This window comes from Primulina eburnea, chromosome 17 (assembly GCF_022965805.1).
Source record: "Primulina eburnea isolate SZY01 chromosome 17, ASM2296580v1, whole genome shotgun sequence".
Taxonomy (NCBI): domain Eukaryota; kingdom Viridiplantae; phylum Streptophyta; class Magnoliopsida; order Lamiales; family Gesneriaceae; genus Primulina; species Primulina eburnea.
The window spans coordinates 5,639,898-5,711,986 of NC_133117.1; the positions used below are offsets into that span (position 1 = coordinate 5,639,898).

At 34.6% G+C, this 72,089-nt stretch overlaps 3 long non-coding RNA genes across 5 annotated transcripts; all 3 read right to left on the reverse strand.

Annotated features, from left to right (window-relative positions):
- Positions 1-9,053: 9,053 nt before the first annotated feature.
- On the reverse strand, positions 9,054-9,890 carry LOC140818452 (uncharacterized). Its single transcript, XR_012114986.1, has 3 exons — positions 9,799-9,890; positions 9,211-9,439; positions 9,054-9,140 (listed from the first exon to the last, which is right to left on the reverse strand). It is a non-coding gene; the product is annotated as an uncharacterized lncRNA (long non-coding RNA).
- An 8,126-nt stretch (positions 9,891-18,016) lies between these two features.
- On the reverse strand, positions 18,017-30,425 carry LOC140818634 (uncharacterized). Of its 3 annotated transcripts, XR_012115021.1 has the most exons (4): positions 30,305-30,425; positions 29,610-29,739; positions 18,593-19,486; positions 18,017-18,245 (listed from the first exon to the last, which is right to left on the reverse strand). It is a non-coding gene; the product is annotated as an uncharacterized lncRNA (long non-coding RNA). The 3 variants fall into 3 exon arrangements; XR_012115020.1 differs by lacking the exons at positions 29,610-29,739; positions 30,305-30,425 and adding an exon at positions 29,026-29,144; XR_012115022.1 differs by lacking the exons at positions 29,610-29,739; positions 30,305-30,425 and adding an exon at positions 19,971-20,073.
- A 28,996-nt stretch (positions 30,426-59,421) lies between these two features.
- On the reverse strand, positions 59,422-60,639 carry LOC140818633 (uncharacterized). Its single transcript, XR_012115019.1, has 2 exons — positions 60,497-60,639; positions 59,422-59,853 (listed from the first exon to the last, which is right to left on the reverse strand). It is a non-coding gene; the product is annotated as an uncharacterized lncRNA (long non-coding RNA).
- Positions 60,640-72,089: the final 11,450 nt, after the last annotated feature.

The window sequence follows — 72,089 nt, forward strand, 5'->3', positions numbered from 1 at the left end:
ATTTAATATATTTGCATCTGATGCTGGCATATCATTCCATCCCTCAATACTTTATATATTAAATAAAAGGTAATTTGTAAAATGCGTAGGTTTTCATAAGACGATCTCACGGATCTTTATTCGTGAGACGGGTCAATCATGTCCATATTTACAATAAAAGTAATATATTTGACAAAAAAATAATATTTTTTCGTGGATGACCCATATAAAATATCTGTTTCACAAAATTGACCCGTGAGACCATCTCATATGAGTTTTTGTGTTGTAAAATTGATAATGCGTATATCAAAATTAGTTATTATATTAAATCTTGATTGATTTATCAGTTGGCAACTTGGCTTTGCATATGGACTTCAAGTGTTCACACATTAAAGATCATATTAAATGTGCTGTTTTAATCAATATTTTTAATTGCAAATTACTATATTTGTTTCCCATCAAAATATTTGACTACTATATATAACAAATCACGTGAATGAAAAGTCAAATAAATTACCTTTTATTTGAATCATTCTTCACCTACACATACTGATGTATTCATTAAATTGCCTGGCCTTTTGTGAATTTTCCATCAAAAGGATACTGTCAAATACAAATTTAATACATCAAATTGCCTGGCCTTGTGTGATTTTTCCGTCAAAAGGATACTTTCAAATACAAATTTGTATGCATCTGTCTTGTTCTATTGATTGTTCACGTTTACTCAAAAGTTTTAAAAAACAAGATTCCTATATAGAATTTTTTATATTAAATATATTTTTTAACCCCATATGGGAAAATATATACATTTGGTTCGGCGGTTGAGTCTCTCAATAATTTTGACTAAACTTAGTTCGATTCTTATGCCCTACATTTTTATTAAAATTTTCAGTAATAGGGGAGGGTGTGCAATCTCTCTATTCGGTTACTGACCGAACCGAACAGTTATATAATCGATTTTTTTTCCGAATAACTGAACTGTGAGGCCCGGGGCCGAAGAGGGCGGGGGGTGAACGCCGGTGCCATCAGTTGCACGGACAATGAGCGGCTCCTGGCAGGCTTCTAGGTGAAGGGAACATGAATGAACCGACCCACACGGGAATGAGAGGGATTCCGAGACTGGGCAATGTAATGGACTGAACAGTTGAAGAGGGCTTAAAAGATTTGATTGGTACTACTCATATCACAAAGGTGCATCTTCTTTTCGGTAGCTCATCACATAAGAACTCCACAGTTAAGCGTGCTTGACTTGGGGAAATTTTGGGATGGGTGACCTCCTGAGAAGTTTCCTAAGGTGCGTGTGAGTGAGGACATAAGCACGCTGGAAAGACTCGTCTTGATACAGTGAGGACAGTCGTCAAATCTGGGGCGTTACAAGTGGTATCAGAGCCGACCTCTCTTAGTACGGTGTGGTTCGGGGACGAACCAAGCGGAAGCTGGTGGGCATGTGAGGCCCGGGGCCGAAGAGGGCGGGGGGTGAACGCCGGTGCCATCAGTTGCACGGACAATGAGCGGCTCCTGGCAGGCTTCTAGGTGAAGGGAACATGAATGAACCGACCCACACGGGAATGAGAGGGGTTCCGAGACTGGGCAATGTAATGGACTGAACAGTTGAAGAGGGCTTAAAAGATTTGATTGGTACTACTCATATCACGAAGGTGCATCTTCTTTTCGGTAGCTCATCACATAAGAACTCCACAGTTAAGCGTGCTTGACTTGGGGCAATTTTGGGATGGGTGACCTCCTGGGAAGTTTCCTAGGGTGCGTGTGAGTGAGGACATAAGCACGCTGGAAAGACTCGTCTTGATACAGTGAGGACAGTCGTCAAATCTGGGGCGTTACATGAACCAACCGAAATATTCATAGAAATCGAATTATTCATACCGGTTTTTTCGGTTATCGTACGAAATAACCGATATCTTTTAAAAAAGTACGAATTTTAACAAAAAAGAAAAAAAGAAAACAATGCAAAGCTCATAAATAACAAGAAATATTTAACAAAATATATAAATAATAAATAAAAATAATGAAATAAAATTATTGGATGAATAGATATATAAAGATAATTGATATAAGGATCAAGGAAACAACTACATACCATTTTAGCCCCACAAGACAATTCAATAAGATGATTTCTGAAGCACTGCCTACAATTTATGTATCAACATGAGTATTAAGTTAAAAACATTTTTTAAAGATAGCAAATGTCCGATTCAATCTGAATCCAACCAATAACGACAAATATGGGTTTTGTAGTCAAGACCCAAGAAATTAACTTGCAAATAAAAAATAACACTATAACTCCAATCAAATTCAAACAGTACAAAACATGATACAACCAAACTTAACAGATACACATTTGAAGATATTACAATCACCAAATGTCTCTCGTGAAATTGGCAACATCTAGATAATTGAAAATAGCTCTTTCACCAACTTCAGAAAATAAATAACGCTCCATTCAGATCTTCACTGATTATACATAAGCCCACAACTACTAAAATGAAAAAAATCACATATCTTCACCTTTATTTAGAACCTTTTGTAAAATATAATAAAAATATTCATCCATCGTCACAATTAAATAACTTTTACATAATAATACATAAATTTTTATGAATTTCAGAAAATAATAAATATTTTTCTAAATAGTCAAAAAGCTATTTGAAGGAAAATCAGTTAGCATATCATTCATGCGCAAGATTTTCACTTGGCGGTCGTCTACTCTGAAAACAATCAGATGGCGGTTGTCCACTATCGAAACAATCAGAGGGAGAGTATGGAAGGAAGCCCAGATCGCCCCTCTATCATGGCCTTCCAAGTTGAAAGTTGCAAAAATCTCGCGCAATCGGCAGAAATAAAATGGTATTGGGTTGACAGGTTTGGTCCATGTATAAAAATTTAAACTTCTTTATAATGTATTTTTTTTATGTCCATATACAATTTAAATTAATTTATTTATTAAATCAATTAATTTAGTTTAACCGAATTTTTCAAATTAAAACTGAAACCGAACCTAGTTAATCAAATTAACCGATTGTTTAAAATTTCAAAATCGAACTTCAGAATTATCCGAATCGAATTTTCGAATTAATTTGGTTCGGTCGGTTAAGTAAGTTTAATCAAAATTTTGCACACCCATACTTAGCAATATTATTTATATATTTCCCTCCATTTAAAAGGAGTGAAAAAATAAAATAAAATTAGCAAAAATAAATTAATAATAATGTAAAAATATTTAATAATAGACCGTACTAATTATGATTTTTTCTAACATTATTATTTATTATCAATTTACTTTTAAAAAATATTTTTATGTATTAAATATTTTTACTTTATTATTATCATCATTAAATTTTTTCAATATTATTATTCTTAATTAACTTTTTATCACTAATTATATTATTAATTCATAATATTTTCATTTGTTTATTTCAAAATCAAAAAATATCTAAAAAATGATAAATTATCAAGTGGAGGAAGTATTTTAAATTTCAAAACATATTTTGTTTTTATTTTTACAGTATTTTAAATTTCAAAACATATTCTCGCATAAAACCCGATATTAAATTTAAGAAAAAAAATAAACTCATCAAAAAATATTTTATTAATTAGCTTGAGTATTTTTGTCAATATATATAATTGTTTGTGAAATTAAATATAATTTCATCGAAAATCAGAAACAGAATAAGTAATGATTATTCTTGCTGCCCACACTCTTCTTCATGTACGTTATGGGTAATGGCAACCTCCATAAGCTGCAAAACATCAACGTAAGTAATGATAATAATACTGAAAATATTGAGAAAGAAATGAAAAATTGTTTTACATGGATCTTGTGTAACTATAACACCAATTCCTTTGAAACAATTGGCGGCCTGACGGCGATATAAGAGATTGAGAACGAATGATGCATGGTTACGCACTGTGTTGGGATAATAGCACTGGGAAGATAAAACAATCGGGGAACAATTTACGAAAAATCCACATGTGTTATCTATAATTGATTGCAAATTATAGTCCGGGACAGTGGAGTCCGCCACACACCATGTCTTTGCCTGAACATAAAAATTATATTATATTAATTATTAGGATTATCAATAATTGAAACGGTATATAGCAAAATAAAAAAAAATTAGAACTGATGTTTAGAAAATGACAGAAAATCATTTATTGAATCGATATATTAATTTTTAGGATTATCATTAATTGAACCGATTTTTTTTAATTGATTATCAACTGTGCAATTTCACGACGCATATATCAATCTGATATATTGTTAATTGAACCGGTATATATATAATAAGAAAGAAATAAAATTGCAAAAATCACATGGTAATATCATATTCAATAATAATAATGAAATAAATCTTTATCAAACAATAGCAACTTACTGGTCCGTGACAGTTCCATGTAGCGACTGCAAGAAAGATTGAAAAAATTAGAAGCAATGAGATTTTTTTATTTGCCATTGTTCTTCCTGATATTCCAATTAAGTTGTGTAAAAGTATTGCAAGTTTTTTGGCTTTAAATAGATGGGAAATTCATGGCATAAATCGGTAATATCGAATGAGATTATAGATTCTCATGCGAGACACAATTTAACAACCATAATATTTTACCAGATTACACACTTTACTAAATAAATTAAGATAAAGTTTATGATTTCAATCGAATAGAAATTTATTAGACAAAGTACTTCCTGTTACATGCATGGAATATAGACTCAATATATATAGAAGAAGATTAAATCCTAATTCATATTCAATATACTTGAATTTTTTTTGTATAATTATAAAGATATAACCATAATATCTCATATAATTAGAAAGATTTTAACTATTAATTAGGATTTAATTAGTCTTCTGCTATATTTTGTGTATATTCGATGTAAACAAATTTATTTCTTCTATTATATTACAATATCATGAGACCGTATTAATTATGTTGATGTTTTGCAGCTTATGGAGGTTGCCATTATACATAAATGAAAAATTATATTTAATTTCAATTTTTCCATTACATATATATTTTACTGTTTAATCTTTTATTTTAACTAGTAAATTATGCACACACATTGTGTGTATAAAATTATAATCATAATTTAAATAAGATTTTTTTTATTAAATGCTTAATTTTATGTTTAATTTAATAATAATTGATAGAAATTAGTTAGAGATCATAGTGCAATTTGAGATGGGTAATACTGAAAATAAGTACGGGCTATTTTGAGAAAAAATGTTGGTGTACGTAAGAGCGATTTCAGAAACAAAATATGATGTCCTCTAGGTGATCGAATCTTTATATAATCTAACTAAATTTTTGATATAAGATTTCGGATCTATTAATGCTTTCAAAAGAATATTTACCTAAAATCTAAGATTTATCAAGATTATTGAAAAATATTGATTTAATATATAGCATTTGTTATTGTTCGTGAAAAATATGGATCCAAGGTCAAATATTTTTCAACATTTATTTCCGATAAATATTGATATAAAATTTAAGATATATCAATATTTGTAAAATATTGATCTAAGATGTAAGATTTATAAATATTTCCATAAAATATTGATTCAATATGATTATTTATCAATATTCAGAAAAATAATGTTATAAGAGCTACAATTTATTGATAGTTGTAAATAATATCTATCAAAATTTAATATTAGTCAATATTATACCGATATATGATCAAAGATTTATCGATATTTCTAAATAATATTGATAAAAAATTCAAAATCTAAGAGTTGGTATTTTAAAGAATATTAATGTAAGATATGTATTTGTTAATATTTAATTAAAAATATTGATGTAAACATTTTTCAATATTAATCTGAATAATATTGATATAAGATTGGATAATATTCTTGCATAATATTAATTTGAGGTCAATCAAGACCATATAATTTTGTTTTTTCGTACATACATATTTTATCTACTCAAATTTCTTGTCAGTTTTTTTTTTTAAAATATGATTTTATATCCCCATGGATTATATTATTGACAAAGTATTGTCATGCTTAGCCATCGACTATGGTGTAAATATTCTTTTTTGGGCAAAAGTAGTACTAGTAATTTTTATCGTCCTATACATTATGCACTAAAATTTCAAGCATGACCTCTTAATATTTATTTTTGACTCTTGTGATTTACCCGTCGCAACATACATTAAACTGAGACTTTGAATATGAAAGAAAAAAGAGAAAGTAAATATTTTAGTCAGAATTCTCAATGATCAGTTAACGATATCCTACAGTAGGGGTCTTGCCTTCACTAAATCAAGTGGTCATCATTTGTCTAAATATGTGAGATTTGTGATTGACCTCATATAATTACTTTTTTTTTTTTATGAAATTGTGGTCATTAAATTTATCGTGAGGATAATGCCGTCTGGTTAAGTTGAACCCGTAGTTAATAGACATGCCCATAGAAGCTGGTTGGACTGGACTACCCATTCTCTTAATGGTCTACCCAGTAATCCTAATATCTATTTTAGAATGTCTAAAGAAAACGATTTTTATCCATTTTTATTGAGGGGAAAATGCAACGCTCGAAAATTTAAGAAAAATCCACTTAGATCACATGAAATTATTTGGGTGCTAAATACTACATATTTAATAAAATGGATTGTTAAATTAATATTTTTAATATATTTTTTATTTAGCTACAATTTTTCAGGCATGATGGTTTTGAAATGTTTTTCTGGAAGAAAATACTCGACCAATGTAGATGTTAATTAAGAAATCATTATTACCTTTAAAGTTTTGGTGATTGACAAAATCAAAACAATATCTAACTGTTTCAGGAAACAGCATCAATTTATCTTGTAAAACAGGAACACTTCAACCGCTTAGATTTCAACCGCTTGCAGCAGAAGGACTTCAACCGTTATAAGAATTTCACCCGGATGTTCACGAACTTCAACCACTTCATTAAAGAACTATTCATTGTTCACTTAATAAAAGATATTATGTGACCGTTCAGGACATTAAATGATTTTGCCCTACTACAAGTCAACCATGTCCCACACCAGTCCCGATAAAGATCTTCATTTATGTCTTTATCCCAAAATAGAAAGATTACCTTAACATCCTACAAGTTCTAATGGAGCTAACAGTTATTACAAAATGATGCTCAACATCAACTTTTCAAAGGAACGAGATTCAAAGTTGCACAAGCAAAAAGAGCATTAAATGTTTACTGAGAAACATTTAATATATTTGCAGCTGATGCTGGCATATCATTCCATCCCTTAATACTTAATATATTATATAAAAGGTAATTTGTAAAATGACTAGGTTTTTATAAGACGGTCTCACGAATCTTTATTCGTAAGACGGATCAATCATGTCCATATTTACAATAAAAGTAATATATTTGACATAAAAAGTAATATTTTTTCGTGGATGACCTATATAAAATATCCGTTTTACAAAATTGACTCGTGAGACCGTCTCATATGGGTTTTTGTGTTGTAAAATTGATAATGCGTATATCAAAATTAGTTATTATATTAAATCTTGATTGATTTATCAGTTGGCAACTTGGCTTTGCATATGGCCTTCAAGTGTTCACCCGTTAAAGATCATATTAAATGTGCTGTTTTAATCTATATTTTTTATTGCAAATTACTATATTTGTTCCCCATCAAAATATTTGACTACTATATATAACAAATCACGTGAAAGAAAAGTCAAATAAATTACCTTTTATTTGAATCATTCTTCACCTACAAATACTGATGTATTCATTAAATTGTCTGGCCTTGTGTGATTTTTCCATCAAAAGGATACTGTCAAATACAAATTTAATACATCAAATTGCCTGGCCTTGTGTGATTTTTCCATCAAAAGAATACTTTCAAATACAAATTTGTATGCATCTGTCTTGTTCTATTGATTGTTCACGTTTACTCAAAAGTTTAAAAAGACGAGTCCTAGATAGGATTTTTTTATTAAATATATTATTTAACCCCAAATGGAAAAATATATACATTTGGTTCGCGGTTGAGTCTCTCAATAATTTTGAATAAACTCAGTTTGATTCTCATGCCCCGCATTTTTATTAAAATTTCCAGGAATAGGAGGGTGTGCAATCTCTCTATTCGGTTACTGACCGAACCGAAAAGTTGTATAATCGATACAAGACAATTCAATAAAATAATTGATAGCAAATGTCCGATTCAAACTGTATCCAACCAATAATTGAAGATATTACACAATCACCAAAACTTAAACATGACGACTATCTTTAAGGAACTATAGTCTCTCATCCTCAAATCTTGATAATCAAAGCAAACGAACACATAACATAGCCTGCCAACAGTAAACGACCGTCAATCTTTGTTTCTATTTTTGTTCACAAGTCATAGCACTTCAAATATTAAACTAATACACAAAACAAACCTTCACACTTTGGAGGAATATTCAAGCTTTGTGTACAATCTTCCAATCATAATAAAAATACATGACAAAATATATCATTGATCATTCTCATTAACGTAATTCATTTATGAATTATCCACCGGTGTTGTTGAGGAAGACGAGTCCAACCTAAGTTTTGAATAAAAAAATTACGACATACAAGTAAAATAAATTAGAAGTTTATAGCAATAAAGAAAATCTAAATAATTGGGCCATGCCTTTTGTTATGGATTGGACAGAAGATCACACGTCCACGTAATATTGATATATCCTAAATTTTACATCATTATTCTTCAGAATATATACAGATAAATCTTTGACTTTGGATCCTTATTTTTCAGAATCATTAAAAGATGTTACATCTTAAATTAATATTATTCAAGAATGTTGATATATGTTAAATTTTAGACAATATTCTTTGAAATATTAAAAGATCTGATATCAGAAATCTCATATCACAAATTTGGTTAGGTTAATAAAATAAATTCAACTTGTATTACTTCAAAAGAATCCATATAAAACTAAAATTCGGTCGGTTTTTTCCCTATTTTCCCCTTCATATTCAAAGTCTCAGTTTAATTAAAGAATGTTGTTATGGCAAAAACGCAAGAGTTCATGAAAATAACCATTTCCCAATATAATTTCATCGAAAATCAGAAACACAGTAAGTAGTGATTATTCTTGCTGCCCACACTCTTCTTCATGTACGTTATGGGTAATGGCAACCTCCATAAGCTGCAAAACATCAACATAATTAATGATAATAATATTGAAAAAATGGAGAAAGAAATGAAAATTTGTTTACATGGATCTTGTGTAACTATAACACCGAGTCCTCTCAAACAATGGTCGTCCCGACGGCGATATAAGAGATTGAGAACGAATGATGCATGGTTACGCAGTGTGTTGGGATAATAGCACTGGGAAAATGAAACAATCGGGGAACAATTTACGATATTTCCACATGCGATATCTATAGTTGATTGCAAATCATTGTCCTGGGCAGTGGAGGCCGCCACACACCATGTCTTTGGCTGAAAATAAAAATTTATATTATATTAATTATTAGGATTATCAATAATTTAAACAGTATATAGCAAAAAAAAAAAATAGAACTGATGTTTTAAAAACGACAGAAAATCATTTATTGAACTGATATATTAATTTTTAGGATTATCATTAATTGAACCGATGTTAGAACTTCCCGTACGTTTTTTAAGTTTCTAATTCTTTAACTCTTCTGTGCAATTTCACGGCGATATATCATTAATTGAACCGGTATATATATAGGAAGAAAGAAATAAAATCACAAAATGATGCAAAAATCACGGGGTAAGATCATATATTCTATAATTTTAATGAAATAAATCTTTATCAAACAATAGCAACTTACTGGTCCTTGAGCATTACATTTCCATGTAGCGACTGCAGAAAAGAATGAAACAATTAGAAGCAATGAGATTTTTTTCTTTGCCATTGTTCTTCCAGATATGCTTAAGTTGTGTAAAGGTATTGCAAGTTTTTTGGATTTAAATATATGGGAAATTAATGGCATAAATCTTTGTTAGGAAAATATAATTCCGATGATAATTATATAGATTTTCTTTTTTTACCTAATATCGAATGAGATCACATAATCTCATGCGAGACACAAGGTCAAAGATTTGTCAATGAAGAGAAATATTATTTATATAATATTTAATAAGATTTTCCTTTCTAGATAATGAGAGGATTATGCAAATATTATCATAATATGGTATTAATGTTTAAAAAGAGTTTGTTTCTGATTAAACTCTTACTTTCCTTGTGAATTAAGTTTCCTTGTGGAGATAAACTCTAGGTGAGAGAAAGTCTATAAATAAGATAAACAAGGACATTGTTGCTGCCGCTACACGATCGATCATTCACGCACATGTGAACGTCGTGTTTTTCAGAGAAAAACAATTCACAAAGACGTTGTTTTGAAGAGTGCAGATACCGCGTGTTGCCTTGAATGTTGGAAACATCTACAAACAACATCCGTGACGAAGTTGGCTGAAGATCGTTTTTGTTGCTCCAGTTTTGGCATCATGTTTTTGTTGCTTTCTTGAATAATTTTTAGTCTGGTTATTTGATTTTAGAAAGCATTTATTTTCTCAACGTATTGAGAAAATTGATTTGAGTAATAATCACTATTGGTATTGTTTTCGTGTTAACTCATTGGTTTTTATAGTGATTATTTTTGCCCTGAGGCACCGTACAAGTATTTATACTTATGCAAATTTAATCTTGTCCATCGTATTAATTTAAAGTCAATTTGTGTTACAAATTTTAATATTCCGCTGTATGTTGTCTTAAATGTTATAACATTTAACACAACACTTAATTCTGATAAAACACAAATTTGCAATCTTACACTACTACTGTAAATACTTGTGCAAATTAAATCTTGTCCATCGTATTTATTTAAAGTCAATTTGTGTTACAAATTTAATATTCTGTTGCATGTTCTTAAATGTTGTAACATTTAGCACAACACTTAATTATGATAAAAAACAAATTTGCAATCTTACACTGATACTGTTATATTCACCCACATCTGTCAAGCAATATTCCTTACAAGTGGTATCAGAGCCTACTCTTGATATATTAAGTGTTGATTCTTGTTTTTGTTTTGTTTGACAAAAATATTTAAATGGACACATCAATTGCAAACGCAACACTTCGACCACCAGTCCTGGATGGAACCAACTACATCCTAATTTCAAAATCAGATATTACATAAAATCCATAGATGAACGGGCATGACAACATGTTATCAATGTGTGGACTTGACCGATTATGATAGATCAAGATGGTGATAGCTTGCCAAAATCGGAAACTGATTGGACTGCCGATAAAGTGCAGAATTCGAATTACAACTCAAAGGCCCTAAATGAAATATTCACTTCAGTCGATATGAACATGTTCAGTTTGATCACAAACTGTATTTCGTTATGCATTAGATACTCTCCAAAGACATTGTGAAGGTTCTAAGAGCGTACGACGAACTAGATTGAAGATGCTTATTTCCAAATTCGAGATTATGAGGATGAAATAATCTGAGAATATACTGGATTATGATCGTCGCCTACGGAAAATTGCTAATGAGACGTTCAGCCTTGGAGACCTCATCTCCAATGAACGATTAGTTAGCTAGGTTCTCCATTCTTTGCCCGAGAGATTCAATGTAAAAATTTGTGCAATAGATGAGGCTAAGGACACATCTCAGATGGCTTTGGAAGATCTTATCAGTTCACTTCGCACCTTCGAAATGAACATGAACATGAAGAAGAAGGATAAGGGGAAGACGATTGTATTCCAAGGCTCGAATGACTCTTATAATGATCTTCTCCAAATATCCCAAGAGGTTAATGAATCAGATCTTTGTGAGAATTCTATCGCCTATATCACAAAGAAATTTGAGGATTATTTGAAGAGAATCAGAGATAAGAAGAAGGCTGGACAACCATGGAAAATATAGTCAGCATACGAAGAGCACTAATATTATCATAGAAAAAATTGAATAGATGCAGAATATCAAAATCATGTCTTTAATATTTAAGACAAAACATGAAACATAAATTAAATAAATTGAAATACTAAATGAAAAACATTAACTCTGGCGACATTTAATTGAATACACATTGTTTGTCATCAAATGTTTTGTTATTATTTAGAGGAAAAAAATAAAGTTTTATTATAAAGACACATACTTATATTTTATTTTAATGTATATGTATACACGTATACATTAAAATAACAAAATATTAATTATACTAACTAATATAATTCAATTACCGAATGTAGGGTAAAACATTATTTTTAATTAATTAATTCACAGTTTTAGATATATAAAATATTCATTTCCAATTTTCAAAATAATCTAACATTCGTTATCATTCAAAGTTTTCTTATTATATTTAGACAAAAACACAATTGAAATTTTTATTAAGACTCCTAGGTAAAAACACAATTAAGATAAACACAAATAAATGGGAAAACTGGGGAAATATATATTATTAAAGACCTTAAGGTAAAAATACAATTGAAATTTTTATTCATACTTTTATATAATATTATTAATATATATATAATTAGAATAATTTATCTGTAATTAGAATAATTTATCTGAACTAGGAGATTTACTTGATAATTGTTGTAAGAATTTACTTTATCATTGATAAAAAAAATTTAGCCACCGATCACTTTCATCTTAGCCATTCTACAAAAATGACCCAGACCTGACCCGCCTTCGCCGCTTACGTCTTCAACCGCCGCCTCCCATCTCCTCCACCTACCGATCGACTCTGATCTTCTTCTGTTTTTCACGCTCCTTCGTGATCCCATTCACAGGTTTTGTTAGCAGCCATTCTGACGTTATAGCTACTGGGTTTTATTTAATTGTTGCCTATGTACAGATTGTGGTGAATGTGTTATTTTTTTGGGCAAAACTTGTGTGAGACTGATTATTTTATTTGGGTCATCATGAAAAAGTACTACTTTTATGCTAAAAGTATACTTTTTATTGTGAATATGGGTAATGATGACCCGTGTCATAGATTATTGATCCGTGAGACGGTCTCACATGAGACTCCACTCTTTTTTTGTTGTTATCCTCGTATTTGGCATGCCATAGTTTTTCTCCACGTTTTCTTTTGATCCCTTTCCTTTGTTGGGTCTTATTTTTCTCATTTCGTTTGGTGTTGGAGCTTGATTTCCTAATTTTAAAAGTTAGGTAAATAGTTCCGAGCCGATCTGGGGGCCTAATTTTTCAAATTTCTAACTTCAGTCGAGTTAGGAATTGAAAATTGCAAAGTGCTAGTTCCGAATATTGAACTTCAATTCTCATGTAAATGATATTTTTATATTTGTTGCTGTTACTATATGTAATTCTTCCTTTTGTAAATCGTTGGGTGATTAGCAAAGAAAATGTTTGTTGTGAAAAACTTTATAATTAATGATTATTTTTTAAATTTCACAAGGTAATTAAGAATTTGATTGGATTACTAAAAAAATCTTTGATCTTTAAATAAGTTGTGGATATAGAAATTTATTTAGACTAGAAAAAAAAAATATTTTCAGAAAATGGCACACGACAACTGTGTAAGGTTGGTCTCACCATTTTATATTCATGTGCCATATCAATTTAATTCATTTTTATAATGAAAATAATATTTTGAAATAAAAAAATATTTTCCATGAATCAGATCTAGTTGAATATTCGTCTTACAAAATTAACAGATTAGATTATCTCATATGGATGTTCTTATATGAAATTTTATTATTGTGAATAAACTCTTTCCGATCTACGTGGAATCTGAAACTTTTGTCACCATTCGGAGTTATTTTTGATTATATATTGATTTAAAAAAATTTATTTCTAGGTGATTTTCACTATATGCTTATTGTTTTTACAATACTGAAATAAATTGTTAAATTTTGGTTCAATTAAGATTTTGGTGTTAAAACAAATCTGAAGGCAAAACTGAATTATTCTAAAATGAATCAACCAACTTAACTGAAATAACCAATTATTCAAGCTAAATTGAATTAACTAGGCTAGACTAAGTCAAGACTAAACTGACGCAAACCGAAATTTATCAAGTTTACCAAGTCTATCAGTTGAGAAAATTAATGTACATTCTTAATGACATCAGTTTACGTCTAGAAACGTTAAACTGATTATTGGATAAGTTTTTTCATACAAAACTGACTGCATTAAGTGTACGATTGCCAGAGAATGTTGACGTTTGACGAAAGACAAGCCAACCGACACTTTTTTATAACGGATTTTTAAAGCATCTGTAGGTGGATTTTTAAGTCCGACGTCAAATCCCAGGGCTCAACCCTGGACTAAACTTGAAACATCTGGATTTAGAGTCTATAAATAGAGAAGGAGTTCAGTTTAGTAAAGTTCTACGACCTCTACATAGATTCAAGCATTAAAGTATTTGAGCTAAACTCAAGCATTCGAGTACGCTTTGAAAAGAATTGTACCTGATCATTGAAAATATTTATGTGCTAGGATATTTCAGCGTTATAATTTATTATATTTGACAGCAATTTGTATACTGTTATTCATTCAGTTGAGGTGTAATAGTAGTTTCAGTTTTGGCAGTGTTTAAGTCAAAATTGAATAGGATTTTTGCGAATTGCTTGTAAGAATCAAAGTCTTCTAGTGTTTGTCTTCTCAAAAGGAAGAAGGGATGATGTAGAAGCTTGAGTTCTCCGAATATCCAGAAACAAACTTGTGTTTATTTATCATTGAGTTTACATGGTCAATCTATTTTTTAAAAATTGTTCTAATATGTAAGTTTGGTATCTTTTCACACACATATTTGTTAGCTTACAGACATCGATACTCAAGAATACATTATACAGTTGCTAACCCGACTGAATTAAAGTCAAACTAAATGAATTTGTTTCAAGTGTTCATTCGACCCCCCTTCTGAATACTCAACCGATCATATCAAGTGATATCAAAGCAAAGCTTATTCTCGACTCTGAACACTTCTTTTCAAATGGTTTCACTAAGCAAAATCTCGATGTTCTCCAAAGAAGGTTTTATGACTGGAAGATAAAAATACATGCTAATTTAGCTGCTCGAGATGATGATATGTAGTTTTTTTTTTTTATCACAGATTAACCAATGAAGATTTTTAAAGCCAATACAACAATAATCATCACTGAAGGTGCTCCTTAAATGTTATAAAAATCAAGGAGTGAATGGAAGAATGATGTCAAGAAAAAATCCAATCTTGATAATGTGACTAAGTACATTATGTACAAAACTCTTGACAAAAACACACTCAGCAAAATCAAAATGTATAAGTCATCGAAATAAATTTGGGAAAAATTGATTCAGTTGTGTGAAAGTAATTAATAAAGCAAAGAAAACAAATTCTACGTGGTCATACAAAAATTTGACAACATCAAGATGAAACTTGAAGAATCAATGTCTGATTTTGATGAGAGAGTAAGGGGAATAGTGATTGAATTCAGTGCACTTGGCATAGTGTACAACAACCGAGAAGTAATCTTGAATGTGATTAGAGGACTCCCTAAAGAATGAGATTTCAAGACTATAGCAATGCGTGAATCCAAATATTTGAACGGAATGGAACTTCATGACTTGTTTGCGAACTAATCCAGTCTGGACCCAACTAGGAAAAAGGAACAAAAGTTATTTTTAAATTAGTAAGTGCAAGTCGCTTGAAATGAACTAATAAAAAACTCAGTTTGGTACTTGGGAAGTGGATGTTCAAGGCACATGAATGGAGAAGCCTAACTGATATCCCAAATGATCCAATGTTCTCGACCCAAGATCACATTTGAAGATGCTACACAAGGTAAAACGTGGGTAAGGGGTAAGCTTATCTATGGTAACTTTATCATTGAAGATATACCTATTTATTGAAAATCCCAAATATAATTTGAGTAGCATAAGTCAGTTGTATGATCATGGCTATTCAGTTGGGTTTAGTAACCATATCTGTATTGTCAAAGATACTTCCGGATGCATTATAATGACTGGTGACATGTGTGGCAACACATACAAAGTCAGTTGGACTAATCAACCGAGTGAACCAGTGTGCTTCATTGCTTCAAATTTACCAAAGAACTGATTGAGACACAAGAGATTAAATCATTTAAATTTCAAATTCATTGTCAATATGAGCAAGCATGACTTGGTCACTGCTTTGCCCAAAACTGAATTTTCCAAAGACTAAGTTTGTTCAGCTTGTCAGTTTGAGAAGCAAGTTATGTCATCTTTTAAGAATAAATAGTGTAACTCATCAACAAAGCTTAGAACTGCTGCACATGAACTTTTTAGTTCTATCTCAGTCATGAGCTTAAGGGGAATGAAACATACTCTAGTTATTGTTGATCATTTTTCAAAGTTTAATTGGATAAATTTTTTAAAATCAAAAGACCAAACTGCTGCCCAACTGATTAAGATTTTCAAAAGACTTTTAAATAAAAAATCAATAAGAGATTGATTCAACCAAACTTTGTACACTTTTTAGAAAATTATGGAATCGAGCATAAACTCTCAGCAACTAAAATATCTCAGCAAAATGGAGTTGATGAGAGAAGGAATAGGACCCTTAAGAGACTGCTAAAACAATGCTTGCCGAATCTGGAATTTATCAGAGATTTTGAGCTGAGTCAGTGAACAATGCATGTTATACTCAAAACAGATCAATTTTTAACAAGAAACATGACAAGAGATCATATGAGATCTGGCATGGCAAGCAACCTTTGGTATCTTACTTCAAAATTTATTGTAACAAATATTTTATCAACAACAATGATAAAAATCATCTCACTGTATTTGATGCAAAGTTAGATGATAGTATAATTCTTGGATATTTTTCAGTTAGCAAAGCGTATCGAGTATTTAAGAAAAGAACTCTAAATATTGAAGAATATGTGCATATTGTGTTTGATGTAACAATATCGATTGATCAATCTATTGATCTAGCTGGAACTGAACAATCAATTTGAAGAAATCAGTCTAGAGGATGAAAGTGAAGATGAAGTTCATACCAACAAAAGAAATTAATCAATATTATACCGATATATGATTAAAGATTTATCGATATTTTCTGAATAATATTGATAAAAAATTCAAAATCTAAGAGTTGGTATTTTTAAAGAATATTAATGTAAGATATGTATTTTTTAATATTTAATTAAAAATATTGATGTAAACATTTTTCTATATTAATCTTGAATATTATTGATATAAGATTGGATAATATTCTTGAATAATATTAATTTGAGGTCAATCAAGACCATATAATTTTGTTTTTTCGTACATATACATATTTTATCTATTCAAATTTCTTGTCAATTTTTTTTTTAAAAAATATGATTTTATATCCCCATGGATTATATTATTGACAAAGTATTGTCAAGCTTAGCCATCACGTGACTATGGTGTAAATCTTCTTTTTTGGGCAAAAGTAGCAGTAGTAATTTTTATTGTCCTATACATTATGCACTAAAATTTCAAGCATGACCTCTGAAGATTTATTTTTGACTCTTGTGATTTACCCGTCGCAACATTCATTAAACTGAGACTTTGAATATGAAAGAAAAAATGGAAAGTAAATATTTTAGTCAGAATTCCCAATGATCGGTTAACGATATTCTACAGTAGTGGTCTTGCCTTCACTAAATCAAAGTGGTCATCATTTGTCTAAATATGTGAGGTTTGTGATTGACCTCATATAATTACTTTTTTTTTTATGAAATTGTGGTCATTAAATTTATCGTGACCGTAATGCCGTCAGGTTAAGTTGAACCCATAGTTAATAGACAGGCCCATAGAAGGGGGTAGCTACGTGCTATAAATGGAGTAACTATTACTTTTAGCTGCTCCTTCCCAACAGTGACTGCTCAAATTAATTAAAGGAAACCAAATCAATCTAAATCTCGCAAAATAGCCTTTAGACCTTTGGGTTGCAAACGTATTTTATTTAAGAAAATTTTATAATTTGACATAATTATATTCAGCTATGTATGCTAGATTACTAATACGAGGTAAGGAGAAAATGTCCGATTCAATCTGTATCCAACCAATAACGACAAATATGGGTTTTGTAGTCGAGACCCAAGAAACTTGCAAATAAAAAATAACACAATATAACTCCAATCAAATTCAAATAATACAAAACATGATAAAACCAAACTTAAAAGATACACACTACAAGATATTACAATCACCAAAACTGAAACATGACCATCTTTAAGGAACTATGGTCTCTCATCCTCAAATCTTGACAATCAAAGCAGACGAAAACATAACATAGCCTGCCAACAGTAAACGATCGTCAATCTTTCTTTCTATTTTTGTTCACAAGTCATACCACTTCAAATATTAAACTAATACACAAAACAAACTTTCACACTTTGGAGGAATATTCAAGCTTGGTGTACAATCTTCCAATCATAGTAAAAATACATGACAAAAATATATCATTGATCATTCTCATTAACGTAATTCATTAATGAATTATCCACCGGTGTTGTTGAGGAAGACTAATCCAACCTAAGTTTTGCTATCTCTTAAAAAGAAATTATGACATACAAGTAAAATAAATTAAAAGCTTATAGCAATAAAGCAAATCTAACTATAACATTTTTATAAGAAAACTTACGATCTTCTAGGTCTTCCATATCCTCCAAAGTCTCTTCAACATTGATTGGAATTGGGCATGAACGAAGCCAATCTTGTGTGCAAATAAGACTTTCCACTATCTTAGGAGTCAATGAACTCCAAAAACAATCAAGTACTGGACCATCTGTACTAAAAGCATATTCTGTTGTTGATACTTGAATAGCCAACACATCGCGATCAACTTCAGAAAGTATGGGAAATCTATGACAATTTTGCTTCCACCATTCCAAAATATAAAAATATTCAGAATACTCCTCAACCATCTCATTTAGATATTTGTCCAATTCTAAAATATTACCATCACCAAAACTCGGTGCCTTTTGTTTTTTGTACTTCACAAGAATCGATTATCTTTTTAAATCCGTTCGACTTGCACTATTTTGTTCAGCGTCTATTACTTGTTGAACATATAACACTTTTGATTTGCAACTTTGAGGATCATCTTCTCTTTGTAATTTTTATACAAAGAAAAAAAAGTTTCTTTTACTGCCTTTCCTATTCTTACACCCATTTAATCTCAATTTCTATCAACATTAATCAACAAAATCCAATTTATGTCTTGGATCAAGCACCACCGCAACATAGAGCAAATTATTCATTTTCTCGGGATCTCCCCTGTACTTGTCAAATTTTCTTGCCACTCCTTCGATATTGTGTGAATGAAACTAATCTCATGTGCAAAAGTATTGGATGTAACATAAAAGGAACCTGAAACTTTCAAAGTTAGTTCATAAAATATTTGCAATAAAGCAGCAAAAGTCCTAACATTTTCCCAATCGGCAATAGTCGGCCTCCCATCGAAAGTTCTCATTTCTTTATTAGGTTTATCATTTGCATCGAATACCACTTTTCCATCATCATTCACAACACCAACCTGTAAGAAAATTGTGCCCCGTAAAATAAACGTGTTGAAAATGACGACGGCCATTGCCAACAATTGTTGAAATTTTTTACACGGCAGCCTCAAATTTTGAACATTGAGATGCATATACAAATTTGGTTTGAATCTCGAGCTCCCAAAAACATTCGGTGATGGTATGAGTGTGCCTATAAATACCGAAGGCATTGAGGTCCCTAAACACACGATCTCATACAGAAAATACACCATCTAAAGGAGTGTTGAAGTGTTTAGAAGGCTTCAATCGAAAAGAAATCAGAAAGCTTCAACAAATTTTCAATTGGCTGGAGGTAATTCTCGATCAAAGCTTCTGCATATTTTTTATCATGTTGAAATATATACAAAACATGATTTTGGAGAAAATATCTAACATTTGGTATCAGATCCAGTGATATCTCTGCCTTAAATTTTTTTTAAGAAGCTTGAAGTTTGGATATGAATTTTAAAAAAGTTTACATACCTGAAAATTTCTTCGGAAAATTTTTTCACGTTGCACTTTGAAGTTGTCGGAAGGAAAAGCTTCTTAAAATTGTGAAATGAATTTCGGAATTGCATGCGTGAAGATAGATGGAAGAAGGATTGTGATAATTTATGAATGAGTTGATCAATCATACTGGAATATATTAAATGCGAAAGATCCATCAATTAAATTTGATATTGCAGGCTGTCGGATAGGACTAAATTTATTTATTATTTTATTTATTTATTATTTAAAATAAAATAATAAATAATAAATAAAATTAATGGGGACCACGGTAATAATTTATTTTTTTATTAGTATTATTGTTTTTAAAATAAAAATAATAATAATATTAAATAAATAAATAATGATTAATGTGTTATTAAGTTATATCTATAATTCGGTATATACATATAACATTTGGTTAAATAATTGAACACATTAAAATAATTTCAATTTTGACGTAATTTCTAATACATGTTTAGAAATTATTTTTGCATATTAGATAAAGTGTCAAATATTATGAATAAGTGTTTGATGTGTACATGCAAATTTAATATTATACTTGCATTTATTTTTGAAGTTTTTTAAATGCAAATTGTTTTGAAAAATATTTTGGAAAAACAATATTCACATTGTGTTCATATTAAATTATATTAATTTGTTTATAATTTGAAATGAACATATCAAGTAAGATGTGAATATAATAAAATATTTCAGATATTCACAAATGAACAAATAATCCTCACTTTATCACTACTCTGATAAAAGAGAAAAACTGATGAGGAGCCCACATTTTTATGTGATCCTCACTTTATCACTACTCTGATTGAAGAGAAAAACTAATGGGGAATGTAATTGTTCATATTAAGTAAAAATGTGAATATAAATTTATTTAATATGAAAAATTTTGGCTTATAAAGATTCACATAAATGTGGATAATTAAGTTGAATAATATTATAAAGTCACGTAAGAAAACATGATCTGAGGGAGTTCTTCATAGACCGGTTTAAACTGCTCTGACTAGCCACTGGTCTCCCTGATGAACATTGCTATGTCTAGGAGTTGGGTATTTAAAGGGTCTTAGCACTACCTATCTTTCATGGGAGCACTCTTAGAAAGTGTTGATTGCGAAATAATTATTATATAAAGCATTAAGTAAAGCCAAAATTTTGTCCGGTGAACCGTATAATTATAAATAATTAAGGAATAACCACATCATCCTTAATTATGAAATATTATGCATTAAGTGGGTTTTGATCACATAATGGACATCAATTGTAATTAATTATATAAACATAATAAAATTTACCCCACATAGATTTTTATTATATTTATATAACTAATTAGGTTAAAATATCAAATTATATTTTCTTAATTTACCCACATGAGTTAAGGAAAATACATTTTGATAGTTTTATCATAAAGTTATAGAAAAAATCTTATTGAATTAAAATTTTAGCCCACAGTCAAATTTTATGTCACTAGATTTTTAAAACATGAATTACATTGGTAAACATGATATTGTCTCAAAATTTTAAGCATATGATATTTTGTGTAGTTATGCAACCTGCGAGTTTTTCTGATATGAAATGTGACATTCTCGATCTAAAGGACGATAATTATAAAATTTGGAAAGAAAGAATTCTTCTTCAATTGAGGTGGATGGATATTGATTATGCTATACGGAAAGACGAACCATCTGCTATTACTGAAAACAGCATTCCGGATGATGTTGATCTTTATGAAAAATGGGAGCGATCTAATCGACTCTGTGTAATGTTCATAAAGACCAAAATCTCTGCTGGTATGCGTGGTTCTGTCAATCAGCATAATAATGTCAGAGAATTACTGAAGGCTATTGATAAACAATTTCAGTCTTCAGATAAGTCACTTGCCAGCACCTTAATTATGGAATTCTCTTCATTAAGGCTCACCAGTGTGAGAGGTGTGCGAGAGCACATAATGAAAATGCGGGATATAGCGGCTCGATTAAAGACACTTGAAGTGGAAATATATGAAACTTTTCTTGTGCACTACATTTTATGCACTCTTCACAACAATATGGACCTTCAAAATTTCCTACAATACACATAAGGATAAATGGTCAATTAATGAATTAATGACCATGTGTGTTCAAGAGGAAGGAAGGCTGTTGATGGAAACAAGTGATAATGTCTTTTTGACTACACAAGAAAAATTTAAGAAACAAGCCAAAGTCCAGGGAAAAGAGAAAGGAATAATTCCACCCAACCTGACATCAAGAAAGAATCCAAGTGTTTCTTCAGTAAAAAGACGAGACACATTAAGAAGGATTGCAATAAATTTAAGACTGACTTGAAAAGAAAGGTATTCCTACTTCATTTGTCTGTCATGAATCTAATATGATTGATATGATTTATAACACATAGTGGATTGATTCTGGTTCTACAATCCATGTTACAAATACCTTGCAGGGTATGCAAAACTTAAGGAAGCCAATAGAAAATGAGCGAATCATCTATTCAGGAAACAAGATGTCTTCGCATGTGGAGGCTCTTGGGACTTGCTGTCTAGTGTTAAATAGTGGTTATATTTTAAAATTGGAAAAGACCTTTTATGTTCATAGTTTTTCTAGGAATTTAATTTCAGTATCAAAACTTGTACTTTTTGGTTATTCCTTTCAGTTTTTGGATAAATCAATAAATTTGTTTTATAAATCAAATCTTATTGGAAATAGTACAATGATTGATGGTCTTTTCTCTATTTCTTTACAAAATAATAACACCACTATGCATGTTCAAGGAGGTATTAAAAGATGTGTTATAAATGAAGATTCCTCTATATTATGGCACAGGAGATTGGGACACATCTCCATAGAGAGAATTAAAAGATTAGTAAATGATGGAGTACTCAGTACTTTAGATTTTACTGATTTTGAGACATGTGTGGACTGCATAAAGGGAAAGCAGACCAATAAGTCTAAAAAGGGTGCCAAGAGGAGTACAGAAATATTAGAAATCATAGATTCAGATATTTATTGTTCAGATATGGACATTTAAAGTCCGAAATACTTCATCTTTTTCATTGATGATTATTCACGATACATGTATATCTACATGCTTCATAATAAAAACGAAGCACTAGAAGCTTTTAAGGTTTTTAAGGCTGAACGGGAGAAGCAATGTGGAAAACATATTAAGATCGTGAGAACTGATAGAGGTGGAGAATACTATGGTAGATGCACTGAGAATGGACAAGCACCTGGTCTGTAACGTCCCGAAAATATGAAGGTCCACGTGAACCACATGCATGCTAGTTATTAAATTGTTTAGTATTTTATTAAATTGTTTTAAAGCATTTAAATGCATGTGTATTCCATGAATTTGTTTTTAATTCATGATTTATTTAAAGTTCATGCAATCTAGGGTTTTATTCTAAATTATGTGTTTAATTATTTTGTGCATTTTATGCAGAATTCATGCATGATAGGATTTAATTCATGAAATTTTAAAGGTTCATACATTAGGATTTCTAGATGCATTTCGCGCTCGAACGAGGAACGGAGATCGGAGAAATTTCAGGAAAATTATTTTAATTACATGATTAATTTTTATAAATTAATATATGGTGTTTTAAGTGGATTTTTCAAATAATGGGATTTTTCTGGGTATTTTTATCCGCATGATTTTATTTTTTAACGTTAACACAAATTTTATCGAATCGGGAGATTTTTTAATGGTTTGGCTATTATTTTCAAAATCGTTTCAACACAAAATATTTTTCAGGAGTGGGTTTGGGCTTAATGGGCCTGCTTTTGAGTTTATAGGTCTTAATTATCTTTTAATCTTTAATTAAACCATTTAGGCCCATTAACTAATATTTTATCTATATAATTAACTCTTAAACACCATTTACCCTAAACCTAAACTTTTACCAGCCGACACCCCATTCAGAGCACCATATCCCTCTCGTTTTCATCAATTATAGCTAGAGGCCCCATCGGTTTTCCACTTGTTCTTGCAAAGAATTTCCTCCAGCCTTCATCTTGTGTCCTTCGCGTGTGTGCATCATTTAAGGCATGCTTTGTATCCCTTTGCTGCATCATTCACGTATATATATACCTGATATGTGAAACTATTTGATCGGTCCTTGAGTAGGAAGAATTCTCTTCAGTTTTTTCATCTTTGCCATGCATTTCTCTTAATTGCTTCTCAAGATTTCTGATATGTGGTGCAAGGGGCTGTTGTAAGAGGCTGTCAAGATTCTGTACAGAGCGGGAGTGTGAGGCGTAGGCGCTGGAATGGGAAGTGATCGGTTAGAAGCGTGAAGGACTGTGCAGATCGGGAGGTTAGAGCAGGGGTTCGATCCTTCTTTCTACCACGCCAGCTGAGCGAGGGCCTTCTCCAGCCCATGGACCAGACCCTGGTGGGTCTGATTCAGGGTCTGGAATGGCTCGAGCCACGCTGGAAAGGAGGGAACGAACAACCGAGCAAGGGTGAGATGGGTTAGCCGCGGTAGGAGATCCTTTGTGATTCACGGTTCTTAGAGGTTAGAGGCTTGCATGGGGCCTGGGGCGTGGGTTTGGTAGGTCCATTGGGGTCTTGTCTTGGTCCCTAGTAGGTTGGGTTGTGGCTGGTGCGAGCTGGTGCGAGCAGGGAAGCGCTAAGATGCGATGGGGTCATTTCGGGTTTGGAGTAGGGAAGTTGCGATTTTCCAGCAAATTTCCAGCAACTGTTAGAGGTTTGTCTCGTGAGTTTAGGGGCTGGAATTGCTGGGGTTTAGGACTCTTAAGTGTCTAGTAGGTGTGGTAAAAAGTTAAGAAAGTTTTGGTTTAATTTCAAGTCGATTCGGGTTAAAACCGGGACCCCGGTCCAAGTTTTAAAACGCATAGGTTAAGTTCTGATTTTGGCTCGGGTATTACGTCTAGGAATATTTTTAAAACATTTTGGGACATGTTAAGGAGTTTGGTAAGGTTCAGGTCAATTTTAGAGGTCCAGGATTAAAACGAGAATTTTTGGGTTACTAGTTTGCACCCAGGTGAGATTTTGGTCCTGACAGTGCCCTGAGCACAAAATTATGATATTTTAAATGTTTATGCATCATGTTTACGATATTTACGCAATTATGATAAATACGATGCATGCTTGGTTTAAAGAAAAAAATTATGTATATGCATGCTTTTATTAAGTGATGAATATGATGACACGTTTTGAAGGAAGTGATTTAGTTGTGACTGACACGACGATACGATGATATGATTGGAGATATCGCGAGGGAAAAGGCCCCAGAGGGAGCCCGTTTACGGGAAAAGGCCCCAGAGGGAGCCCGACGATCGTATTTCCATTGACATGATATGATGACATGATAGGCTAGGGCTCAGTTGACGGGTGAGAGTGTCGCTGATGTCCCCTGCCGTCGGGTACCGCGGTTACACGTAGATGGATCCATCGACTGACATGATGATACGAAAGTCACAGCTAATGAACATAATTCAAATTAAGATTTTAACACGTATATGCTGATACGATGATACATGCTATTACCATGTTTTGACATGTCACAGTTATGCATACGATATGATAACATGATGAGACATGTTTTGACACGTTACGATTTTACACGACATGCTTATGTTCATGTTTTAATCTCATGAAATATATGTTGATTATGCTATTTTTCACTGCTGTGTGCTACGTATATGTACTTGTTATTACTGGTACAGGTGTGTTGAGTCTTTAGACTCACTAGGCGTGTGTGATGCAGGTGAGCTTAATAATGAGGAGACTGGAGGTGCCGAACTCTGAGTAGGCAGACCTGGCGCGGTGACACAACCCGAGGACCACATGTTTTTCCGCATTATGATTTACGAGTTTTGAGAGGAGTTAAACATTTTTATATGTTAATGATATTATGATTTTTATACGTTTACGTTGATTTTGGAGGAGTTTGGAAATTTTAAAACTGCACTATTTTTATTGTCAAATATTTAAGATCATTTTTAAATGTTATTTCGAAATTGCGAAGCTGTTATTTTTTAAAAATAATATTTCCAGTAGAATTTTAAAAATGAGTAGACGTTTCATGGTCCGTTTGCGAATTTTCTTCAAGAACATGGGATTGTTGCCCAATACACTATGCCTGGTTCTCCTGACCAAAATGGCGTAGCTTGAGAGGAGAAACCGAACATTATTGGACATGGTGAGGAGCATGTTAAGTAGCTCCAAACTTTCTAAATCTTTGTGGACTGAAGCTCTTAAGACAGCTGTGTATATATTAGATCGAGTTCCAACTAAGGCTGTACCAAAGACGCCATTTGAGTTACTAAAAGGTTGGAAACCGAGTTTGCAACATATACGCGTTTGCGGTTGTCTTTCAGAAATAATAGTTTATAACCCACATGAAAAGAAACTGGACCCAAGAACTATAAGTGGATATTTCATTGGTTATGCCGAAAAATCCAAAGTGTACAGATTCTATTGTCCATCTCACAACACTAGAATTGTAGAATCAAGAAATGCAAAATTTCTTGAAAATGACTTGATTAGTGGGAGTGATCATGACATAGTCTTTGAGAATGATCACATCAATGCACAACCCTCTTATTCAAATGACAGATTGGTCGTTATTCACACCCCTCAAGACCTAATGGGTGTTAGGCAACCGATTACTGATGTTCCACAAATCGCTGATAAAAATCCAGTAGATCAAGTTGTTAATGAAGAACAACAAGAAATTGTTGATCAATCAAACAACCTAAGGAGATCTACTAGAATAAGAAGATCAGCTATTTCTAGTGATTATGTTGTGTATTTACAAGAATCAGACTTTAACATCGGAGCCGAAAATGATCCTGAAACGTTTTCACAAGCCATGAGTTGTAATGAGTCAAAACTATGGTTTAATGCTATGAAAGAAAAGATGAATTCTATGGCAGTTAATGGAGTCTGGGATCTTGTTCAGTTGCCTGATGGTGTAAAAGCCATTGGATGTAAATGGGTCTTCAAAACAAAGAAAGATTCATTAAGCAACATTGAAAGGTATAAAGCAAGACTCGTTGCTAAAGGATTCACTCAGCAGAAGGAATCGATTATAAAGAGACTTTTTCTTCTGTATCTAAGAAAGATTCTCTCCGTATCATTCTAGTATTATTTGCACATTTTGACTTAGATTTGCAACAAATAGATGTGAAAACAGCTTTTCTCAATGGAGAACTAGAGAAGAGGTTTATATGAAACAACCTGAAGGATTCTTCTCTAGTAATGGTGAGCAATTGGTATGTAATCTTAAGAAATCTATATATGGATTGAAACAAGCTTCCCATCAATGGTATTTAAAGTTTCATGATGTTATCTCTTCATTTGGATTCGTTGAGAACCCCATGGATCAATGTATATACCAGAAGGTCAATGGGAGTAAGATTTGTTTCCTTATTCTATATGTGGATGATATATTACTTACAACCAATGATAAAGGTTTGTTATATGAGATGAAACAATTCCTCTCTAAGAACTTTGATATGAAGGATATGGGTGATGCATCTTATGTCATTGACATTAAGATACATAGAGACAGAATTCGAGGTATTCTAGGTCTGTCTCAAGAAACCTACATAAACAAAGTGTTAGAGAGATATCGGATGAAAGATTGTTCACCAAGTATAGCTCCTGTTGTGAAAGGTGATAAATTCAATTTGAGTCAATGCCCAAAGAATGATCTAGAGCGGGAACAAATGAAAAACATTCCTTATGCTTTGGTTGTCGGAAGCTTAATGTATGCTCAGGTTTGCACTAGACCTGACATTGTATTTATTGTTGGGATGTTGGGAAGATATCAGAGTAATCCAAGGTATAGATCACTGGAAAGCTGCAAAGAAAGTCATGAGGTACCTTCAAGGGACCAAAGATTATATGCTTATGTTCAGACGAACTGAAAATTTGGAAGTAATTGGCTACTCTGATTCAGACTATGCTGGCTGCATTGATTCAATAAAATCCACTTCAAGATATATTTTTATGCTAACTGGTGGAGCTGTATCTTGGAGAAGTGCAAAGCAGACATTGACTGCTACTTCCACTATGGAAGCTGAGTTCGTATCTTGTTTTGAGGCAACCTCACATGGTGTATGGTTGAAGAGTTTCATTTCAGGGCTTAGAATTATGGATTATATATCTAAGTCATTAAGAATATATTGTGACAATTCAGCTGCTGTTTTTATGGCTAAAAATAGCAAGTGGTAGTCGAAGCAAGCACATCGACACATTAAGTATTTAGCCATACGAGAACGTGTTAAAGATAAAACCATGGTTAGCACATTAGCACTGAATTGATCATTGCAGATCTTTGACTAAAGGCATGCCACCATTGAAATTCAAGGATCATACCAAAAGAATGGGACTCGGTTCTTTTATGTAATTTTGTTGTAAAAGCAAAATTAATGAAACTCATTAAGTTATGATATTTTTCATATTCAGTTATGTACATATTCAGTTATCATGAAAAATATCAATAAAGTTGGACCTCGAATAAACATAGGGTTTATTCATTAAGTTATTTGAGAGATATAATACATTGTAATACATGTAAGATAATAATCGTTTTTAGATGACCTATCGCCATGATTCATGTATTTTAATTTTTCCTTTGATAAATGAGATATACGGGTCAAGTGGGAGAATGTAAGAAAGTTGTGACCCGTAAAATAAACGTGTTGAAAATGACGACAGCCATTGCCAACAATTGTTGAAAAATTTGTACACGACAGCCTCAAATTTTGAACATTGAGATGCGTATACAAATTTGGTTTGAATCTCGAGCTCCCAAAAACACTTGGTGATGGTATGAGTGTGCCTATAAATACCGAAGACATTGAAGTCCCTAAACACACAATCTCATATAGAAAATACACCATCCAAAGGAGTGTTGAAGTGTTTAGAAGGCTTCAATCGAAAAAAAATCAGAAAGCTTCAAAAAATTTCAATGGCTGGAGGTAATTCTCGATTAAAGCTTCTGCATATTGTTTATCATGTTGAAATATATACAAAACATGATTTTGGAGAAAATATCTAACACAACCCATTTTGTGAGTTGAAGATCCAATTTAAAACATAGATCTTGTTCATCAAATCTTTTGAAAGCCCTTTCAAATTGATAATCTTTTTTCGTAAAGTCCAATTTTAACAATAAAGTGAGCTAGCTGTCAGACACATATAATTGATCTTTTGAATCGATGTCCATGTATATGTGGTCAAACAAATCCTTTTTGATGAATTTTTCAAGAAGCTTTTTGAACTCTCTCTCAACTTCATATAAATAAACAATATCACGTGCAACTGTCCATCTTGAAGGGATTCGAAACTTTGGACATGTTATATAGCCATAAATAGTTTAAATCCACCCCCTTCTACAAATCGGAAAGGGAGTTCATCAACCACGCTCATTTAGCCAAAAATTTCCTAAATACTTCTTGATCAAATTTCCAAGTAGTTAAAAATGCCTCACTGTCTTATGCTTTTTCTACATGAATTCATATGAGCCCTCAAACTCGCAGTTCCATTTTTACATGGATCACAATAAAAATCCTTCTCTCAATACTTGCATTTAGCTTTAGTTTCATTTTCAGAATCAGAATTGGAAAATTTTGTGAAAGGCTTCCGTACCTCACTACTTGGTTTCATTGATTTTCGTTGGGTTGCCTTCACTTTAGAATTTGCACATGTTTCTGTTCCATTTGAAGGTTGTGGAATGGAACAACTATCATCAATATCTATAATGGATATGTCTTCTTTCCTTAACATATAGAAGTAAATCATAAAATTTTCATAAAAATGCATATGAAAAATATTTCTTGTGAATAATTAAAATTTTAAAATAAAGCAGATATAGGAAAACTATATATATCATTTATCAAATTTCAAATAAATTATCAAAAACAGAAATTGAATCATTGTACTATAACTTAGTTGCTAACATCAGCTTATAAATACACAATTTCCAACTAATCTCCCTTAGCATTTTTCCCATGTCTCTCGTGAAATTGGCAACATCTAGGTAATTGAAAATAGCTCTTTTACCAACTTCAGAAAATAAATAACGCTCCATTCAGATCTTCACTGATTATACATAAGCCCACAACTACTAATATAAAATGAAAAAAATCACATATCTTCACCTTTATTTAGAACCTTTTGTAAAATATAATAAAAATATTCATCCATAGTCACAATTAAATAACTTTTACATAATAATACATAAATTTTTATGAATATCAGAAAATAATAAATATTTTCTAAATAGTCCAAAAGCTATTGAAATGAAAATTGGTTAGTATATCATTCATGCGCAAGATTTTCACCTGGCGGTCGTCTGCTCCGAAAACAATCAGATGGTGGTTGTCTGCTCTGGAAAGAATCAGAGGGAGAGTATGGAAGGAAGCCCAAATCCCCCCTCTATCATGGCCTTCCAAGTTGAAAATTGCAGACAATCTCGTGGAAACGGCAGAAATAAAATAGTGTCAGGACTTAGGTCAAATGTTAGGCTAGAAAAATTATATTGGGTTGAAAAGTTTGGTTCATGTATAAAAAAAAGTAAAATTCTTTATAATGTATTTTTAATGTCTATATACAATTTAAATTAATATATTTATTAAATCGATTAATTTAGTTTAATCGAATTTTTCAAATTAAAACTAAAACCGAACCTAGTTAATCGAATTAACCAATTGTTTAAAATTTCAAAATCGAACTTCAGAATTATCTGAATCGAATTTTCGAATTAATTTGGTTCGGTCGGTTAATTAAGTTTAATCGAAATTTTTCACACCCATACTTAACAATATTATTTATATATTTCCCTCCATTTAAAAGGAGTGAAAAAATAAAATAAAATTAGGAAAAATAAATTAATAAAAATGTAAAAATATTTAATAATAGACAGTACTAATTATGATTTTTTCTAACATTATTATTTATTTTTTATTATCAATTTACTTTTAAAAAATATTTTTATGTATTAAATAGTTTTACTTTATTATTATCATCATTAATTTTTTTTATTATTCTTAATTATGTTTTTATACTAATTATATTATTAATTAATAATGTTTTCATTTGTTTATTTCAAAAGCAAAAAATATCTACAAAATGATAAATTATAAAGTGGAGGAAGTCAATGTTTAAAATAATGGTCTTTTGATGGTAATCCATCCATTTTTTTCCTATTTTGTTTTTATTTTTACAGTATTTTAAATTTCAAAATATGTTCTCGCATAAAACCCGATATTAAATTTAGGAAAAAAAATAAACTCATCAAAAAATATTTTATTAATTAGCTTGAGTATTTTTGTCAATTTATGTCAAATATGTCCATAAAAAAAACATAATAATTTGCAATACGTGTGGTACTTGGCTTTTAAAAAAACTTGAGGGTTTAACAATATATTAATATTTCATTGGAGGTTTTATGCTGGCTAAAAGTTTCACAGGTTATTATCTCAAATAGTATTTGATAATACATCTATTAAGAAACTTTTGGTTTTGTTTTATCATAATATACTAATATTAACTTTTTTTTTTCAACTTTCATTGTTATTTCATTCAATTTCTGTTATTTTGATGCAGATTTTTTTAAAATATTAAAACTAACGATTGATTTTGGAATTCACGTCAGTTTGAATAGTTAGAAATTATATTTTTATTATTTTTCACACAAGTTAGTACTTGTAAACACCTGACACGTCAACTACTCAAAATATTGCTCAAAATATTATGTTTTATCGTTCTGCAGATTTCTTTAATGGGAAGAAACGACTGTGCAATAAATGTTGTGAAGGATTATGTGATAGAAGATTTGTAATCAAATTCGAAACATTACATTATTTATAATCTAGAGGTGACAGAGGGATTGATAATGATGAATATCAAAATGACGGCATCACACTTATCCGAGCACTGAAAATTGAGTGAGTTATGGCGTTTTTCGTGGGACTGCTAAACTGCGACTTTTACGAAAATTATGTTCTTGAAGTTTCTATGTTGCAGGCTTCGTTGGGGATCGACGGGTGATCGTTGCTGCGTCTAGGTATTATTAGTATGATGTTGGGATGTTAATTGATACGTCGTTTAGTGTCGATAGGCACTCGAATGCATTGGAAGTCGTAGGGAACGAATTGGTGTCAATTGCTACGTTTTGAATTGGAGGTGTCGTAGGGTGAACATCGTTGCTTTGGGTGGTTGTACGATTTTGGTTTGATGTTATGGCATGCTAGGATGGGTCTCGCGGTGTCGATTCATGGTACGTGCAATCGAGTCTAGGATGATAAGCATTGCGTGTTCAGAATTTTTGTGAATTTCAGATTTGCGCGGGTGCACGAACCCTTACCCGGACCTCTACACGGGGTCCGTGCCTTTGTTCTTCCGGAGTGCCTTTTTCCAGAGTCTACACGGACCCTACACAGACCTAAGCACGGGGTCCGTGTCTCCCTTTTTCTGCACACACATTTTACAGTACCTACACGGACCCGGAGCCGGACCTAGGCACGGGGTTCGTGTCTTGCATATTTTGGGAAAAATATTTCAGCATGCTTTGAGGCTCGATGTCATGGTTTAGTGCAAGTGTTATCAAGGTCGTGTCATGGGAAATTTTGGAATGTCCTAAGAAATGATTGAGCTTGAGAGTAAGCATGATATTTACGTCTAAGCTTTTCAAGTTAAGCCTTTGAATCCATGTTAGTATGTTTCAGCAATGACCCGATCGACGTCCAACAAATCCCTCAACGCCAAGTAAGTATGTTTGACGTGCAAGAAAATATTTTAAGTTTTGAGGTATGCTAAATGTCTTGTGACTAAATTGAATGGGTTTGGAAGTCGGTGAACGTGGCCGAGGACCTCTCCACCCCGTTAAATTATGAACGGGTTAGATCGTGGTGGGGAAGCGTTAAATTATGAACGGGGACCAACCAGACCGTTAAATTATGAACGGGGATCTCATGTATGTGGCAGTGGATACGTCCCTGTCAGCCCAGTACTGCGGTTTGTCTGATCAGGCGTTTATTATGTATGGGTCACTTGCTTTGAAACATCCTCTACGCAAACGATTATGAAGTTATGTATGTTCAAGTATGCAAGCACGTTTAAGAAAAGTTATGTTATGGCACGTCTATGTATGTACGTATGTTCAAGTTACGTTATGCAAGTTCAAGTTTTAGTATGTATGTTCTATTTTAAAGTTGCATGCGATTTTATTATGTATTACTTGCTATTCTCAGTTTATACGTGTTGAGTCTTTAGACTCACTAGACTTGATCGATGCAGGTGAGTATGTTGGTGAGGAAACAGGAGGTGGCGACCAAGGGGCAGGTTTGGACTGTGCGGGAGGTTAACCCGAGGACCGCAATGTTTATGTTTTTGTGCAAATGTTAATTTACTCTGATTTCATGTTTTGAGGGAAGCACTTTGAGCAAATCTTTTGTGAGCAAATTTTATTGTAGTTATTTTGAATAACCATGTCTTATGGGGGACTTGGTTGAGATATTTTATGGCAAACTTTGAATGTTATTTTATGTTTAAGAAAATTTTTAATTTTTCCGCAAATTTTGAGTATGAAAAGTACGGTACGTGACAATAAAACTATCATGATTTCGAAAATATATCGACTCTTATAATTTCAAGAACAAATAAACTAATAATGCAAAGATTCATCACATTATCTGATCTATTTAATCCCATCAAAATAATTTGGATGAATCAGAATTCGGGTCAGAAAATCAAATATCAATGTGCCAGAAGAGATAACGAGGATTTTGGAAACGCTGAACAAAGCGCAGTCACGGAAATGGAGGTGGCGCTGGGACTGAAGCATCTCTTCCACCTTGCTTGCTGCAAACCTGCCAACAGAAATCACTTACTCAGTTCAAAGTTACGCCCTTTCTTCGTCCTCCGTTGCTACTCATCTGAGTCTTCTCCGCCGCCATTCCTGGTGGTCGCAGCCGTAGGCAGTCCTGTTCAGCTTCTCTCACTTCCACCTCTGACAGAGATGACATTCATATCAAAAAGGCTTTTTTTTAAAAAAAAAATTACATTTTACGTCCCAAGTCGTAGCAATTTTGGGTTTGAGTATTTATGTGTGGCTTTAGCATTGTTTGCCGCTGCTTGAAACTTTAAGAAATGCAGAAAATTTGTAAAAGAGGATCAGCCTTCAGCCTGTGGCTTGCAAAATTATAGGTTCTTTGCGGGCTACAAAGTGATTACAAAAACGATAACGGTTGGAGGGGATGTGGGAATGAGAGGTGATAGAGATTGATAATGATGAATATCAAAATGACAGCATCACACTTATCCGAGCACTGACAACACATTCATTACAACTCGTGGAGGAAAAAAGCTACCAAAATTAATGAATGGTCTAATTGAATAGCAAGAATCAAATAGCATTCATGCATGGTGCCTATAAGAAAATCAATTTCTCATTCTCCACATATGTCATCACCATGCTTCAAGTCCATAGGAATCTACCAATCTCCAACAGCTAAAATCATCGTAGTTTAAAAACTTCATACTGAATTAATTTCGCAATCTAATATAGTAACTATTCCATCAGATAGGAATAAATAAATAAATAAATAATTAGTCCCCTACATATCAATTTTGTTCCTAGAACTGAAATAAAGCAAACTCATTCTCGATGCCATTAGAACACGGTATCCCTTTTAAACAAGCTAAATCAACAATCAGTTGAACGTTATCACACACAACAGCAACTGAGTTTCAGCGATATCCAAGTTCCGGTTAATTTCCAGCCAAGGAAGCTGTGTATAATTTGAAAGCTATTTTGGTGGAGGGGAGAGAGATAGGAGCTCAAAATTCTTTCAACTTTTAATATATATTCCACTTAATTGCTCGTCTTCAAACGAAATTAACAAGACCTTTATATAGATACTACTCTGCCTAAAAATAACCAAGAACCAATAAATCCTATTAAAAGACCACTATCTCATGTATCACCCCTTGGCCTTTCAACTACAAAAACTCTTGACCTTTTATTTTCCAACTAACTTCTAAATTTAAAACCCACCAAAAATAACATTTAATGTTTATTCAACAAAACCCCCACCTAAACTTAAATGCTTCTGCCATCCGTCATGCCAATCATCTTCTTGCATTTGTCGAGAAGTATTTTTTATAGCGGTTTTCTGAAGATATCCGCAGCTTGATCCTGACTTGCCACATGCACCAATTTCACACTTCCTTCCTTTACACGATCTCGGATAAAATGAAAACGAACGTCGATGTGTTTGCTTCTTTCATGGTTTACTGGGTTCTTTGCCAACTCAATTGCTGACTTGTTGTCAACTTGAATCACGGTTGCACCTAGTTGCTTTAGCTCCATCTCGCTCAACAACTTTCTAAGCCATATCGCATGACATACACACCAAGATGCTGGTACATATTCAGCTTCACACGTCGAGAGCGTCACGATCGGTTGTTTCTTTGAAAGCCAAGTGAATGCAGTATCTCCCATAAAGAATACATATCCCGAGGTACTTTTCCGATCGTCTATATCTCCGCACCAATCACTGTCAGAGTAGCCAACTAACTTGTATTCTTCTACTTTTGAGTAGAACAACCCCAATGAAACCGTACCTTGGATGTACCGTAGGATTCGCTTCAACGCCTTCCAATGTGAATAAACTGGCTCCTCCATGAACCGACTTACAATGCCGATACTTAAAGAAAGATCCGGCCTTGTGCATGTGAGATAGCGAAGGCTTCCTATTAAACTCTGGTATCTACTTGCATCAACACGTTCTCCTCCATCGAACTTCGAGCGTTTTGCACCTGATTCCATTGGTGTTGATACCGGGTTGCAGTCTGCCATCTTGTACTTCTTCAAAATCTCTTTTGCATATGTCTCCTGTGATATAAAAATACCCGTCTCTACTTGTCTAGCCTCCAAACCAAGAAAAAACTTCATCAAGCCCAAATCTGTCATCTCAAATTCCCGTGTCATTGTGCCCTTAAACTCTTCTATCATCTCATCATTGTTACCCATAAAAATGAGATCATCGACATAAAGAGCAACAAATAACATGTTGCCTCCATTCTTCTTTGCGTAAAGGGCATGCTCGTAGGGACATTGCTTGAACCGTTCTCCTTGAAATATGAATCGATACGTGTATTCCATGCTCGCGGTGCTTGCTTTAACCCGTAAAGAGCCTTCTTCAATTTTAGCACCTTCTTTTCTTCTCCAACTTTCACGTACCCGGGTGGTTGTTTGATGTAAATATCTTCTTCGAGCACACCATTCAAGAATGCCGATTTGACATCCATTTGAAATATCGGCCATTTGAATTGAACAGCTTGTGAAATGAGTAATCGGATTGTCTCCATTCTTGCAACAGGAGCAAATATCTCGTCATAGTCAATTCCTGCCTTTTGCTTGTATCCCTTCACAACAAGTCGCGCCTTGTACCGTTCTATCTCGCCATGAGCATTCATCTTTTTCTTGAACACCCACTTCACACCAATAGGCTGACTTCCTTTCGGCAATTCTGCTAACTCCCATGTGTTGTTGTGGTCAATCGCCTTAATCTCTTCGTTCATGGCAGTTTGCCACTTCTTGTCTCGTACCGCCTCTTCAAAGCTGATATTTTCAGCATCTGCCAAAAGACACACAAGGTGCACCTCATTTGTCGAATCATACAAATCTTGCAAACTTCGCATTTTGGGTTGTCTTGATTCATCTTCATTATCGGAAGTTTCAGAGTTTGTTGGTGTGCTTGTTTGTACAATGACTGATGATTCTCCAACTTTGATGATACCCTCTATCAAATTGTTCCAGTCCCACTCGCTTGCTTCGTTTACTCGCACATCACGACTCACCATCACCTTTTTGCTTATCGGGTCGAGTAGCTTGTACCCTTTTGTCTTCTCATCATACCCAATAAAAATATACCTTTTGTTTTTGTCTTCGAGCTTCGTTTTTTGTTGATCCGGTACATGTGCATAAGCCACACTACCAAACACTTTGAGATGAGAAACTGTCGGCTTTTGTCCGCTCCATGCCTCTTGTGGTGTTTGATCATCTAACTTCACATGTGGACATCGATTTTGTACATAGATAGCACATTGCACGGCTTCTGCCCAGAATTCCTTCGGCATTTTCATGCTCTTGAGCATTGATCGAACCATGTCGAGAATAGTCCGGTTCTTCCTCTCGGCCACACCATTTTGTTGAGGAGTGTATGGTGCAGTCAAGAATCTCCTTATGCCTTGCTCTTCGCAATACTTCATAAAAGCCGTCGAAGTATACTCTCCACCTCTATCGGATCGTATGGCTTTGATGTGTCTACCAGTTGCCTTCTCCACCATTACTTTGAACTTTTTGAACACCTCGAATGCCTCGGATTTTTCTTTCAAAAAATAAACCCAAGTTTTTCGTGAGAAATCATCGATAAAGGAAATGAAGTATCTTTTACCACTAAAATATTCGGGGATGATTGGTCCACATATGTCGGCATGAATCAACTCGAGAGTATGTTTAGCTCGATATCCTGCCTTCTTTTGAAACGAGGTCCTCGCTTGCTTGCCAAGCACGCATTCTTCACAAAATTTGCCCTCATAGTCCAAGCCCGGCAGCCCGTGCACCATGTTCTTCTTTACTAACTTTTTTAGACCATCATGATGTAGGTGACCAAAGCGGAAATGCCACAACGACGCCTTGTCTTCTATGTTGACTCGCAAACATTTTTCTCGCACGCTTCTCAAATTCAATTTGTACATCCGATTTTTTGCCATTTCGACTCGTGCTACCAAGCGCCCTCGATTGTCTTTTAATTGGAGTACTTGGTTTTTCATGAATACCGAGTATCCCTTCTCCATGAGTTGGCCCATACTCAAAATATTGCTCTTAAGATCAGGTACATAATAAACATCCTCGATTGATCCTTCCGTACCATCTTTTTGTAAATAGTGAACAGTACCTTGGCCTTTTACTTGTATCTTTGATGCGTCTCCGAATGACACGTGTCCATCCTCAACCTTTCGCATCTCCTTAAATAGGTGCTTGTGCCCGCACATGTGGTTGCTAGCGCCAGTATCGAGATACCACGCCGTATCGCTATCGAGAATGGTATTTTTGTAGGCCATCAAGAGTACACCATCTTCTCTTGTCTCCTCTTCCGCTACTAGATTTGCATTTTCTTCTACCTTTTTCTCGGAATAGCACTCCTTTGAATAGTGCCCATACTTATCGCAATTTGACATTTGATTTGCACTCTTTTGCGTAGTGGCCAAGCTTGCCACACTTGAAGCACTCAATATTCGAATGATTTGATCGTCCGCCTCTCCCACGACCTCGTCCTTTACCTCGCCAATTTTGTTGGCTTGACTGCCCCTTTTCCTCATAGTATCCACCTCGACCGTGGCCTCTACCACCACGACTATTGCTGTAACCTCCACGGTCACGTCCTCTACCACGAATATTTTGAGTATATAAGACCTTTTCGTCTTTGATAGATACCTTGGCTTGCATCGCTTCTTCAAGCGACTCGTTCTTCTTGCGTTGTTCATGCGCCTCAAGAGAACTAGAAAGCTCTTCAATGGTCATCTCTCCCAAATTTTTTGACTCCTCAATTGCACAAACGACATTCTCAAAATTTTCGGTCAGTGACCGCAAAATTTTCTCCACCACCCTTGCATCAGTTAGAATTTCTCCATTTCGTTTAAGTTGATTTACCACTGTTTGCACACGCGAGATGTAGTCGGATACCCCTTCTGACATCTTCATCTTCATACTTTCCAACTCGCCGCGTAGAGTTTGGAGTCTTACTTGCTTTACTCGGTCGGCGCCCTTGAACACCTTTTCTAAAGTGTCCCATGCTTCCTTCGAAGTTTCTGCACAGTCAATCTTCTCGAAACCCGATTCATCCACATCTTGGAACAAGAAATAGAGAGCGGTCTTGTCTTTCATATGCGTTTCTTTCAACGGATTCGCGGTTTGATTGCCTGTTGCATCCGGCTCGTCATATCCCTTTTCGACTACTTCCCATGCATCCTGCGCACCGAGCAATGCACGCATCTGAATACTCCAATTGTCGTAGTTTGATTTTGTGAGTCATGGCAGTGGCATACCCCCTATTGATATTCTCCCGGAATTTTCCATCGGCTCTGATACCAATTTGTATAATTTGAAAGCTATTTTGGTGGATGGGAGAGAGATAGGAGCTCAAAATTCTTTCAACTTTTAATATATATTCCACTTAATTGCTCGTCTTCAAACGAAATTAACAAGACCTTTATATAGATACTACTCTGCCTAAAAATAACCAAGAACCAATAAATCCTATTAAAAGACCACTATCTCATGTATCACCCCTTGGCCTTTCAACTACAAAAACTCTTGACTTATTATTTTCCAACTAACTTCTAAATTTAAAACCCACCAAAAAATAACATTTAATGTTTATTCAACAGAGAGCGGAGGCGCGTGGGACAACCAAGGTTTCTAGCACACCAGCCATGGAGAGAATAAGGTTCTCACGCAGTAAGTGTGCTAATGCGTGGATTTGTGGATGAATGGGAAGCGAGTGACGAGTGAGCGATTGTGGTGGTGGAGTGAAGCTATTAATGGATGAGGATTTGTTTCGGTTCGTCCTCAAATGTTATAATTTTTAAGATAATTATCGATTGGACAGAAGATCACTATGTAATATTGATATATCCTAAATTTTACATAATTATTCTTCGGATAAATCTTTGACTTTGGATTCTTATTTTTCAGAATCATCAACAGATGTTATATCTTAAATTAATATTATTCAAGATTAATGTAGAAATATGTTACAATATTCTTTGAAATATTAAAAGATCTGATAATAAAATAAATTCAACTTGTATTACTTCAAAAGAATCAATATAAAACTAAAAGTCGGTCGGTTTTTTCCCTACTTTCACCTTCATATTCAAAGTCTCAGTTTAATTAAAGAATGTTGTTATGGCAAAAACGCAAGAATTCATGAAAATAACCATTTCCCATATATAATTGTTTGTGAAATTAAATATAATTTCATCGAAAATAAAAAACACAATAAGTAGTGATTATTCTTGCTGCCCACACTCTTCTTCATGTACGTTATGGGTAATGGCAACCTCCATAAGCTGCAAAACATCAACATAAGTAATGATAATAATACTGAAAAAATGGAGAAAGAAATGAAAATTTGATTTACATGGATCTTGTGTAACTATAACACCAAGTTCTTCCAAACAATGGGCGTCCGGACGGCGATATAAGAGATTAGAACGAATGATGCATGGTTACGTGTTGTGTTGGGATAATAGCACTGGGAAAATGAAACAATCGGGGAACAATTTACGATATTTCCACATGCGATATCTATAATTGATTGAAACCTATATTCCGTGACATTGAAGGCCGCCACACACCATGTCTTTGCCTGAAAATAAAAATTTATATTATATTAATTATTTGGATTATCAATAATTGAAAGGGTATATAGCAAAATAAAAAAAATTAGAACTGATGTTTAGAAAATGACAGAAAATCATTTATTGAATCGATATATTAATTTTTAGGATTATCATTAATTGAACCGGTTTTTTTAATGGATTATCACATGTGCGATTTCACGACGCCTCTGTCAATCTGATATATTGTTAATTGAACCGGTATATATATATAAGAAGAAAGAAATAAAATCGTAAAAATCACATGGTAATATCATATTCAATAATTTTAATGAAATAAATCTTTATCAAACAATAGCAACTTACTGATTCTTGAGCATTACATTTCCATGTAGCGACTGCAAGAAAGATTGAAAAAATTAGAAGCAATGAGATTTTTTTATTTGCCATTGTTCTTCTGGATATGCCAATTAAGTTGTGTAAAGGTATTGCAAGTGTTTTGGCTTTAAATAGATGGGATATTCATGGCATAAATCTGTAATATCGAATGAGATTATACACAAAGTACTGCCTGTTACATGCATGGAATATACACACAATATATATAGCAGAAGACTAAATCCTAATTCAAATTCAATATAGTTGAAATTTTTTTGTATAATTATAAAGATTCAACTATAATATCTCATATAATTAGAAATATTTTAACTATTAATTAGGGTTTAATTAATCTTATGATATATTTTGTGTATATTCGATGTAAACAATTATATTTAATTTCAATTTTTCCATTACATATATATTTTAATGTTTAATCTTTTATTTTAACTAGTAAATTATGCACACATTTTGTGTATAAAATTATAATCATAATTTAAATAAGATTTTTTTTATTAAATGCTTAATTTTATGTTTAATTTAATAATAATTGATAGAAATTAGTTAGAGATCATAATGCAATTTGAGATGTGTAATACGGAAAATAAGTTGGCTATTTTGAGAAAATTGTTGGTGTAAGAGCAATTTCAGAAACAAATATGATGTGCTCTAGGTGATCGATTATTTATATAATGGTATAGATAATCTAACTAAATTTGTGATATAAGATTTAGGATCTATTAATGCTTTCAAAAGAATATTTACCTAAAACCTAAGATTTATCAATATTATTGAAAAATATTGATTGAATATCTAGCATTTGTTATTGTTCCTGAAAAATATGGATCCAAGGTCAAATATTTGTCAACATATATTTCCGATAAATATTGATATGAAATTTAACATATATCAATATTTGTAAAATATTGATCTAAGATGTAAGATTTGTAAATATTCCATAAAATATTGATGCAATATGAATATTTATCAATATTCAGGAAAATAATGTCATAAGATCTACAATTTATTGATAGTAGTAAATAATATCTATCAAAATTTAAGATTAGTCAATATTATACCGATATATGATCAAAGATTTATCGATATTTCTGAATAATATTGATAAGAAATTCAAAATCTAAGAGTTGGTATTTTTAAAGAATATTAATGTAAGATAAGTATTTGTTTATATTTAATTAAAAATATTGATGTAAACATTTTTCAATATTAATCCTGAATATTATTGATATAAGATTGGATAATATTCTTGAATAATATTAATTTGAGGTCAATCAAGACCATATAATTTTGTTTTTTCGTATATATACATATTTTATCTACTCAAATTTCTTGTCAATTTTTTTTTTTAAATATGATTTTATATCCCCATGGATTGATTATATTATTGACAAAGTTTGTCATGCTTAGCCATCACATGACTATGGCGTAAATCTTCTTTTTTGGGAAAAATTAGTACTAGTAATTTTTATCGTCCTATACATTATGCACTAAAATTTCAAGCATGACCTTTGAAGATTTATTTTTGACTCTTGTGATTTACCCGTCGCAACATTCATTAAACTGAGACTTTGAATATGAAAGAAAAAAGGGAAAATAAATATTTTAGCCAGAATTCCCAATGATCGGTTAACGATAACTTACAGTAGGGGTCTTGCCTTCACTTTTGTCTAAATATGTGAGGTTCGTGATTGACCTCATATAATTACTTTTTTTTATGAAATTGTGGTCATTAAATTTATCGTGAAGGTAATGCCGTCAGGTTAAGTTGAACCCATAGTTAATAGACAGGCCGATAGAAGCTGGTTGGACTGGACTACCCATTCTCTTAATGGTCTACCCATTAGTCGTGATATCTATTTTACAATGTCTAAAGAAAACGATTTTTATCCATTGTTATTGAGGGGAAAATGTAACGCTCGAAAATTTAAGAAAAATCCACTTAGATCAAATGAAATTATTTGGGTGATAGATACTGTTGAGGATCGAAGTCGAGTTTAGAGGGGGGTGAATAAACTCTACTCGTTTTTCTTTTTCTGATGAGGTACTACAATCCTGTTAAGGATAGTAGTTAATCTTGTGCGAATACTTTCACCTGATTACAATGAAACGTGCGGAAACAATCTGATGAAGTAATTGAAAAACAATAAAACAGTAGGCAGCAGTTGTTTATGGAAGTTCGAAGATAAACTCTTCTACGTCTCCCCTTCTTCTGTTTCCAGAAGATATAACTAAAATACTTTGGATATTACAGTACAACTCTTGTACACACCCACTTCAGAAGGACTTACACCTTGGCCTACTGAAACTCTTAGTTACTTCAACTCACGAATATGAAACACAATGTTCTGAAAAGACTCTTTTCAGATTACAGACTCTTCTCACAAAATATAAGCAATGTTTGAGATTGGAGAGTGTAAGAATCAGTAGCACAAGATGATCTTTAAAAGATCTGATACAAGCTGTGAGGCGTGTGCTACTTTTTCTTTGTGTTGAACTTTTTAAGTACTCAAGGAAATCTGATGTTCGTTTGATACGAGAGTAACTTTGTTCCTTGAGAATGATAATAAGTGAAGTGTCGTGTCGAACAAGGATTTGATCCAAGTATATATAATCGACTGAGTCCAAAGTCCATAATCAGAAAGGTCTTCAGATGACTGATACAATCAGCTTTATTACCGAAACAAGTTCCTGCAGAAAAGCTATAAAACAATCAGTCTTGTTTTATACTTAATTGGGTAATATGCATTAAATAACTCCGTATAATATTTAATGCTGCAATTAATACTAGTACTAGGAACTCTTAAACGGTAACAATTAAGATAGCAACGTTAAAAAAATGCTCTCTACTGGTTTTGTATCGTTATCTCTTTTCTATTGGTTTTGTTATACTAGAGCAGCAGCTAATGATAATTCATTCTGTTGTACTGGTCTGCTGGTCTACTGGTTTTAGTTATCATCGCCACAATAAAATTCATGTCTAACAATTTCCCCCTTTGTGGTGATGCCAAAACCTAAACAGTAGAAAAACGATAAGTAACGAAGATTGATCATTGAACAAAAGATAATGTTAATAAAGCATTGAAATAAAAAGATCAATCAGTTCCAATATCCCTGTAAATGATTTCTTCATTATGAGGTTCTTGAGCTCTTCTGATAGAAGGTTCAGCCTCATCTTCTGTTTGCCTAACTCCTGCTTGATCACTCCTCGTTTCTCTATCTTCCCCCTTTTTGGCATCAGCGGCAACAACATGAGCAAAGAGATCGTTAAGCCTTCCAGAAATGTTGTGAATGCCATCAGTTAGCATCTCTAAATACGGAGTTTGATCAGAGACGCGATTATCCAGTGTAGTAATAGATTGATTTTGAGAGTCAATCTTGGCATCCAGAAGTTCCATAGATGTAGTCATTGATCGAAAGAAATCATCATGCTCCATGATTCGTTTGAGTATATCATCTTGAGTAAGAATCATGTTGCTTTGGTTGCGCGCTATAGCCTGCCTGAACACAATGGATTCAGCACACATCTTGTCTACGGTTTCCTTAGTGTTGTAGATGTGTTTGCTCATACGCTCTCGAAAAGCTTGAGCACTGGTGAATTCCATAATGTTTTCTCGAGAAATACGCTTCACTTGATCAGATATACTGTCGATGTCGCTCTGAAGACGCTGAAGCTAATGTTCCAGGTTAAATGCATCCAATTCCGGGGAAGGAGTTCGAGCAAGAATGTGTTGCTTAATCTCAGAAACAGTCAACGCAGTATGAACAAGAGGAGCATCCATCAATGCAGTAGGAGAATCAAGGTTTGCAGGGTCTTCTGCTGGAATCGCAGAAACAGTAGGATCAACAACAGTCAAGGGAAGAGAACTATCTTCAGTAGGAACGGCCAAGTCAGAGGCCAGAGCTTCTTCCGTTGGTGCAAGAGCATCCTGTGACGCTGAAAGTGTAGCAGTGACAAGTCCAGAAGTTTGTTCCAAAAGAACGTTCATTTCGGCTTGATGATCAGCAGAGAACAACTCTAAATTTGGTAGAGAAGAGGTGGCATCTGGTTCTGCTATATGTTGCTCTGGGATAGGAGAAACAGATGGAGGCAACAGAACAGTCGATGCTGCTTCCAGAGTATGAGAGACAGTGGGGACAATGGATTCAATGACCTCCTCAACCGAAGCCAGTTCATGTACGGATAAAAGAGATGAGGACTGAATGGCCCTTGCTGGAGATGCAGGAGTACTAAGAGCAGAAGCCTTTGGGGAGGCTGTAGTCCTTTCCTCAACTGACTGAATCTGCTGAAAACTTGGGACAAGACCAACGTGATAAACAGTAGGCTCTCCAAATCCTTGTTCTTGAGCAAGAAGTTGCTCACTCATCTGCTTTAATCTGTCAGATAAAATCATAATAACGTTTTGATCCTGAAAAGCAGTAGGAACAGCAGGATCAAAATTTGATTGAAGAACTTTCAGAGCTGATTCTAGCTTCTGATACTTGAGCTGGTCGAGGATAAAGGTCCTTCTTTTCAAAGCCTCGATGACATTTTCTGTCTTTGCCAGCTGAAAAATTTTGTTTTCTGCATTCATCACCTTGCCATAATTGCCTTTGGTTTTGAAGTAAGCGAAAGAATGAAACAAACGGACAGTATGCCATTCATCAAAGAATTTAATGTCCTCGTTTGCAGAGGTCTCAATCTCGGCTAGATGAAGGTCAACGCCTGTTGTGACAATGGTCTTGTGACTAAAGACAGGTGGTTCCTCCACCATTTTCCCTTTGCCTTTGTCAGAAGAGGAAATAGGCGCAATAGGTCGGAAAGCAGAAGATCCACTTGCTGGTTCCCGAATGACAATTCCAGATGTTGGCTTAAAACAGTAGCAGTAGAGGGTGCTGGAACAGAGGCAGTAGCGAGTGCAGTTGAGGAAGCAGTTGAGTGAACAGAAGGAACCGCTTTTGGAAAGACCTGTCGAATAGGTACTTTCTCAATTTCAGACAGTGCTGTTGTCTTTTTAATCTTCAGAATGGTGCGCGGTTTCTTCTTGGCTGGGGTTGGCATTGCTGGTTCAGCAGCAGCAGACTCTTCTGATGCTGTTTTATCTGAATCCGTCAAAGTAATCAATCGCTTCTTTGAAATTTTCTTTTGAGGTTTTGGAGCCTCAGAAGCAGTTTCCCCAATTTCTTTCTTCATCGCAACAAACTCCGCCACGGTTGGCTTAGGCCTTAAAGCCAATACATTAGCTGCGTCAATCATGGTAACTGAAGTAGCATCAAGATCACTGGTAGATGGAAAACCAGCATCTTTAAGCAAAACACTGATCTGAACTGCGAAACCAGAACTTCTTCTCACAACCATATCCTTCATAATTCTGAAAATAAAACGACTCCAATCCACCTTAATCCCCTTGGTGATGGCAGTCATTACTTGAACCTTCTCCTTTGTCAACTTATCAAAGGTGCCAGCCTTGATCAAAATAGCTTTAGCCACAATATCCGCCAAAATCTGATACTCTATTTTGAGCAATTTCTTGTGACAAGAAGGAGATACTTCTTCTCCGGAAGCTGAGAAGTTGCTGAGTGCAACAGACATATCTGTCTTAGAAATGTCAGAGAGTTCAGAAGTACCTGAAAGTGGAAGGAGGAAGGTTGCTCCAAGATGTGCGGCATCAATAGAAATAGATGCATCTCCTTGAGTGTAAACAATCCTTCCTTCAAGCACTGTTGCTTTAGCATAAAATTCCAGAAGAGCATTTTTATAGATAACTGCTGGTGCTTCCAGGAATTTTCGGAGTCCTGATTTCTCAATGTCCTGAAACATTTTCAATAGATTCTCATCCTTGATATTGAGAATCGAAGCAAAGTTGACTTGATAAGCGTTAAGAGTGTATGCTCCAGCCATTTCTGTGTTGAGGATAAGATTAGACAAATTTTGCAGTAGTTAGAAGGAAAATACGGAGAAAGCAGTAGTTGAATATCGATAGTTATGAAACAGTAAAAATGAAAAAGGTGAAATTAGAGATAGATATACAGCCGTCAAATAAACATAAAGACACGTGTCAGTATGTTCTTGGTTGAGTGTTTGAAAAGTTTTGCAGAAACTGACAGGTACACGAATGATTTTGAAAATTTTGAAAAATGGCGGTCTGTCCAGACGGTTACTAAAGAAATCAGAAGAGGATTTGTCGTTTTATGATAACTTCTACTGGAAGTTTCAGAGTGCTGAAATATTTGAGCACTTTGACAAAACCAGTAGGCTTGTAGTTTTATCGAAAAGACAAACATCCTATCTGTTTTCTGAAAAGGTGTCAAACTTTCAGTCTGACTGAGATACTGTTCCCCCTCGGTAAATGCAATTAATAAGTGATCATAATTACGACAAGTGACTCTTGGCTTTCTTTCAATCTGAGCCGTTGAAAGTGAACAGTCACAATCTTGCGATCCACAAGCGTCTTTGATCCCTCTATAAATACCTGCGAAGCTTGAACAAAATGAGACACAAACAATGAAAACTCAAATAATCAGAGAGTTAGAATATGATCCTGGAGTCGAAGCAAAAGTGTTCAGAGAGATGTTTGAGAATATCGTTATTCACGTAACGATCCTTGAAATACTCTTCTTGAGTTGTAGTATCTTCAGTCAAGCAGATCGTATGCTTCGATTAGGTTTGAAATGTTGCATCCATTTCTTCCAGAAGCATGCTAATGCAATCAGAGAGTGTTGGTGGATACTCTCTTATGCGATAAGTGAGTGTTGGTGGATTGATGATGATGAAATCCCCTCCGAGGTTTTCAGTAGAATCCCTACAAGTCCTTTTAATATATTAGTGCTGACAAGTCCCAAGCTTGCCAGATTCTTGTAAGGCCGAGGCTTGCTTAGATTCTTTCTAGGCCTTTCTTTTCGGAGAAGACCATCTTTTTCCTGCTGAAGTACTTAGCAAGCAACGATCAAAGAGTTCTTATTACAGAAGATAAACGCTACATGTAACGCTACTGGTTAAATAGCAAAGAGTATCTACTGTATTCATTTTTGCATTGTGTAATGTACTGAAATGGTTTCTAATGAAATTCCAGTTTGCGTATCTGATTTATCTCTTCTGCTTTTCCATGAATATCTTGCTGTTAGTTCAATGCGATAAACAATAAAAAAAAAACTTAACTAAGATAACATAAGACGATTAATTTAAATCTATCAAACCAAGAGAATTCCGAAAGTAAGAAAACTTATTTTCTGGTAGAGGTTTCGTGAAGATATCTGCTGTTTGTTGATCAGTAGAAACATATTCCAGACGAATGTTCTTCTTCTGCACATGGTCTCTAATAAAGTGATGTTTGATGTCTATGTGCTTCGTTCTGGAATGAAGTACTGGATTTTGTGTGATTGCAATTGCACTGGTATTGTCACAGAATATAGGTGATTCGGAGGCTTGAATCCCATAATCTCTTAACTGTTGTTGAATCCACAGTATTTGAGAGCAGCAACTTCCAGCAGCCAGATATTCTGCTTCTGCAGTAGATGTGGCTATCGAAGTCTGTTTCTTGCTAAACCAGGATATCAGCCTATCACCGAGAAATTGACAAAAACCACTCGTGCTTTTTCGGTCTAGTTTGCAACCTGCATAATCAGCATCTGAATATCCAATAAGATTTAACGATGAATCATTGGGATACCATAAGCCGACATTTTGAGTTCCTTTCAAGTACTTCAGAATACGTTTAGCAGCAATATAGTGGGATTGTTTGGGGTTAGATTGAAATCTAGCACAAATACAAACAGCAAACATGATATCTGGTCTACTGGCAGTCAAGTATAATAATGAACCAATAAGACCTCGATACTGAGTTACCTCTACTGGAATACCACTTTCATCTTTATCAAGTTTAACAGATGAGCTCATTGGAGTAGAAGCAGCAGAGCATGCTTCCATTCCAAACTTTTTCAGAAGCTCCTTGGTGTATTTGGCTTGATTAATAAAAATTCCAGTCTCCAGTTGCTTAATTTGCAATCCTAGGAAGAATGTTAATTCTCCCATCATACTCATCTCGAATTTATCCTGCATTAACTTGCCAAACTTTGCACATAATTTGGGGTTAGTTGACCCAAATATAATATCATCAACATAGATCTGTACCAAAAGAGTGTGCTTATTCTTGACTAAAGTAAATAAGGTTTTGTCTACTGCTCCGATGGTAAAGTCATGATCAATAAGAAATTGTGATAAAGTGTCATACCATGCTCTAGGTGCCTGTTTTAGACCATATAATGATTTATGTAATTTAAATACATGATGAGGAGAGAAATGATCGATAAAACCTGGAGGTTGTTCCACGTAAACTTCTTCTTGTAGTAAACCATTCAGAAAAGCACTTTTTACATCCATTTGATATACTTTGAAATTCTTGAAAGCAGCAAAGGCTAAGAATATTCTGATTGCTTCAAGCCTTGCTACTGGTGCATAAGTCTCATCAAAATCTATGCCTTCTTCTTGTCTGAAGCCTTGAGCCACCAGTCTAGCTTTATTTCTTACCACTGTGCCTTCTTCATTGAGTTTATTTCTAAATACCCACCGAGTTTCAATGACAGCTTGATGAGATGGTCTAGGTACTAGAAACCAAACTTCATTTCGTTTGAATTGATTTAGTTCTTCTTGCATGGCTTCAATCCAACTAGGATCCAGAAGAGCTTCTTCAATTTTCTTTGGTTCATCCTGAGATATAAAAGCAGCATGCATGTGCTCATTTAGCATTTGCCTTCTGGTCCTCAAGGGCGCTGCTGGATTACCAATAACCAATGATGGAGGATGAGATTTTCTCCAAATAAATGGATTTAAGTGGACATCTTCCTGATTTGGTATGTTAAGATTGTCTTCCACAGAACCAGTAGTAGGTTCTAGAACATCTTCTGCTGGTATTGGTAAGTCCAGAGTCTGTACTTCTGGTTCCACTATAGGAATGTCTGGTTCTGGATTTTGAAGATCCTTGGTATTAGCTTCTACATCATCTTCACTGTCAACTTCCAAGTGAATCCTGTCAAGCCTGTTACTTAAATCAGATATGTTAGAAATTTCAGCACTGCTGTCTTCATCGAAGACAACATGAATCGATTCTTCAACGTTAAGAGTTCTATTGTTGAAGATTCTAAAAGCTCTGCTTACAGCAGAGTAACCAAGAAATATTCCAGCATCTGATTTTGAATCAAATGCCGTCAAATGATTTTTGCCATTATTTAGTACAAAACATTTACAACCAAACACATGAAAATACGATACATTGGGCTTCTTCCCTTTCCATATTTCATACGGAGTCTGGTTATGTCTTTTGTTGACCATAGATCTGTTTTGCGTGTAACAAGCAGTATTGATAGCTTCAGCCCAGAAGCGCTGAGAAATGTATGCATCTGCTAGCATTGTTCTAGCTGCTTCTTTTAGAGTTATATTTCTCCTATCAGCTACTCCGTTTTGTTGAGGAGTTCTGGCAGCTGAATATTCATGATGAATTCCCTGTTCATTCAAATATAGCTCAAGATACTTGTTAGTAAATTCAGTGCCTCGATCACTTCTGCTTTTAATGATGGTAGAAGATTTTTCATTTTGAATCTTTTTCAGAAGCTTGATCAAGAGACTACTGGTTTGATCTTTTCCTGCGAGAAAGATTACCCAAGTGAATCTAAAAAAATCATCAATAACAACAAGAGTATATTTCATTCCCCCTAAGCTCATGATAGGGATCGGACCAAATAAATCCATATGCAAAAGTTCCAGACATCTTGAAGTTGATTTGCTATCTTTTGTCTTGAAACTAGATCTAATCTGTTTCCCAAGCTGACAGGCAGAACAAACATGATTTTTAACGAAATTAATGTCAGGTAATCCATCAACCATATTCTGCTTCTTGAGATAATTGATTGACTTGAAATTCAGATGATTCAATTTCTTGTGCCATAGCCAGTGTTTATTGCTAGTAGAAGCAACTAAGCATGTAGGAGTATTGACATGATTTGAGTTCCAGGAGACTCTGTAAGTGTTGCCTTCTCTTTTTTCCGTTAACACAGTAGTTTCAGCAGAATCTCTAACTATACATGAGTGCTTTTGAAAAGCTACAGGATAACCGTTATCACATAGTTGACTAATGCTGATTAGATTGTAATAGAGATTGTCAACTAACAAGACATTATCAATAGTTATGTTACCATGGATAATCTTACCCTTACCCATGGTTTTACCTTTAGAATTGTCTCCAAAAGTTATCTTTGGTCCAGTGCAACTTACTATCTCAGAAAGTAGGTTTCTTTGTCCAGTCATATGTTTGGAACATCCACTGTCCAGATACCATGTAGAGTTGCTGATTTCTGCTTCCTTCCGCTGTTCCTGCAAACACAAATTTTAGTATCTGGTACCCAAATCTATTTGGGTCCAAGCCTTATCAGTCCTTTGGAGACCCACATTTGTACAATTCTTGGTGACTTTGTACTTCGGGTGTCCAAAGATGTGTGTGCAACAGAAGGTCTGTTATTTCTAACAGTATGCATACTAACATGTTGTTCCTCCCTTCTGTTTCTGTTTTCCAGTCTGTATCTCTTCTGAACAGGTTTAGAGTTGTAGTACTGGTAGTTTCTAACCTTCATAGGATATTGTCTTCCAGAGTTGAATTCTTTTCTGAATCTAGAACTCTGGTCAACTTTTCCCTTAGGTTTAACATAACCCAGACCATAGTGCATTCTTCTGTTCGTCTGATTTACATTCTTTTCAACTGAAACAGTAGGTACTACTGGTTCCTGTACCATACTGGATTTTACAAAGTGAATGTATTTCCCTTTGCACCAGTGTTGGCTTAGTATTCGTTTCAGATGTTCCTTCATTATTACAGAAACCGAGACCACTCCTGTCTCCTGATTGTTTTTGTAATTCTTGCATCTTTTCCAATGAAACAGAAAACTTATTCCAAGCATTCACCAGTAGTGATAACTTCTGGTTTTCAGAAAACACTTTCTGGTAATCTGCTTTGGCTCTTTCATTCTCAGTTATCAATTTACTCATCTTAACTTGTAAATCATTGCAGCTGTCTACTTGCAAGCAAGTTAACTTACTGTTCTGATTCTTTAAGTTTTGATTTTCAATCTTAACTTCTTCAAATGATTGAGAAAGTCTTGAATACTCTTTTACCATTTCATGCAGTGCATCAATCAAGTCATTGCGTGTAAATTCATTAGAGTCAAAATCAAATACCTCTCCAGATGTCGAGGTTGAATCATTGTCTGCCATAAGACATTTGACTTCTTCTGCATCACTATCACTGGAATGACTTTCTGAATCAGATGACTCAGAGCTAGAGTCCGCCCACTTAGATTTACTTTCCTCAGCAATCATTGCTTTTCGATCTCTTCTGGACTTTTTGTCATTCCTCTTGTGATCCTTTCTCTTTTGATCATCCTTCTTTGGTTTAGGACAATCTGCAATGAAGTGGCCTATCTTTCCACAGTTAAAGCATCCCATATCACCAGATGGTGAATCTTTCTTGTAGTTACGATTGGGACCCTGATAAGTTCGATGATTCTTCTTCATGAACCTGGAAAATTTCTTCACAAATAAGGATATAGCATCACTACTGATTTGTTCAGCAGTTTTCTCCATTGCATTGTCAATGATTACAGTTGGTAGTGCTTGAGGTACAACTGCAGCAGTAGTAGAAGAGGTAGAGGCAGTAGTAGTAAAAGCAGTAGCAGTAACAGTAGCAGCAAGAGCCTTGGTTGGTAGGCTTGAAGGCTCTTCTCCACTTCTCACTTCTAGTTCGAACTCATAGGCTTTCAGATCTGCAAATAAATCGTGCAGTTCCAACTTTTTCAAGTCTTTGGATACTCTCATAACCATAGTTTTAACATCCCATTCTCTGGGCAAAGCTCTCATCACCTTGAGGGCTATTTCTCTGTTGTTGTACTCTTTACCCAGAGCTGTCAGCTCATTTACCAAGCTGCTGAATCTTTCATCAAATTCATTTAGAGTCTCACCAGCTCTCATTTTCAAATTTTCGAACTTCTGCATTGCTACAGACAGTTTATTTTCTTTTGTTTGCTCATTTCCTTCACATATCTGAATGAGCTTTTCCCAAATATCTTTAGCAGTAGAACACATTTTGATCTTGCTGAAAGTGTTCTTGTCGAGAGTTTTGTACAATATGTCCTTTGCCACATTATCAAGATTGGCTTTCTTCTTAACTTCACTGGTCCATTCACTTCTTGATTTCTCGACCATCTGTGGTGCACCTTCAGTAACAGCAACAGCTGTGTTAGGCTTTAAGATTTTCAGTGGACCATCTGTGATGACATACCACATGTCATCATCTTGTGCTGCAAGATGATCTTGCATTCTTATCTTCCAGTCATCAAAATCTTCCTTAGAGAACATAGGGATCTTGCTGAAATGTGCCATTTGTTGAAGTTTTTCACAAGCAAGAATAACCTGCTCTGATACCAATTGTTGAGGATCAAAGTCGAGTTTAGAGGGGGGGGGGGTGAATAAACTCTACTCGTTTTTCTTTTTCTGATGAGGTACTACAATCCTGTTAAGGATAGTAGTTAATCTTGTGCAAATACTTTCACCTGATTACAATGAAACGTGCGGAAACAATCTGATGAAGTAATTGAAAAACAATAAAACAGTAGGCAGCAGTTGTTTATGGAAGTTCGAAGATAAACTCTTCTACGTCTCCCCTTCTTCTGTTTCCAGAAGATATAACTAAAAGACTTTGGATATTACAGTACAACTCTTGTACACACCCACTTCAGAAGGACTTACACCTTGGCCTACTGAAACTCTTAGTTACTTCAACTCACGAATATGAAACACAATGTTCTGAAAAGACTCTTTTCAGATTACAGACTCTTCTCACAAAATATAAGCAATGTTTGAGATTGGAGAGTGTAAGAATCAGTAGCACAAGATGATCTTTAAAAGATCTGATACAAGATGTGAGGCGTGTGCTACTTTTTCTTTGTGTTGAACTTTTTAAGTACTCAAGGAAATCTGATGTTCGTTTGATACGAGAGTAACTTTGTTCCTTGAGAATGATAATAAGTGAAGTGTCGTGTCGAACAAGGATTTGATCCAAGTATATATAATCGACTGAGTCCAACGTCCATAATCAGAAAGGTCTTCAGATGACTGATACAATCAACTTTATTACCGAAACAAGTTCCTGCAGAAAAGCTATAAAACAATCAGTCTTGTTTTATACTTAATTGGGTAATATGCATTAAATGACTCCGTATAGTATTTAATGCTGCAATTAATACTAGTACTAGGAACTCTTAAACGGTAACAATTAAGATAGCAACGTTAAAAAAATGCTCTCTACTGGTTTTGTATCGTTATCTCTTTTCTACTGGTTTTGTTATACTAGAGCAGCAGCTAATGATAATTCATTCTGTTGTACTGTTCTGCTGGTCTACTGGTTTTAGTTATCATCGCCACAATAAAATTCATGTCTAACAGATACTACATATTTAATAAAATTGATCGTTAAATTAATATTTTTAATGATATTTTTTATTTAGCTACAATTTTTCAGGCATGATGGTTTTGAAATCTTTTTCTAGAAGAAAATACTCGAGCAATGTAGATGTTAATTAAGAAATCATTATTACATTTAAAGTTTTGGTGATTGACAAAATCAAATATCATGAAACAACAGCAATTTATCTTGTAAAACAGCAGCAATTTATCTTGTAAAACAAGAACACTTCAACCGCTTGCAGCAGAAGGACTTCAACTGTTATAAGACTGTCACCCGGATGTTCAAGAACTTCAACCACTTCATCTATTCATTGTTCACTTAAGAAAATATATTCTGTAACCGCTCAGGACATTAAATGGTTTTGCGCCACTACAAGTCAACCATGTCCCACACCAGTCCCGATAAAGATCTTCATTTATGTCATTATCCCAAAATAGAAAGATTACTTTAACATCCTACAAGTTCTAATGGATCTAAAAGTTATTACAAAATGATGCTCAACAGCAAATTTTTAAAGGAACAAGATTCAAAGCTGCACAAGCAAATAGAGCATTAAATGTTACTGAGAAACATTTAATATATTTGCAGCTGATGCTGACATATCATTCCAACGATTCAGGTTTAAGTTACATACATTTTTCGACCATTGGGATGACAGCTTATGGAACGCCGGAAATCAGTCCACGTAGACCGTATGCATGAAAATCTTTAAATTGCTAAAATATTTTAATTAAATGATTTTGGATGCATTAATGATATATTTTAAGTAAATAAACTATTAATTATGTAGTTTTGTTTGATTTCATGATTTGAAGATTTTTAGATGAATATCGGTCTTGGCCGGGAACGGAGGACTGGAGACGATTAAGGTGTTAAAGATTTAAAAGCTAAAAATTTTAGGAAACCTTTTTAAATCCTTTTTAAAAGAGTCCTACACACACCTAAACACCAAAAAACATACACACACCTAAACACCTACAGACATACCCAACGAAACACACACACAATTACGAAAAAAAGTGAAAAGAAAGGAAAGAGTGAAAAAAAGTAGAAGGAGTCTTGGGCAAGGGAGTTTTTGATTTTTATTCTCCCCCGTTCTTCACTTTTATTCCTCGTTTTTCATTCTAACAATGACCACCTGACTCCCTCGCATCCCAAGATGGATTTTTGGTGGGGTTTTGACAGAAAAAGGGTTGAAAAAAATAGAAATCGTCATCCGTTCGTCACCGACGTTCCACCACTACGGTATTCGTATTTCAAGCGTTTTAAACGCAAAGACACGTTTCTAAACCTTTTTTTGCATCATTCAAATCATATTATGTGTGTTTAATCATGTTTTAATGAAAAATACGATAAACTCTGTATATTTTCGTTTTTATGGCATAACATAAACAAACTTGAGTTTTTGTGTTTCTAAACTCATTATTATAACGCATAAAGAGGCTGCCATGGTAGTGCTATGGGAAGGGACGATTTTCAACATGTTTAAAGGTCCATATATGCTTGGCTAAGGGTTGGAACAACTGAGGACAAGGGCTGAACGAAAATTTGTTTGATAGAGTAATTAGGGTTCGGTTTTGAGGGCTAGGAAGGAGCAGGCCATGTGCTGCTGTTGGGTCACGTTCATGGGTCCTATTAGGGTCTAGTCATGGTCCTAGATGGCTTGGAGGAAGGCTGGTGCAAGGTTTATGGCTGTAGCTTGGCTGTAGCTTGAAGTGTGGGTCACGTAAGGCTAGGGTTGATAGGTTGAGGGCTGTGGTCGTGCGTGGGCCGTAGGGCTTGGTCTAGTAACTAGTCTAGGGTTGATATAGGTCCTAGGATGGTTGGTTAGGGGTTGGACATGATGGTTAGGGCTTAGGCTTGAAGGAACTCAAGGTTGGTCCATGTTTGGGTTTTCAAACCAATGGCAAGAATTTTCCAGCAGGTATCTAGGCTTGTTTGAAGGTTTTAATTGGCTTGATTTGGGATGAAAAATGGTTAGTAAGGTGTTAATAATATATAGTTCAAGTTTGGTAAAGTTTGATTAAGTTTTGAGTCGATACGGGTTAAAACCGAGACGTACGGTTAAGTTTTAAAAAAAAGAATTGAGAAATTAGTTGAGGAGCTTAATTTTACGTCTAAAAAATGTTTATGGGTGTATTTTATGGTGTCATATTAATTTTAGGGATGAAAAATTATGTTAAAATTTGGGAAGAAAATTTTAAGTTTTGAATTTATTCGGGTTAAAAACGCTTCATGGTTTAGTTATTAAGTATTAAATCGAAAGGTCGGGGTTTATGTCTAAGAAAAATATTAGAAGTCAAATTTAAGCTTATACAATGATTTGACATAGGCTTGAGTCAATAAAAGTGAAAAAGCCACAATCGAGAATTTTTTAGTCCAGGGAGAAAATGGTCATTTTGCATCTCGGGTAATACGAAAGGTTTGGCAGTACCCCGAAGATTCATAATGCATGCTAAATGATACATCATATTCATTAATTGACTCTCCAATCTTCATCTTAATATTGTCAAATTTGTGTTCAACAACTGAGAGTTTATTCTCTTTTGTTTGCTCGTTGCCTTCGCACTATTGAATCGGTTTTTTCCAAATTTCTTTGGTTGTTCTACACATCTTGATCTTGTTGAAGGTGATTTTATCCATTGCTTTGTATAGAATGTCATTCGCTATATTATCCAAATTTGTTTTTCTCTTGTCTTCAGTCGTCCATTTCTCACGCGATTTCACAATGCGATAAGGTGCTCAATCAGTTATAGCAATAGCTGTATTTGCTTTCATAATCTTTATTGGCCCGTCAGTTATGACTTACCACATATCATCATCTTGTGCAGCTAGATGAGCCTGCATTCTGATTTTCCAGTTGTCGAATTCTTCTCTTGAAAACATTGAGATTTAATTAAATGAAGATATGGTGATCAGGAGTATGAGTAAAAAGTATTCAAGAACAAGATTGACACTGCTCCGATACCATTTGTTAAGATCGGTTGAAGGACCAAAGTATTTAGAAGGGGGAGAGGGATGGATAAACACTTAAATTTTTTGACTCCTTTTAAAAATGAATCATTTTAATGACAAATTGAATTGAGAAATCTTGTTGTCAATATCAGTTAGTTAACCAATTTAAGTGCGGAAATAAAATAACTGATAGATTGAATACTGAAAGAGTAACTGAAAGGCTGAACACAAGGATTTATGGATGTTCGGAGACTTCAAATGCTCCTATGTCATTTCTTCTATCACAATGATATGATTTCACTAAAAGACTTTGATTAATTACAATAATCGTAATAACCCACTTCAGTTTGGATTTAAACACTGCTAAACTTAAACTCTTTTTTTCTTAAAAATTATCATTACACAACTGATTTTCGTAGCACAACTGATCTCAAAGGATCGAAGATTTTGATGTAATGTGCTAGTAATTGAGCTCAAAGGATAGCCTGAAAGCTATGAATATATCTTTGAAGTGTGAGCTGCTTTGTATATGCTTTCATCCCAACTGTAACATTAAATGCATTAAATGATTCTTATCCGTTGAATTGTCCTATCTGAGTGTGTCAACATTCTTCTGACAATAGTATTATGCTACAGTCTGATATGCGGCGCACTTACTGTTAGTTACAATCTGCTAAGTGCAATTTTTTATGAATTTCAGAAAATAATAATATTTTTCTAAATAGTCCAAAACCTATATAAAGGAAAATCGGTTAGCATATCATTCATGCCCAAGATTTTCATCTGGCAGTTGTCTGCTCCGAAAACAATCAGATGGCGGTTGTCTACTCTGGAAACAATCAGAGGGAGAGTATGGAAGGAAGCCCAGATCGCCCCTTTACCATGGTCTTCCAAGTTGAAAATTGCAATCTCGCGCAAACGGCAGAAATAAAATGGTGTTAGGACTTAAGTCAAATGTTAGGCAAGACAAATTATATTGACAAGTTTGGCTCATATATGAGAAGTCAGACTTCTTTCTAATGTATTTTAATGCTCATATACAATTTAAATTAATATATTTACTAAATCGATTAATTCGATTTAACCGAATTTTTCAAATTAAAACTAAAACCGAACCTAGTTAATCGAATCAGCCGATTGTTTAAAATTTCAAAACCGAACTTCCGAATTAACCGAACCGAATTTCCGAATTAATTTGGTGCAGTCGGTTAATTAAGTTTAACCAAAATTTTGCACACCCATACTTAGCAATATTAATTATATATTTCCCTCGATTTAAAAGGAGTGAAAAAATAAAATTAAATTAGCAAAAATAAACTAATAATAATGTAAAAATATTAAATATTAGACAATACTAATTATGATTTTTTTCTAACATTATTATTTATTTTGTATTAGCAATTTACTTTTAAAAAATATTTTTATCCATTAAATATTTTTACTTTATTATCATCATCATTAATTTTTTCAATATTATTATTTTTAATTAAGTTTTTATTACTAATAATATTAGTAATTCATAATGTTTTCATTTGTTTATTTCAAAAGCCAAAAATATCTACACAAAGATAAATTACCAAGTGGAGGAAGTAAATGTTTAAAATAATGGTATTTTATTAATTAGCTTGAGTATTATTGTCAATTTATGTGAAATATGTCCAAAAAAAAAGCATAATAATTTGCAATACAGGTGGTATTTAGCTTTTAAAAAAACTTGAGGGTTTAACAATATATTAATATTTCATTGGAGGTTTTATGCCGGCAAAAAGTTTCACAGGGTGGTTGTTTATTGTTTGTTATCTCAAATTGTATTTGATACTTAATGAAGTATGAAACTTTTGGTTTTGTTTTTCGGTATATACTAATATTAACTTTTTCTTAAATTTTTATTGTCGTTTCAATCAATTTTATTTATTTTGGTCCATATTATTTTAAAATATTAGAACTGATGATCGATTTTAGAATTTACGTCGTTTGAATAGTTAGATTCACACAAGTTGATACTTGTGAAACCTGCCACGCCAACGAATCAAAATATTGCGCAAATAATATGTTTTATCATTCTGCAGGTTTCTTTAATGGGAAGAAGCGACTGTGCAATAAATGTTGTGAAGGATTATGTGATAGAATATTTGTAATCAAATTCCAAACATTACATTGTTTATAATGAGGCCATAGCTAATAGAAATTTCGTAATATATGGTCATGCATATAAAAACGTTCATAATATAGAACTATCATGATTTCAAAAGTACACCGACTCTAATAATTTCAAGAACAAATCAACTCATAATGCAAAGATTCATCACATTATCTGATCTATTTAATCACATCAAAATAACATGGATGAATCAGAATTCGGGTCAGAAAATCAAATATCAATGTGCCTGCAGAGATAACTAGGATTTTGGAAACGCTGAACAAAGCGCTGTCACGGAAGTGGAGGTGGCGCTGGGACTGAAGCATCTCTTCCACCTTGCTTGCTGCAAACCTGCCAACAGAACCCACTTACGCAGTTCAAAGTTACGCCCTTTCTTCGTCCTCCGTTGCTACTCATATGAGTCTTCTCTGCCTTCCTCCTCCGCCGCCATTCCTGGTGGTCGCAGCCGCAGGCAGTCCTCTTCAGCTTCTCTCACTTCCACCTATTCGTATCAAAAAGGGTTTATTTTTTTGAAAAAAAAAAGATTACATTTTGCGCCCCAAGTCGTAGCAATTTTGGTTTTGAGTATTTAATGTGTGGATTTAGTATTGTTTGTCGCTGCTTGAAACTTTGAGAAATGTAGAAAATTATTGTAAAAGAGGATCAGCCACAATGATGAATATCAAAATGACAGCAGCATCACACTTATCCGAGCACTGTCAACACATTCATTACAACTCGTGGAGGAAAACAGCTACCAAAATTACTGAATGGTTTAAGTGAATAGCAAGAATCAAATAGCTAGCATTCATGCATGGTGCCTATAAGAAAATCATTTTCTCATTCTCCACATATGTCATCACCATGCTTCAAAGCCATAGGAATCTACCAATCTCCATTCTCCAACGGCTAAAATCATCGTAGTTTAAAAACTTCATACTGAATTAATTTCGCAATCAAATATCAATTTTGTTCCTAGTAGAACTGAAATAAAGGAAACTCCTTCTCGAATCCATTAGAACATAACAACAACTGAGTTTTCAGCGATATCAAAGTAACCGATGCACACAAAAAGTAAACCTCATCCATAACAATGGTAAATCATTGTATTCAACCAGAAATACTCGAGGGAGAAGAATCCTAACCTACGACAGCCGTCTCCTGCGCCTCACAGACTACTCGACCACCACGGCCAGGAGGTTTCGAGGTGAAATTCGGCGACGTCGAAGAGCGAGCCGACTGGATCTGGAGACCTCTGAATTCATAGAACAGGAGACGGCTATGAATGGATGAGGAGTTGTTTCGGTTCGTTCATTGTTTTTAAAAGGATCACGTGCGTCACGCATGTCCGTTTCGGCTATTGGATTGGGCCTAATTGGGCCCCGCCTTTTGTTATGGATTGGACAGAAGATCATTATGTAATATTGATATATCTTAAATTTTACATAATTATTCTTCGGATAAATCTTTGACTTTGGATCATTAATTTCAGAATCATCAACAGATGTTATATCTTAAATTAATATTATTCAAGATTAACGTAGATATATGTTAGATTTTAGACAATATTCTTTGAAATATTAAAAGATCTGATATCTGAAATTTCATATCACAAATTTTGTTAGGTTAATAAAATAAATTCGATTTGTATGTATTAGTTCAAAGAGTGAGTCTCATGTGAGACCGTTTCACGGGTCATATTCCGTGAGACGGGTCAACCCTACCCATATCACAATAAAAAGTAGGCAAAAACTTGTGTGAGACGATCTCACGGGTCGTATTTGTGAGACGGATCTTTTATTTGGGTCACCAATGAAAAAGTATTACTTTTTATGCTAAGAGTATTACTTTTTATTGTGAATATGGGTAGGGTTGACCCGTCTCACGGATTCTGATCCGTGAGACGGTCTCACATGAGACCCACTCTAAAAAGTAATACTCTTAGCATAAAAAGTAGAATAGGTCTTATGTGAGACCGTCTCACGGATCATAATCTGTGAGACGGGTCAACCCTACCCATATTCACAATAAAAAATAATACTTTTAGCATAAAAAGTAATACTTTTACATGGGTGACCCAAATAAGAGATCCGTCTCACAGATACGACCCGTGAGACCATCTCACACAAGTTTTTGCCTAAAAAGTAATGCTTTTTCATGGGTGATCCAAATAAGAGATCCGTCTCACAAATACGACCCGTGAGACCGTCCCACACAAGTTTTTGCCTAATTCAAAAGAATCAATATAAAACTAACAGTTGGTCGGTTTTTTTCTTTATTTTCCCCTTCATATTCAAAGTCTCAGTTTAATTAAAGAACGTTGTTATGGCAAAAACGCAAGAATTCATGAAAATAAACATTTCCTATATATATATATAATTGAAAATTTTAAATTAAATACAATTTCATCCAAAATCAGTCATAATTATTCTTGATGTCCATACTCTTCTTCATGTACGCTATGGGTAATGACAACCTCCATATGCTGCAAAACATCAACGTAAGTAATGATAATAATAATGAAAAAATCGAGAAAGAAATGAAAATTTGTTTTACATGGATCTTGTGTAACTATAACACCAACTCCTCTCAAACAATGGGTGTACTGACGACGATATAAGAGATTGAGAACGAATGATGCATGGTTACGCACTGTGTTGGGATAATAGCACTGGGAAAATGAAACAATCGGGGAACAATTTACGATATCTCCACATGCGATATCCATAATTTTTTGCAAATTATAGTCCCGGGCAGTGGAGGTCGCCACACACCATGTCTTTGCCTGAAAATAAAAATTTATATTGTATTAATTATTAGGATTATCCACAATTGAGATGTTATATAGCAAAAAATAATTAAAATAAAATAGAACTGATGTTTAGAAAATGACTGAAAATCATTTATTGAATCGATATATTAATTTTTAGGATTATCATTAATTGAACCGATTTTTTTTAATTAATTATCACCTGTGCGATTTCACGACGCATCTGTCAATCTGATATATTTTTAATTGAACCAGCATATATATACATGGTAATATCATATTCAATAATTTTAATGAAATAAATCTTTATCAAACAATAGCAACTTACTGGTCCTTGAGCATTACATTTCCATGTAGCGACTGCAAGAAAGATTGAAAAAATTAGAAGCAATGAGATTTTTTTATTTGTCATTGTTCTTCTAGATATGCCAATTAAGTTGTGTAAAGGTATTGCAAGTTTTTTGGCTTTAAATAGATGCGAAATTCATGGCATAAATCTGTAATATCAAATGAGATTATACACAAAGTAGGATTTAATTAGTCTTCTGCTATATTTTGTGTATATTCGATGTAAACAATTATATTTAATTTCAATTTTTCCATTACATATATATTTTACTGTTTAATCTTTTATTTTAACTAGTAAATTATGCACACATTGTGTGTATAAAATTATAATCATAATTTAAATAAGATTTTTTTATTAAATGCTTAATTTTATGTTTAACTTAATAATAATTGATAGAAATTAGTTAGAGATCATAGTGCAATTTGAGATGTGTAATACTGAAAATAAGTTGTGGCTATTTTGAGAAAAAATGTTGTGTAAGAGCAATTTCGGAAACAAAATATGATGTCCTCTAGGTGATTGATTCTTTATATAATGGTATAGATAATCTAACTAAATTTGTGATATAAGGGCATCTGCATCCGTCTACATTAATCTATGTTATTAACTTTCCATCTCCTAAAAAATTATGGAGTCCACGAGCCACATATTCATTACATTAACACTTTCCCATTATTAACAAACACTCACATTCATTTAATATCAACTTTCATTATTTATGGGTCCCACTTTCCACTTACTCATTTTTTTTAATTTTAATTAATTCGGTATCTTTCTAATTTTGTTAAAATTTTACAACAAATATTATTAAAAATAAATAATATTATTATTTTTAAAATAACTTAATTTCAATAGCGACAGGTTTTGAGAAAATCGTCCCAAGTAGCGACGTTTTTCAATTTGCGACGGTTTACGAAAAACCGTCGCTATTTGCGAAATAATGCCGTTCATTCTGATGAATTTCTTGGCTGACATGGCAGCCAAGATTAATAATTCATGCACCCACATTGGTGCATGAATATTAATGGGTGTTAATAATCACCCATTAATGCACCAATGTGGGTGCCCTAAGATTTAGGATCTATTAATGCTTTCAAAAGAATATTTACCTAAAATCTAATATTTATCAATATTATTGAAAAATGTTGATTTAATATATAGCATTTGTTATTGTCGTGAAAAATATGGATCCAAGGTCAAATATTTGTCAACATATATTTCCGATAAATATTGATATGAAATTTAAGATAAATCAATACTTGTAAAATATTGATCTAAGATGTAAGATTTGTAAATATTTCCATAAAATATTGATTCAATATGAATATTTATCAATATCCAGGAAAATAATGTTATAAGAGCTACAATTTATTGATAGTTGTAAATAATATCTATCAAAATTTAAGATTAGTCAATATTAAACCGATATATGATCAAAGATTTATCGATATTTCTGAATAATATTGATAAAAAATTCAAAATCTAAGAGTTGGTATTTTTAAAGAATATTAATGTAAGATAAGTTTATATTTAATTAAAAATATTGATGTAAACATTTTTCAATATTAATCCTGAATATTATTGATATAAGATCGGATAATATTCTTGAATAATATTAATTTGAGGTTAATCAAGACCATATCATTTTGTTTTTTCGTATATATACATATTTTATCTACTCAAATTTCTTGTCAGTTTTTTTTTACCCGTCGCAACATTCATTAACTGAGACTTTGAATATTAAAGAAAAAAGGGAAAATAAATATTTTAGTCAGAATTCCCAATGATAGGTTAACGATAACTTACAGTAGGGGTCTTGCCTTCACTAAATCAAGTGGTCATTATTTGTCTAAATATGTGAGATTCGTGATTGACCTCATATAATAACTTTTCTTTTTTATGAAATTGTGGTCATTAAATTTATCGTGAGGGTACTGCCGTCAGGTTAAATTGAACCCGTAGTTAATAGACATGCCGATAGAAGCTGGTTGGACTGGACTACCCATTCTCTTAATGGTCTACCCATTAGTACTAATATCTATTTTACAATGTCTAAATAAAACGATTTTTATCCATTGTTATTGAGGGGAAAATGTAACGCTCGAAAATTTAAGAAAAATCCACTTAGATCACATGAAATTATTTGGGTGATAGATACTACATATTTAATAAAATTGATTGTTAAATTAATATTTTTAATGATATTTTTTTTAGCTACAATTTTTCAGGCATGATGGTTTTGAAATGTTTTTCTGGAAGAAAATACTCGAGCAATGTAGATGTTAATTAAGAAATCATTATTACATTTAAAGTTTTGGTGATTGACAAAATCAAAACAATAACTAACTGTTTCATGAAACAGCATCAATTTATCTTGTAAAACAAGAACACTTCAACCGCTTAGATTTCAACCGCTTGCAGCAGAAGGACTTCAAATGTTATAAGACTTTCACCCGGATGTTCAAGAACTTCAACCACTTCATTAAAAAGCTATTCATTGTTCACTTAAGAAAAGATATTCTGTCACGCCCCAAAACTCGGGATTGACACCGGCGTCGTTTACAATCACACAATTAAAACGACAAGCCTTTCGTAGCACAGTGTAAACCAAACCAGTTTATATATCATAATTTCGATCAAAATGAAACATTGTCTTTTACAACTCAAAATGTCTAAACGACAGAAATCAATGCGGAAGCGTAAACTGCATAATAACAATAATAAACTTAAACTCTATCTAGACTCTTGAATCATCACCATCCCCAGAATTGTTCGGACTCCTCGTTCTCGACCTGTTCTTCGGGCTTATCTGGGAAGGGTTGTAAGGGGGGTGAGTATTTGGGAATACTCAGCAAATGGGGGAATATCGAGCACAAAAGAAAACAACATGTATATTTTCGAAAATACCACATGACTTGCATAAAATTTTCGTAACCCATGCATAAACACATATCAAGCACTGCAATTTATCGACCTTCTATGGTTTACTGACGTCAGTCCCTAATTTTTACTCCTCTAAGGGGGCGAGGCCGTATAGCGGTTATATCCCCCACCGCGTAAGGGTACGTCATGGTTGGGATTCCCACCCATATACGGTTGACTCCTCACAGTGCGTTTAAAATCGTATGACAATGCAAGAAGTAGAAGAAAACGAATTGTACTCGGCTGGTGTTTTTATCAAAACCGAAAATCACCTATGCATAAAATTCGAAACTTTTAACTTTAACACAAGCCCACTTACAGTGTTCTTGGATGATAAAAACGTAGGTCGCTTGCTTCGGGATGGATCGCTCCTTGCTCTACACTCGAGCGGTACTTCGACGTGATTTCTTCAACGACTTTGGAGCAGAATTTCGGCTTGGATGCTTGCTGGATTTTCGAGAGCTTTAGCTAGGAGAATTTCGAAAATATAGTGTAGGAAATTCTAGGCTTTGATGGGGTATTTATAGGTCAAGGGGTGGGAGCTAAATTAGGCACTAAAAATCATACCATAGATCATATCAAATCCCTTAATATTGGCTACAAATTTTTCTTGCTGATTTCGAAAATTTAGCTACTAAATTGGGGAGATTATCTTCCAATTCCATGAGATTTAAATCCTTGCTTCCTTCCTCAATATTTTCGAAAATATGGTGTCTAGTTGGAGGGATTTGCTTTCAATTATCTATGTATCTATCCATAATAATATTAAATCCTATGCCTTAGTGAAGATTTCGAAACCTAGGGTTGTATCTCACCAAATCATGCATTATTTCCTTCCCAAATTTCGAATCTAGCTTGCCTTAATATATATCCCACAAGTTCTCTTCCAGATTTCGAAAATAACCAAGCCTTGGTGTAGATATTATCTTGATACCAATTATTTCCCAAGGTGCATGATTTATTATTAACCACCAAAATCAAATCTTAAAAATTTCCTTACACATATTTGATTACATGGTTTAAAAAAAAATCTCGGTTCTCACATCCCTCCCTCCTTATGAGAAGTTTCGTCCTCGAAACTTGAGTTGGCTTGGTCTCCAAATAGGTAGGGATAATCCTTTCGCATCTTCTCTTCAACTTCCCAAGTTGCTTCTCTCTCTGTGTGGTTAGACCACTGCACTTTGACGTAGGGAATAATTCGTCGCCTAAGTACTTGTTCCTTAGTGTCCACGATGCTGATAGGAACTTCTTCGTATTTTAGTCCCTCTCCCAAGTTTCCTTCGGTCAAGAGTGGTTCTACTTCCAAAACGTCACTTGGGTCGGGAATGTACTTCCTTAGTTGGGACACATGAAACACGTTGTGGATTCTGGACATGTTTGGTGGGAGCGCCAGTCTGCATGCTAACGGGCCCACTTTCTCCAAGATTTCGAATGGTCCAACATATCGAGGGTTCAATTTCCCGGCTTTACTGAATCGGACAACTCCTCTCATAGGCGAGACTTTCACATAAGCCTTCTCGCCCACGTTGAACTCTACCGGTCTTCTTTTAAGATCTGCCCAACTCTTTTGTCGGTCTTGAGCTGCCTTGAGCTTTTCTCGGACAATTTTAACCTTAACCACTGTCATCTGTACTAGCTCGGGTCCCACTATAGCTTTCTCTCCCACTTCGTCCCAATAAAGTGGTGACCGACATTTCCTTCCGTAAAGAGCTTCATATGGGGCCATCCCAATGCTGCTGTGATAGCTGTTATTATAAGGAAACTCAATTAAGGGCAAATGGGTGCTCCAGTTGCTACTGAATTCCAGAGCGCATGCTCGCAGCATATCTTCTAAGGTCGGTATTGTTCTCTCTGTTTCCCGTCGGTTTGAGGATGATAGGCCGTACTGAGGGTCACTTTTGTCCCCATGGCCTCTTGGAAGCTCTTCCAAAAGCGCGAAACAAACCTCGGGTCTCTGTCGGATAAGATGCTCACAGGCACTCCGTGCAGTCTCACAATGTTGTCCATGTATAATGAAGCCAACTTGTCGAGATTGTAGTTCATGCGGACGGGTAGAAAGTGTGCAGTTTTCGTGAGTCTGTCTACTATCACCCATATACCGTCGTGGCTTTGCCTAGACTTTGGCAATCCTACCACAAAGTCCATGGAAATATGCTCCCACTTCCATTCGGGAATTTCCAAAGGTTGCAATAATCCTCCAGGTCGCTGGTGTTCGGCCTTGACCTGCTGACATATCTGGCATCTGGAGACGAATTCAGCTACATCTCTTTTCATGCCATTCCACCAGAAACTATTCTTGAGGTCTCTGTACATTTTTGTACTGCCTGGATGGAATGAGAATTTTGACTTGTGCGCCTCTGCCATTATCTCTTGGCGAAGGTTATCACTGTCGGGCACACACAGCCTCCCTTTCATCCACAAGATTCCCTTGTCATCAATCTGATGCTCCTGAGACTTCCCTTCTCTGACCTGCTCCTTAATTTTAGTCAGTACCGGGTCTTGATCTTGGTTTAACTTGACGGTCTCCTGCAGACATGGCTGGGCCGAGAGGGAAGCTAGAGTCATTTTTCCTGGGCCCTTCCGACTTAGCGCATCAGCCACTTTGTTTGCTTTACCCGGATGGTAGCTTATGGTCAAGTCATAGTCCTTCAAAAGTTCGATCCATCGCCTCTGTCTCATATTAAGTTCATTCTGGGTGAACAGGTACTTGAGGCTCTGATGGTCTGTGAAGATTTCACATTTAGCACCATAGAGGTAGTGCCTCCAAATCTTTAAGGCGAAGACAACCGCTGCTAGTTCCAGGTCATGAGTAGGATAATTCTGCTCGTGCGGTTTCAACTGTCTTGACGCATAGGCGATCACTCTTCCTTCTTGCATGAATACGCATCCTAGACCGTCCTTAAAGGCGTCACTGTAAATAGTGAAATCTTTATTCTCTGCTGGCAAGATCAGCACTGGTGTGGATGCGAGTTTCTCTTTCAGTGTCTGGAAACTCTTCTCGCAATCCTCACTCCAGGTGAATTTAGAATTCTTCTGTGTGAGCCTCGTCAGTGGCACGGCTATCGAGGAGAACCCTTCGATGAATTTTCGGTAATATCCTGCCAATCCAAGAAAGCTTCTGATATCGGTGGCGTTCTTCGGTCTCGGCCACTCTGTAATCGCCTCTACTTTCCTTGGATCCACTGACACTCCTGTTCTCGAGATCACGTGTCCTAGAAATGACACACTTCTTAGCCAGAATTCACACTTGCTAAACTTAGCATAGAGCTTATTCTCTCTTAAGATTTGCAGAGCAAGGTGAAGGTGTTCTTCGTGGCTCGCCTCGTCAGGAGAATAGACGAGAATGTCGTCGATGAATACCACTATGAACTGATCCAGAAATGGCTTGAATACTCTGTTCATAAGGTCCATGAATGCTGCTGGTGCGTTGGTCAGACCAAAAGGCATCACTGTGAATTCATAATGCCCATATCTGGTTCGAAAGGCTGTCTTGGGAATGTCTTCAGCCCTGACCTTTAATTGGTGATAACCTGTCCTCAGATCCAGTTTAGAGAAAACGGCAGCTCCCTTAAGCTGATCAAACAGATCGTCTATCCGAGGTAGAGGGTACCTGTTCTTGATCGTGATCTTGTTCAATTCTCTGTAGTCGATGCACAATCTCATACTCCCGTCTTTCTTCTTGACGAAGAGTACCGGAGCTCCCCACGGGGACACACTTGGTCGAATTTGCCTTTTATCTAGCAATTCTTGGAGTTGTTCCTTTAACTCCTTGAGTTCGGCCGGTGCCATTCTGTACGGTGCCTTAGAGATTGGTGCCGCACCGGGAACCAGGTTGATTTCGAACTCCACTTCGCGGTCCGGGACCGTCCCTGAGAGTTCTTCTGGGAAAACATCTGGGAAATCTCTCACTACCGGGATGTCCTCCAGTTTCAGCTCGACTTCTTCTTTTGCCTCACTGACCATTGCTAGGTAGATGTCTTCTCCGGATTTCATGGCTTTCCAAGCTTGAGCTGCGGAAAGTAGCAACTTCCGTTCCTCGGATTTACCATGAAACACAACTTCCTTCGGCTCTGTGGTTATGAGTTTAACTCTCTTCCCTTTACAATCTACTATTGCACTGTTTCTTGCCAATCAATCCATTCCTAAGATTACGTCGAAATCGACCATGATCAACTGTATCAAGTCGGCGCTAAAAGTCTGATCACTAATACTGATTTTACGGTCTCTGAAAATCTCGTCGGTTTCGACGGCTCTATTAGTAGGTGTGACTATTTGGAGGGGTTCAGTTAGTCTATCAGGCTTATCTCCTAACTTCTTAGCAAACCTCTTAGACATAAAGGAATGTGTAGCACCGCAGTCAAATAATGCATAGACAGGTACTGATTGAATTAGAATGGTACCTGACACTACTTCAGTTGCGTCGTCAGCCTCTTCCTGAGTCATGGCAAAGATCCTAGCATTGGGTTTGTCCTCCTTTGGTTTACTGGGGCCTGCTCCAGTATTTGGCCCAGTTCCTCTGTTTGGCCCTGCTGGTCGGTTGGCAGCGGTAGGACATTCTGCAATTCGGTGCCCTGCTTTCCCACATCCAAAACACACACCGTTTGCCCTTCGGCATTCCCAGAGTGCCTGAAGCCACATGTTGAGCATGGCTTGAGTCCTTGGTAGTCATTGGAGGGGAATTTCCCTGAGGAAGGTCCACTCAACTGATTGGGCCTCTTGAACATTGGTCTGCCCTGAGAAGGCTGGTTGACAGGGGGTCGCTTGTTCCTGTTTTCCCCTTCTCTCCGACGAATATCAACTTCGGCTCGGATAGCCGCACCCATCAAATCGGAAAAGTTGGCAGGTTGGTAGACCGCTAGAGCTGATTGGATCCTGCTGTTCAATCCTTTCTTAAAGCGGTGCAATTTCAGAACTTCGTCTGCCATGATTGCTGGAGCATAAGACCCGAGAGCATTGAACTGAGAGGTGTATTCCACCACTGACATGTCTGGAGTCTGAATGAAATTTTCAAATTCACTTAGCTTCTGCAGTCTGACTTCTGCCGGGTAGTACTGTTTCAGAAATGTTTCCCGGAAGATTCGCCATGTGATTGGTCCAGCAGCGGTCATGGCTGGCGAGACTGCTTCCCACCATTTAGCTGCCTTGTCTTCCAGGAAAGGCACTATTACGTCCACCTTTAGGGCATCCGGGACTTCCAACAGTCTTAACTGAGTTTCCACACTCTTTAGCCAGCTCTGGCTAACTTCAGGGTCGGCAGCGCCACTGAAAGTTGGGCACCTATTCTTGCGCAGAGACTCGTAATGAAACTTGACCCCATGCTGTGGTGGAGGTGGGGGCTGCTGATTAGCATTGGGGTTCACTAACCCCTGAAGTGTAGTCGCCACGATCGTGGCTATAGCCATTAAGTCTGCTTGGTTGAGATTGAACTGAGGTGGAGGCCCGTTGCCTTCTTCATTAGTGTTGTTGTTGTTGTTGTTGTTGTTAGCATAACGGGGGTTGCGGTTCTGTCTTGGTGGTCTACCGGCCATTTCCTACAAGTTAAACGCTTCTAAGAATTTGTTGTACCAATTGACAAGATTGAATAGATAAGTTATGCTGGAACAACTGAGTAAATAAACAAATATAACTCGAATATAGATGCACGACTGAGATAAATAATAATCATATTTTATTAATTTTTGAATTTAAAGAAACAACTGAATGAACAAAGCGTACTGAATGGAAATAAGTCATGCTGACTAAAAATAAAATAGCAACAATGGAAGGATAAACTCCTAGTAATAAGGAAAGGTAACTAAGGAACTCTAATCGTCTATCTCTCCATCTCCTATGGCAGCTATGGGCTCATCGATCTCTATCGGCTCCTCTTCTTCCGGCTCTTCCTCTTGTAGTAACTCCACCATGTGGGTGAGCTGGGCATTCTCTTCGGTAAGTTGTGTCACTTGAGTCTTAAGTCCTTGAATCTCCGCCTCAGCCACTTCCATCTCATCGTTCCAATGCTGCTGATACTGCAGATGAAATTGTTCCTTCTTTTTGACTTTATCCTTTAGAGCTTCAGCTTGCTGGACTAGGCGTTGGTTCACATATGCTAGACTGTTCATGGCCTCACAAGAATTTTCTAGCCTTCTCTTACCTCTGACATTCTGCTGTTTCTCCTCTTCCAATTCCTTACGGTATCTCTCTATATCTTCTCTCAGCTTTCCCTCTCGATACAGACTGTGCTCTATGGCCTCTCTCAAGTCCATGTTGTCTCCCCTAACTAGTTCGCCTTGATAGATAGATTGATTAAGGCGGACCTGAAGCTCTTCTTTCTCAGCGGTTAAGGTTTCGACCTCACCTCTCCTTTCACTCAATCGGGCTCTAAGTCGCCGGATCTGGCGCGACTGGTAGTGAAGGGCAAGCTCCTTCAAACGAAGGGCAGCTTGGAAATGAGTATGGGGTCGCAGGGGAGTAGGTGGAGCCATTTCCTGAAATCAAAAATGGAAATGCTCAGAATCCGAAATAGACAGTATATAACAAGTGAGAGTATGCAACATATATGAAATTTTCGAAATTTAAATAAATATATATTTTTTTCCCAAAAATGGAAAGTTTGGAATTAGACATATGGGTTCGAAGCATATGTCGAGAGGATTCCGGGACAATTGACGGAATTGAATTCGGAGTTTACTACGAAAAGTTATAAGGGTTACAAAAC